The sequence below is a fragment of the Esox lucius genome, chromosome 15 (assembly GCF_011004845.1).
Source record: "Esox lucius isolate fEsoLuc1 chromosome 15, fEsoLuc1.pri, whole genome shotgun sequence".
Lineage (NCBI taxonomy): Eukaryota > Metazoa > Chordata > Actinopteri > Esociformes > Esocidae > Esox > Esox lucius.
In genome coordinates this window covers 23172593-23244681 of record NC_047583.1, presented here as the reverse complement: position 1 = coordinate 23244681, position 72089 = coordinate 23172593, and the positions used below count along the sequence as shown (strand labels likewise).

The 72089-nt window shown below is 41.1% G+C and overlaps 2 long non-coding RNA genes across 3 annotated transcripts; both read left to right on the top strand.

Annotated features, from left to right (window-relative positions):
• The first annotated feature begins 18354 nt into the window (after window positions 1–18354).
• Window positions 18355–22417, top strand: LOC109616670. The gene is made up of 3 exons (XR_002197908.1): window positions 18355–18424; window positions 20979–21160; window positions 22134–22417. It is a non-coding gene; the product is annotated as an uncharacterized LOC109616670 (long non-coding RNA).
• Window positions 22418–27294: 4877 nt separating this feature from the next.
• LOC105024729 lies at window positions 27295–42563 on the top strand. 2 transcript variants are annotated; one of them, XR_829076.3, is made up of 5 exons: window positions 27295–28709; window positions 35435–35537; window positions 36523–36641; window positions 41584–41639; window positions 42250–42563. It is a non-coding gene; the product is annotated as an uncharacterized LOC105024729 (long non-coding RNA). The 2 variants fall into 2 exon arrangements; XR_829077.3 differs by lacking the exon at window positions 36523–36641.
• The last annotated feature ends 29526 nt before the right edge of the window (window positions 42564–72089 follow it).

Here is a 72089-nt window from a genome sequence, read left to right as displayed (position 1 = left end):
TTTTTAGACTAAATTAGGACTATACTGGACTATACTTCATCTACTGCATGAATGGTCGTTCCTCTCAAGGTTTCTTTCTCAGTTCCAGCCTATCTGGGAGTTAGATGTGTGGGGGGGGGGTCCAATCTGATTTGCTTGCTCTTTTGAATTTTAGGCTAGCTATGTGTAGAGCATTTCCTTACTACTGATGATGTAAAATTGCTTATATTAGGTCATGCCATTTCAAATCATGGTCTACCACAGGAATCAAACCCATGTCCATGGCGTTAGTAGCACCATGCTGTACCAACTGAGTTACACTGTTAAAAAACGGACTCAGCGCAATACCATTACTACGCAATTGCCCTCCATCATTCTGGCATTACGATGCATGCGCATAGTACAAATGTATGTAGTATATTAATATACATGTACATGAGTATCAATTCTACCATATAGAGGATGTCATGTGTAGCTCAGAGAAGACATATCCCATTTCAACAGTGAACAGAGTCCCAGTGCTCCTTCGTTCCCTCCCCAGTCCGTGCATTACACACCCTCCTTATTAATCCCAACCAGTAGTCAATTTCAATCACCAACCCTGACATGTTCACTGCATTTGAACCATTGCTTCTATTTTCTCTCTCTCTCTCTCTCTCTCTCTTTCTTTCCCCCTCTATCACTCTCTCCATTCCAAGGCATTTGCAGGGTTAGCATGCTAATTCTGCTTTATGAGGTCTGACGGAGCCCGCTCTCCAACACTTACATCTGTTCAACAATTATTAGACCATTTTTGTCATAAAAAATGCAACACCCACGAGTGTCGCACGAGCGAAACCTGTAAATGTATGCAGAGAATGGAATTGTTAATTTCTCAGAGGAACAGGGATGGGGCTAAAAAACACAGATTTACTTTGTGATTCTCCAATTAACCATGGTGTCATCGTAGGCTGACTATAGTCTCAGCCTCGAATCAGTGGACTGAGAAGAGACACCAGGTCCCTCATCGTGAACCCCACAGAGGTTCAGTAGGGGTAGCTGCTGTAGCGTGTGGTAGTGTGAGGGTTCAATGGGTTGGCCACTGTGGTGTGTGGTAGTGTGAGGGTTCAATGGGTTAGCCGCTGTGGTGTGTGGTGGTGTGAGGGCTCAGTCAGAGTAGCCACTGTGGTGTGTGGTAGTGTGAGGGCTCAGTCAGAGTAGCCACTGTGGTGTGTGGTAGTGTGAGGGTTCAATGGGTTAGCCGCTGTGGTGTGTGATTGTGTGAGGGCACAGTCAGAGTAGCTGTGGTGGTGTGTGGTAGTGTGAGGGCTCAGTCAGAGTAGCCACTGTGGTGTGTGGTAGTGTGACGGTTCAATGGGATAGCTGCTGTGGTGTGTGGTAGTGTGAGGGTTCAATGGGCTAGCCGCTGTGGTGTGTGGTGGTGTGGAGGTTTATTATCATGTCAATAACACAGTTGTAACTGTAGAAACAATATAATATTTACATTGGTATTAATGAGATTACCTGTAGAGTTGAAGGTATCAGCCCCTTGCAGTTATATGCCCCCGGGGTCATATATTTGCATATTACCACAGGAAGTGACAGGTGATTTCCTAGCATTCAATTTCAAAAAGTTATTTGAATAGTCAAGTAAGAAACTATAATAACATCAATGGTAACACATGTGGAATACACAGAAAAATGTTCAGCAAATGAATGTGTGCTACACCTAATTCTGCAAGAACCATACCAGGTACATTCACAGTCATACCAAGTGTATACCAAGACACTGTTAGTGCAGTTGTTTCTGATTAGTTAGATGATAATTAAGGTGAGCTCATATCAAGTGTTACAGCATAAGGGTTTTCAGTAACAACTGTTACTTAACAATTGCATTTTAAGTTAAGCATTGTTTTTGGAGGATGTACTTCCTGTACTGTCAACTTTCCCCTTGCTGGGAAATTACAGGGTTCTCCACAACAATTCTACAGAGTCATTATACTATATATACTTTATGATGTCTGGGCCATCTCATTAAGAATTACCACTTTTTGAAATATGTGTGAAATAATGGAGGGTGTGGGGGATGGGTGGGGCGTGTGTAAAGGCAGTCTAATCTCAGATCTAATGTTATTTTACCACCTTAATTGATGAATGAACTTTGTCATGTCCACACTGGGAAACAGTGGGGGTACCTACAATGACAGATCTCTTTAATAAACTTAGTCTTGACACATCAGGATATACCATCATAATTGCGTTGGCTGGGAGCATTTTAAAATCCGTTAGCAATGTAGCTCTACTCACTGTAGCCCAACAGAATGCTCTGGCCACAAAAAAGGGATGGTGAGTCCACATTCAACATGTTGTCCAGGGCTTACTTAATTTTCCAAAATAAAAATGCTATCAATGTACTAGGGTGCCTACACAAGCGTTTTGGCTCTGCGGCATTCAATGTGTATGTGTACATGTTTTTTAAACATCTCTTGGTTTTCAGTTAAGAAAGTCTTATTCATGTGATGATTTCCTCTATTTATGATTACTTACAAAAAGGCTGATATTCCTCAGACAATTATTGCCTAATACATTACTTAGACCTATAAACTACATAACAAAATAGTTTACATTTAAAAACATTGTCCAATATTGTATGTAGAAATATTGCAATCTGAAAGTGCCTTCCAACTGTCTCCATTAAATAAATGATATTTAACGAAAGACGAAAGGCCGACATCCAATCATGGTGATGGGGAGATGACGATGATAATAAATATAGCCCAGGTCCAAACCTGAAGAAACCCATTCGGATGCAGAATGGACAGAGAAGCAGGCTACATATAGCCCTCACCTTCACTCCCTCTATTCCTCCTCTCACAGTGCTGTCTTTCATCTCTCCATCCCCTATACATTCATCCCATCCCCATGGCTCTCTACATTCCTCCTCTACACCTGACTCCCTCCATCCCTCCTTTACTCATGCATCTCACTATCCCTCGGGCTCCCTGCATCCCTCCGTCCCTCTTTCCCCCCGGCTTCATCCCTTCATCATTCTTTCTCCCCCCTGGCTCCAATACCCTCTGACAGGCTGGAGGGATGACCCTGAGAATCACATTATGTATATTTTTTAGCAGCCCCTTGCATTTGCATGTAGAAGACAGTTAAAATAAGGCCATAAATCAGGCCGCAAACATATAAATGGATTTGCGGGAGATTGAAACCCTCGGCGAGTCTCTTGAGCAAATATTTCAAGCCCCGTCTGAGAGATATCCACTGTCATTAACTAGCAGAGCCTCTCTGACCACTCAGCTTGTATATTTCCTTCATTACATGACGGGAGGGGGTTGCGGTACTGAGCCGGCTATACGACTGGCTGCTTCGATAAATCTACCTGCATATTCTGATATGTGCTTTGTCATCAGGGACTAACAGTTAAAAGAGGCTTTATCTCCATTTCTTCAAGAGGCATTGGCTAATGCATCGAATAAACAGTGTCGTTTGAAGCCTTCTTTTGAAACTACCAAGCAAACTAAAATTGGTTCTGTGAAATTTCCCAGAAAATGTGTTAATAATATTTGATAATTATTTTATGTAAAACATTTGCCTAATGATCCCAAGAAAGATCTTTCCAAGAAAACTATTGTGGTCTTTAAAGGTTTACGTGATGATTTTATTAGGTTGGGTAAACAATACTGGGATATCTGGAGATGTGTGGACCAACACTGATACGCAACCTTTCAAAGTTTCAAAGAGTTGAGAAAACAAAAGAAAAAAGGGGGTGTGGGAGTTCAAGTTCATGTACAAAAAGGGGAATGTGAGTAGGCAAAAAAGGTATTTCTTACTGATTGGATCCTAGATCTTCTAGGTCTTCCTATGACACTGCCTGGGGAAGAGATCCTGAATGTCAGGGAGCCAATCCCAGGCAATGAACTCTGCCTTTCACATTACCCACTGAAACACCTTGTGATCCAACGCAGTGCTTTTGCCACACCAACCACCGATGCAGTCAATGGGGCTCCAGTGGTGCAGCTGTAGATTCGGTGCTAGAACGTTCTACAGATCTGAGAGCGTGTGTCAAACTAGAGGCACTGACATATCTCTGGTAAATGTATTGCACTGAATGAAGAGGTTCTGGACAATGTGGCAATTTGTTGTAATTAAAGGAAACGTCTTAAAGGGTTAGTCAGTGTAAGCATCCCAAATGAACCACTACACTAAAGCAGGATCACTAGGGTGGCATTTGGGATGAATACAGTGTCGGTTGTGTCTGTATAGTCACAGAGGGCACGACTCACCCACATAGAGGCCCAGAACAAGGGCAGCTCAGCTTTGATTCAGAGTGACCAGGGTTTAATCAAATTAGGTTTTTATGCTAAACTAATTTATTTGAAGAGATTGAGGGGACCTCTGGTACGTTGGGTGGAGAGATGAAACCCGAGAAATACCAAGGGACAGAGAGAGAGAGACAGCAAGACAAAGAGAGGGAGACAAATAAATAAATAAAAAACACATACGGGTATGGTTATGTAATGATTGAAGTTTTCTATTATTATTTTTACTGTGGTAGGTAAATGAGAATGACCAAGGTCCTTTAGGAACTATCTGAAGAGAATATTAATCTGGTTCTTTCACAACATACCTTGGACTGAGCTAACTTTATGTTAATTCTCAATTGGCCTTTTAAAATCTGCATTTAAGGAGAACGAAAACCAGATTAGACCCAACAGGAGGCAAAACCAAGATGCCGCCCCAGTTAGGGAATGTCCACTCAAAATGGTTTAGCGCTCTTGTTCAATAAAATGCAAAGAGGCGCTCACTCCCAGCGAAGAAGAACATCTGAGCCTGCTAAAGGATTACGTGTCCAGTCAAAGATCCAGCACAGCAAGGATTGGCCAACACCTGCCTCTGCAGATGGTTATATCGCCTTACGTTCCGTCTCGCTGCGTCCATTGACACATTAAGACGCGTATAAAAAACAATCTTGTTATGTTGTTGTTTTTTTGTAGGTCAGTTAAAGACACACATTGCCAGAAACACATATGGCTTCCCTTCATGAACACAAGGACACCTACTTCACATAAAGCTGTGTACAGTAGGTACACCCATCTGTGTACATTGTTGAAATATGTGGAACGTACTCAATGTTTACGTTCAAGCGGTTTTTGAAGACTGTTCCCATGCACACAAAACTCAACCAGGTAATCTCGAATAGAATGCTGCATGTCAATAAAATCAGCTCTGGATGATTCGATTTTTCAATATTTAATGTTATAATTGCTTATTGAATGGTGAAATTGTGTGAAAGGTTAAAAGGGGTGACTCCAAAGAGGTCATTAAAGAACAATGCCCAAATATGAGAATCCGAAATGATTCATTTCTAAAATTACCCATTTCACAATGCATATTTTCCGTATTTTATTATAATTTTTTGTGGGGAAATAGACTCATATTGGATAAAATTAGTGTTTAACAGTGGGTATAAAACCCCAAATTGCTAGAGTGTTCAACCATGCACAGTAGTTATTTGTGGAGAACATTTTGAGTGGGTTTCTGAGTACTGAACAACATGGAACAAGCGACCCAATACTCCATACCTAAAGTGTTAAACTAGTCAAATGGAGGGTATAAAAGGTCTTAGCCGCATGGGTGCAAAATGTACAAAGCAGCGCTGCCCAAATTAGTAGACATCTTTTTTTAAAAAGCATTTGTTTCAATACGCCTTTGTGGTGATCCTGTCTAATGAAGCATACTTAACTCTTAGATGTGGGCAGCATTTTTGAAGAGGCTTCCCAAGAAATATTTGGGCAATGTTTAACAGCCTGGATAGTGCCCAATATCTTTGTCAAGCTCAAATAATCAATTTTAACACACTTTAGGCATGTGTTTCAACAACAAGGCATTATAACAGCCCTGTCACTGGAATTCTGTGTCAAATATCAAATGTCACTTCTGGAACTTCAGTAATTATTATTTTGAGGTCTCTTCAGTTTTATGTGCAAGAAACAAAATAGTTAAAACAAAAAGAATAACGGCATCAATATGATATCATCCTTGTTAAACGACAGCATCCCCTACCCTCCTTATTTAAATATCAGCCTTGTTTCCAAGACAAGGAGAGCAGACATTTGTCTTTTGAGCTTATGAGTTCCTGTTTACTATTTTATGATTTCCGTGCCTGCCTCTCAAATGAAGAAAATAAATGAAAACACATTACTCTTTAATTAATATCAAAGAAGAGGGAGCGACACATTATCGTCATGTAAATACAGAAATCACGCTGCTAGCGGTGTGTTTTATTTATGAGAGTAGACTCGTTATCATATTGCATTAAAGCCTAGAAGAAGGGAGTTGGGGACAGACAGAGGTAGTTTGAGGCTGTTGATGGGTGGATGGAATAGGATGAGAACACTAGTTTTGGACAATATATCTGAATCCCTTAAAACAACCTATTCCTTACCTGGTGCACAAGTTTAAATTAATTCTCTATGCACCCGGAAGGCAAACTATGGGAAATATGGTTGCCATTTGAGATGCAGACTGCATATGATCTTCAAGGCCCTGCTGTGGCTTTGTCAGCTTGATTGGTGTTAACGCTATTGTTTTAGCACATGAACTTCTGCAGTCACAGATGTCAGGATTTCCTCTGCTTTAGCTGCTGACAAGCTGTCATGGAGACTGGGAGTGGTGACTACTATATACAGTAGACCTCCAGCACAGGATTATACCAACAGCTAATATGTCCCTCATTATGGTCCTGGGCTTTGTTATGTCAACACAGTTAAGGAGACGTGTGGAGGTCAGATGGATAATAAAGAAACAGTTGAATGGTGAATGGATTTGGCCAGTACCATAAGGTAGATGGGGAGGTATTGCGGAGGACACGTGATATCGAGGTCATTAATATAAAATCTGCTTTTGTTTATTTTTCTGCTCTTGGCATTGTGCCAGGAGCTAATTCTTCTTGGTACTAAGCCATCTTTACATTTAAGCTTATTTCATCATCATGCAAACACGTGTGCTATGCCTCCAAGGACTCTTTGGGCATAAAAATGATTTATATTTTACATTTCAACGTGGAAATATGATATTTAATTACTTTGGTTGGAAAACAGATTTGTCCTGGTATGAATTATGGACAATCTTCTTCATGAGTGGAGTAAATATAATATTAAGTGAGAGGTATAAATCTCTGGGCAATGTGAAGGTCTGATGGTTCTCAAGATAAAATGCAAATCAGGGATTCCTGAAAATTGGGACAATATTTTCTTTAAAAAAATGGTGTCTTAATATAAAAAAATCGGACATATACCTACAGTATGGTACTATGTAAAAGTATTAGCTGTCATATCACAATAGAGTCATCCTTGACATGAAAGTAAAATAAATAAATAAAACTTTCCTAAAATGCAACTGGATTAATGTCCGCTTTCAGAGGCATTTCATTTTTACCTGAATTGATCAAAAATGTTGGGGGCAACAGGTTAGCTTAGTGTTGTAGAGTGGTGATACAATAAACAATGTCGCTGCTTGTAATCCCTAAGATCATAATGTGAAAAACAATTGTTCTGTCCCTGAGCAAAACAGTTCACCCTAATTGCTCCAAGGTGGTTACTGTAAATAACAATGTGTTCTTAGTATATTTGATTAGAAAGACACAGATAATTTAATTCTTACAAATGTATGTTTTGTTTTAAAGCATGTTTTTCAAGTTACAGAATACACTTTATTTTTTTATAATTTATACAGCAGCTAAAATCTATTGATAATTAAACATGTTTAGTCATTTGTTGCAAAGCCTGCGATTAAACTACATGTTTTTTTTCAAGATATTGACATTTCTGTAATATTGGGGGGTTATGACACCAACTTCCCGTGCCAAATCTACGAACTCTAGAGAAGAAATACTGATATTGGGAAGTATTACAGAGTTGTTTTATGATGATAACACATGAAAAACAAACATATTTCATTGAAATGTAATATTCTTATTCTCCATCACAAAGATGGAGTTAACATTTTGTTTTAGACCTTGGTGATTAATAATGATTAACTAATATTTTTTTTGTTTAAACACAGTACCAATTGAAATTTTGGACACACTCATTCATTAAGTATGTTCAATCTTTTGACTGAAACTGTATATAAAAATTACATGTAAAAGACATGGTAATTTTTGAATAATTTCAAATTATAGACAAATCTAACTGAGTTAGTGAATTCTCCAGACACCTTCTACAACCCCATTTCCAAAAAAGTTGGGACGCTGTGCAAAATGCAAAGAAAAACAGAATGCAATGCTGTGCAAATTGTTTAAACCCTATATTCAATAGAAAATAGTACAAAGACAAAATATCAAATGTTGAAACTGAGAAATATTATTATTTCTTGAACAATATATGCCCACTTTAATGCCAGCAACATCAAAAAAGTGTATAAAAAGAGCATCCCAGAGAGGATGAGTCTTTCAGAAGTAAAGACGGAGAGGAGTTCACCCCTGTGAAAGCCTGCATAGGCAAATAGTGCAACAATTTAAGAATAACGTGTCGCAATGTAAAATTGCAAAGATCTCATCATTGCATGGGCTCAGGAACACTTCCCAAAACCACTGTGAGTACAGTAAGTCGCTGCATCCACAAATACAAGTTAAAACTCAATCATACAAAGAAGAAACCATACAGTGGGGAGAACAAGCATTTGATACACTGCCGATTTTGCAGGTTTTCCTACATACAAAGCATGTAGAGGTCTGTCATTTTTATCATAGGTACACTTCAGCTGTGAGAGACGGAATCTAAAACAAAAATCCAGAAAATCACACTGTATGATTTTTAAATAATTAATTTGCATTTCATTGCATGACATTAGTATTTGATCACCTACCAACCAGTAAGAATTCCGGCTCTCACAGACCTGTTAGTTTTTCTTTAAGAAGCTCTCCTGTTCTCCACTCATTACCTGTATTAGCTGCAACTGTTTGAACTTGATTCCTGTATAAAAGACACCTGTCCACACACTCAATCAAACAGACACCAACCTCTCCACAATGGCCAAGACCAGAGAGCTGTGTAAGGACATCAGGGATAAAATTGTAGACCTGCACAAGGCTGGGATGGGCTACAGGAAAATAAGCAAGCAGCTTGGTGAGAAGGCAACAACTGTTGGCGCAATTATTAGAAAATGGAAGAAGTTCAAGATGACGGTCAATCTTCCTCAGTCTGGGGCTCCATGCAAGATCTCACCTCATGGGGCATCAATGATCATGAAGGAAGGTGAGGGATCAGCCCAGAACTACACGACAGGACCTGGTCAATGATCTGAAGAGAGCTGGGACCACAGTCTCGAAGAAAACCATTAGTAACACACTACACTGTCATGGATTAAAATCCTGCAGCGCACGCAAGGTCACCCTGCTCAAGCCAGCGCATGTCCAAGCCTGTCTGAAGTTTGCCAATGACCATCTGGATGATCCAGAGGAGGAATGGGAGAAGGTCATGTGGTCCGATGAGACAAAAATAGAGCTTTTTGGTCTAAACTCCACTCGTCTTGTTTGGAGGAAGAAGACGGATGAGTACAACCCCAAGAACACCATCCCAACTGTGAAGCATGGAGGTGGAAACATCATTCTTTCGGGATGCTTTTTTGCCAAGGGGACAGGACGACTTGAGGGGAGGATGGATGGGGCCATGTATCACAAGATCTTGGCCAACAACTTCCTTCCTTCAGTAAAAGCATTGAAGATGGGTCGTGGCTGGGTCTTCCAGCATGACAACGACCCGAAACACACAGCCAGGGCAACTAAGGAGTGGCTCCATAAGAAGCATCTCAAGAGTGGCCCAAAATTCCTGCTGCAGTGTGTGCAAACCTGGTCAAGAACTACAGGAAACGTATGATCTCTGTAATTGCAAACATAGGTTTCTGTACCAAATATTGAGATCTGATTTTCTGACGTATCAAATACTTATGTCATGCAATAAAATGCAAATGAATTACTTAAAAATCGTACAATGTGATTTTCTGGATTTTTGTCACTCACAGTTGGAGAGTACCTATGATAAAAATACTTCTACATGCTTTGTAGGTGGGAAAACATGCAAAATCGGCAGTGTATCAAATATTTGTTCTCCCCACTGTATATAGGCAAGAGCCCGAAATTCCGCTGCCTTTTGTGGACCTGAGCTCATTTAAGATGGATTGAGGCGAAGTGAAAAACTGTCCAGTGGTCTGACTAATCAAAATTCTTTATGGGAATCATGGATGCCACATCCTACGCTCTAAAGAGGTGAGGGACCATCCAACTTGTTATAAGCGCACAGTTCAAAAGCCTGTGTCCCTGATGGTATGGGGGTGCATTAGTGCACATGGGTGACTTGCACATCTGTAAAGGATCAATATATACACGTTTTGGAGCAACATATGCTGCCATCAAGACAACGTCTTTTTCAGAGAAGACCTTGAAATGGGGTTGTACACTCACCTAAAGGATTATTAGGAACACCTGTTCAATTTCTAATTAATGCAAATATCTAATCAACCAATCACATGGCAGTTGCTTCAGTGCATTTAGGGGTGTGGTCCTGGTCAAGACAATCTCCTGAACTCCAAACTGAATGTCAGAATGGGAAAGAAAGGTGATTTAAGCAATTTTGAGCATGGCATGGTTGTTGGTGCCAGGCGGGCCGGTCTGAATATTTCACAATCTGCTCAGTTACTGGGATTTTCACGCACAACCATTTCTAGGGTTTACAAAGAATGGTGTGAAAAGGGAAAAACATCCAGTATGCGGCAGTCCTGTGGGCGAAAATGCCTTGTTGATGCTAGAGGTCAGAGGAGAATGGGCAGACTGATTCAAGCTGATAGAAGAGCAACTGAAATAACCACTTGTTACAACCGAGGTATGCAGCAAAGCATTTGTGAAGCCACAACACACACAACCTTGAGGCGGATGAGCTACAACAGCAGAAGACCCCACCGGGTACCACTCATCTCCACTACAAATAGGATAAAGAGGCTACAATTTGCACAAGCTCACCAAAATTGGATAGTTGAAGACTGGAAGAATGTTGCCTGGTCTGATGAGTCTCGATTTCTGTTGAAACATTCAGATGGTAGAGTCAGTATTTGGCGTAAACAGAATGAGAACATGGATCCATCATGCCTTGTTACCACTGTGCAGTCTGCTGGTGGTGGTGTAATGGTGTGGGGGATGTTTTCTTGGCACACTTTAGGCCCCTTAGTGCCAATTTTTAGGCCCTTTAGTGCCAATTGGGCATTGTTTAAATGCCACGGCCTACCTGAGCATTGTTTCTGACCATGTCCATCCTTTTATGACCACCATGAACCCATCCTCTGATGGCTACTTCCAGCAGGATAATGCACCATGTCACAAAGCTCGAATAATTTCTTATTGGTTTCTTGAACATGACAATGAGTTCACTGTACTGAAATGGCCCCCACAGTCACCAGATCTCAACCCAATAGAGCATCTTTGGGATGTGGTGGAACGGGAGCTTTGTGCCCTGGATGTGCATCCCACAAATCTCCATCAACTGCAAGATGCTATCCTATCAATATGGGCCAACATTTCTAAAGAATGCTTTCAGCACCTTGTTGAATCTATGCTTTAGGTGAGTGTATATTCATGACTATTTTGCAAAAAAACTGTCATGTGCCCAGGGACTGTCATGTGCCCAGGGACTGTCATGTGCCCAGGGACTGTCATGTGGCCAGGGACTGTCATGTGCCCAGGGACTGTCATGTGCCCAGGGACTGTCATGTGCCCAGGGACTGTCATGTGCCCAGGGACTGTCATTTGCCCAGGGACTGTCATGTGGCCAGGGACTGTCATGTGCCCAGGGACTGTCATGTGGCCAGGGACTGTCATGTGCCCAGGGACTGTCATGTGCCCAGGGACTGTCATGTGTCCAGGGACTGTCATGTGGCCAGGGATTGTCATGTGCCCAGGGACTGTCATGTGCCCAGGGACTGTCATGTGCCCAGGGACTGTCATGTGTCCAGGGACTGTCATGTGCCCAGGGACTGTCATGTGGCCAGGGACTGTCATGTGGCCAGGGACTGTCATGTGCCCAGGGACTGTCATGTGTCCAGGGACTGTCATGTGTCCAGGGACTGTCATGTGCCCAGGGACTGTCATTTGCCCAGGGACTGTCATGTGCCCAGGGACTGTCATGTGTCCAGGGACTGTCATGTGGCCAGGGACTGTCATGTGTCCAGGGACTGTCATGTGTCCAGGGACTGTCATGTGTCCAGGGACTGTCATGTGTCCAGGGACTGTCATGTGGCCAGGGACTGTCATGTGTCCAGGGATTGTCATATGCAATTACCAACTAGAATTGTTTGGATGGATTTCAAAGGTGCCCAGTGTGGCACTCCTGTGTAGCACTCCAGTGTAACACTCCAGCTAAGCACCAGTGCAAAACTGGGCATCTCTAAGCTCAATCCTGGTTTTTGTCCAGGGAATGGGTTCTCCTCTAAACATGTCTGTGCTGTTCAGCACTTCCTGGTTGAGCGAAGAGTGTCATATGACCTGCTGCCAAGTTGTCACAATGAGGCAAGTTCTAAATTGTAATTTTGAACATTTGACATTTTGGAGGTTGAATGTTTTTTCACACTTTTTCTGAGAGTTAGAATTCCCCTATGCTCAGGTCATGGACATTTTCAGCCAATCTGGACACAAACATAACTTTAGATAATAAAGACATTACAAAAACCATAATGTAATGCTTTATCCTTTAATTTTTCCAAGTATAAACAAGTATTATCCTGATTTGCAAAATCCCTGAAACATGTTTTAAAACACATCCTAGTTAGGTTAAAGACTGGTAGTTTACCTGTTTATTATAGATTTTGAAAACTCAATTTTGCAGTACAGTTAATAATAAAACACACATAGGCATATATATAAATAATAATAATAATTATTATTATAATAGTTGCCTATTTAAACATCCTATATTAAGTCTGTGATTGCTTTGCAATGGAATAAAGAATAAAGGGGTAATAGTGCAAATAAGTACCTTCCAAGACATGCAAATTAAGACAATTGCAAATGCAATTTCTACAATATCAAGCCTTGTTAGCGAGTGAGTAGCAAACACTGAGGACAATCAAGACACCTTGTCACTTTCTTTTTTATCTCGTATCTCCTTATGAAGAAAAAGCACTTTGAATCTGCTAGTTTCACTGCATTTACATAACAAAGCAAACAAGAATAAGATAGATGTGATGAACCACCCTCTACCACTTCTGAATACCCATCAACTTGCCAAAAATACATACACTCACACAGACGCAGTTGCCACATGCAGACACAGTTGCCACACACACACAAACACACACACACAAACCCATGCATCAACACACACATACACACACACACACAATCACACTCTCCATAAAAGTATCTGACTACCAAACCCCAAAGATCTCTCCAATCCCTGTCTCTCATCATGTCTACACAGTCAGCAAAATACATTGAAAGCATTAAAGGAAAGTCAAAAAAGTGAGTTGAAGAAAAAAGGCAAAAGAGAAAAAAATCCCCTCACTCTCACCAACTACAATCCCCATTCACTGCCACCTACATCTGCCCCTCTACCCCCTCCCCGCCAACACAGCTTCACTCTAGGAAAGAAACAGGATGAAATGACATTATGCATATGAAAATGTCCAGAAAGATGTTTGATTTATGTATGCATTAGATGCAAATTCTATTACAGGACACAAGGCGGTTGTGAGATTTCTCTCGGAACACTTGGCTGCCCTGATCAAACCCCATCTCATTAATTCCGACAAGGGGAGAAAGATAGAGGGAGCGAAAGAGGCAGAATTGGAGGAAATTTACAACCCGGACATAGATTTAACAAAAAAGGGGGGAGTAAATTGCATTCCGCCCTCTGAGGCCACAGAAGAGTGCCTGGAGGATTTTCTGACCACACTCTCACACACTTGCCAAACAAGTAGCAGAAACAGAAACACAGCAGGCCAAATCAGGAAATATTTGGACAAGAGAGCAAGGCTGAAATGGATACATCTAGTATTTGCTGTCTTTTGTAACTTATGTTGTATGTACAGTGCCTACAGAAAGTAATCAGATCTGTCTAAACCCAGTACTCTAATAATGACAAAGCAAAAACACGTCCTCTGAAGTGTTTATGAAATGCCACAATAATAAAAAACTGAAGTTTTCAGACTCTCTATTCTGTATTTTGTAGGTCTTCTTGGCTATGCCTCTACCACCTTTGCACACCTGGCAGTTTCTCCCATTCGTCCTTGTAAGTCTCAAACACTGTCAGATTGATAAACTGTGATCTTTACACCTCCCCACAAATGTTCAATGGGGTTCATGTCCGGGTTTTGGATGGGTGCAAACACAGACTTGTCCCAAAGCCACTCCAGCATTGTCTTGGCTGTGTGCTTCTGGTCATTTCCATGCTGAAAAGTGAATCTTTGCCCCAGACTGAGGTCCTGTCATCATCCTCATTTTGGACAAGTCTCACATTTCCTGCCGCTGAGAATCATCCCAGTAGCATGATGCTCCCAATAGCATAATGCTGATTAGGGGTATCTAGTTTTTGCCAGATGTGGTGCTTGGCATTTAGGCTAAATAGTTAGAATTTTGTCTAAACAGAACTTTTAGTATGGAGTGGTTTCTGTCCAGCCACTCTACCATAAAGTCCTGATTGATGGAGTGCTCCAGAGATGATTGTCTCTCTGGAAGGTTCATCTATCTTGGCAGAGAAACTCTGAAGCTCTGTTAGAGTGGCCATTGGTTTTTTTGGTCACCTCCATGACCAAGGCCCTTGCCCATTTTTTTTGTTTGGCTGGATGGCCAGCTCTAGGAAAAGTCTTGGTTGTTCCAAAGTTCTTTCATGTCACAACGATACTCTTGTGCTCATGGGAACTTTCAGTGCTTTAGCAATTTTTTGCAAATCTTTTATAACCATCCACAGATATATGGTAATTCTTTTTTAATCTGAGGTCAAAGAAGTGTTCCTTGGTATTGCTTTGACATATATTGTGAAATGCAGGACCACCAATACATCTGTCTATATATACAGCATATAGACAAATGTGTGCCTTTGTAAATAATCTCCAATCAATTACATTTGCCACAGGTAGACTCCAATCAAGTTCTACATCTCAAGGATGATCAAACATCATAGGATGCTTCTGAGCTCAATTTGGAGTGTTAAAGCTTGAGTACATCAGGGTCAGAATAACACACAAAGTGTGGAGAGTGTGAAAGGGTCTGAATACTTTCCAAAGGCACTGTATGTAATAGATGTATTTTCTGAATAAGATTTTGTCACTGTTCATCTAAGTCTTTGGGAACTCATTAGTGGTCATCCATGACCTGTTTTAGTGGGTGTGGTGGCCATTGCACTATTTAATTTGCCACTTAATGGATTATTGGTGAAAGTGTTTTAGACACACTAATGAAATAATGTTCAGTCATAATACCCAGTTGTGTGATGATCCCATTTAATGAATTAAAATATAAGCTGAAAGATGAAGTTTGAGTATTTATCATGATGATGATGATTATGAGAAAAAAAATATGAATCTACATCAACTCTCATGGATGCCTCCTACCAGTTAACCTGTGACCTTAAACAGCTGAGCCACTACCTGCCCTTTAACCCAGTGAAACTGCTTTCCATTGGTGAGAACTGACAGCCCATATAAACATAAATAGACAACTTAAACTATATCAAAACAGGGTATTAATACAAAGTGACTCACAGTCCCTTAGTCATCCATCACAATGGGAAAAGGACAATTATTTATTTGGAAGGTTTGACAGAAGAAAGCCTCTGATGTCACCAAAATACAAAAATAAATGCCTGGAATTCTCTACATGTTATTCGAACATTGATTGGTACCAGCTTCTATGGTCTCATCAGCCTAAAATGTACTTTTTGCCACAAACACTCAGTGTGGGTAAACTGAATAGGAGATGAATAAACTGAAAAATATAAATTCAATTTTTACTTAAATATTCAATAATTCTTCAGTATTTAGTACAGCCATTTGTAATTATACCCTAAATTGTCCTTTCCTAGCCTATACTCTGTGTGGCTGGTCATGTTCTTTCATCAGAATGTTTTTGAATGAATTAATTATTTATTACATTGTTTTAAACAGTTTTCTCTCAATAAAATGTTTGATTCATAAGAATTCTTTAGTGTAAGATTAAGACGAAAAAATCTTTCACTGATTTCTTTGTTCATATTTACCTACGGTGCCAGTAACTGTGGAAGGCATTCTATATTACAAATCCGATTCCAAAAAAGTTGGGACACTGTACAATTGTGAATAAACAGAATGCGGAAGTTTCAAATTTCAATATTTTATTCAGAATACAACATAGATGATATATCAAATGTTTAAACTGAGAAAATGTATCACTTTTAGGGAAAAATAAGTTGATTTAAAATTTCATGGCATCAACACATCTCAAAAAAGTTGGGACAAGGCCATGTTTACCACTGTGTGGCATCCCCTCTTCTTTTTATAACAGACTGAAAACGTCTGGGGACTGAGGAGACAAGTTGCTCAAGTTTATGAATAGGAATTTTGGCCCATTCTTGTCTAATACAGGCTTCTAGTTGCTCAACTGTCTTAGGTCTTCTTTGTCGCACCTTCCTCTTCATGATGCGCCAAATGTTTTCTATGGGTGAAAGATCTGGACTGCAGGCTGGCCATTTCAGTACCCGGGTCCTTCTTCTATGCAACCATGACATTGTAATTGATGCAGTATGTGGTCTGGCATTGTCATGTTGGAAAATGCAAGGTCTTCCCTGAAAGAGACAACGTCTGGATAGGAGCATATGTTGTTCTAGAACTTGGATATAACTGTCAGCATTGATGGTGGCTTTCCAGATGTGTAGGCTGCCCATGCCACATGCACTCATGCAACCCCATACCATCAGAGATGCAGGCTTCTGAACTGAGCGCTGATAACTTGGGTTGTCCTTGTCCTCTTTAGTCTGGATGACATGGCGTCCCAGTTTTCCAAAATTAACTTCAAATATTAATTCGTCTGACCACAGAACACTTTTCCACTTTGCCACAGTCCATTTTAAATAATCCTTGGCCCAGAGAAAATGCCTGCGCTTTTGGATCCTGTTTAGATATGGCTTCTTTTTTGACCTATAGAGTTTTAGCCAGCAACAGCGAATGGCATGTGGATTGTGTTCACCGACAATGTTTTCTGGGAGTATTCCTGAGCCCATGTTGTGATTTCCATTACAGTATCATTCCTGTATGTGATGCAGTGCCATCTGAGGGCCCGAAGATCACGGGCATCCAGTATGGTTTTTCGGCCTTGACCCTTACGCACAGAGATTGTTCCAGATTCTCTGAATCTTTGGATGATATTATGCACTGTAGATGATGATAACTTCAAGCTCTTTGCAATTTATCTCTGAGAAACTCCTTTCTGATATTGCTCCACTATTTTTTGCCACAGCATTGGGAGAATTGGTGATCCTCTGCCCATCTTGACTTCTGAGAGAGACTGCCACTCTGAGAGGCTCTTTTTATACCCAATCATGTTGCCAATTGACATAATAAGTAGCAAATTGGTCCTCCAGCTGTTCTTTATCTGTACATTTAACTTTTCCGGCCTCTTATTGCTACCTGTCCCAACTTTTTTGGAATGTGTAGCTCTCATGAAATCCAAAATGAGCCAATATTTGGCATGACATTACAAAATGTCTCACTTTCAACATTCGATATGTTATCTGTATTCTATTGTGAATTAAATATAAGTTTATGAGATTTGTAAATTATTCCATTCCTTTTTTACTCACAATTTGTACAGTGTCCCAACTTTTTTGGAATTGGGTTTGTATTTGAAATAATTAGTGATTTGACTGTCCGTGAAATCAGGAAATCATGTAAAAAAAAATTCATAATGCTTTTTACCTACACTCCAAATCAGCCAGTTGATGATATGGGAATACCTATCTAGTACACATGCATCCATATTGTCATGACTAAGTCAATTCTTAGTTGAAGTTTCCTCCAAGTAGGCACTGCATTTTCAGATGAATATAATTTCTTCCTGTAAATACCACAGGGCCAAGCAGTTCTCTTATTCCGCCTCGGTTCAATGCACTGTATTGACAAAAATGTCATATGCAGTTTTTCTCTTTGCAAAAATGTCCCATGTTGAAGTTTGATGATTATATTATTTCACAAATATGCAGTTACTGAAAGAGTGTTAAAATGGAAGCCAAACTTGTGATGTATTTAGATAATTTTCCAAGTTGCCATTATCTACAACGATACCATTAGAAATCTGTCTCATATTACTAAAACTATATCTATTTGTTTTTCAAGACAGCAATGAGGATTCCCCTGTACTCCATCTGCAACCACTGGCTGAAACACAGGAAACATCCATATCTGCTCTCAACTGATCAAGACTATTTGGGCACCATTAAAGGTGACAGACTGAGTGATGTGTGACAAATAGAACAGAAAGCGTCGCAGGGAGATGTTTTTCCCCCATTTAACATATTAATCGAAGGCCACCTATTTTTACATAGTTCTGTGTGTGTGCGTGTGAGAGAGTGTGTGCGTTTGTTTGTGTTTGGGCGTGAGGGGAGCGTGTATGCGCACTTGTATGCGTGCATGTGTGTGTATTTATAAGAACTGTGCCAGTTCTGTTGGCAGTGATGGTAGCTGACAGCACTAGCTAGCTATACTGATTGTGTAAAACAGAGTCTTGGTGTCCCAGGCTACTATTCAGCTGCCTCTCCTCTGTTATCCCATCACCTCCTCCAGCAGCCTCTATGATTGAGGTCAGGGTGGGAATTCTTTACTGGCCTAACTAATGTGATTGCATCAGAGCAATACCCTTAAACTACATCAGTCCCTGATCTGCATACTAATTGGCCACACTGTCCTTGACACTGACCTTGAAGAGGCCTTCATTTCCTCGGGGGGGAAGGAGGATTGAGGAGCGGCGGCGCTGGAGGGCCGTGGTGTGGAAGGGGGTGTCAGTTGCACACATTGCCATGCAAAGACACCCTTGCTCTGCATAACCTTCCACCCCCTCTCCAGCCCCCTCTCCAGTTCCCTCCGTATGCATCAATGCAAATTATAACAATGGCCAGGGCTTTATTCCCGGGGTAAGCCTGCGTGACCTTCAGTGACAAGGAGCAGCATAGACAAAAGGCCATTTCTCTCTGACTGCACCCGTGCTGAATCCTAAATAGTACCCTATTCACTATTTAGTTGTTGTTTTGACCAGTGTATGGCCTATTGGGTCCTGGTCAAAAGCAGTGTGCTGTATAGGGAATAGTGTGCCCTTAGGGACATGCATGGACACAGTCCAACCCCTCTTCATCCTCCTTGGCTGCTACAGGGGAAGAGGGCGGGGGGGTGGGTGGGTCATAGGGAAAAAGGGAGCCACAAAAAGGCTTTTTTTTTAATAAGAGAAATAAAATAAAATGCAGAGTAAAAAATTCAAATTTTTGGGAGAATGAGGTTTGTGATTATGGACATACAGTACATGATCATACATTGTCTACTGTGGAAATTATGACATTATTTGTTGGGTTTAAATGATATGTTGAATTTCAAATACTGTGCCTGTCTGCATTACATAACATGGCTAAAACATGAGAAATAATTAGCACATTGGTTTTAGCACTAGCTACAAGAAGTATATCATTTTTATTATTTCTTCATGTTTACACTTTTTATCTTGCATCAGTGCATAATTTTTACAGCAACAGCACTTTAGCTTACCTTACGATTGAATCCAGAGGTTGTGAGTCGTACAGTAAAAATAAACTACTGTCTAACTGGTCTAATACTGTACTTATTTGATTGTTACTCCAACCATTAGGCCCCAACATGTATTTGTTACAATGTTTGTTTGTGACAACAAAACAACATCGACAAATTCCACAAAAGACCTAGAACAAAAATTAAACACCCTGAACAACTTCCCATGTAGTGCCAGGTGTAAAACTACAAAGTGTGTGAGAGAGTGTGTTCCTTAGACTCTGTAATTTCAGAATAAATGTATGTAATTTACTTGTTTTGTTTGCTCAACCTGCTGGGGTCATAATGATCTGTCATGGACCGATTACATAAACATAAATAGTTCTATAGATCGGTAATAAAATAATGGTTTACGTGAGATGGTGGAGCTCTTTGTTCCAGTCCCAGTTCCTAACACATATACAGCCAGAACATCATGGATGACCTGATCCATTACGGAAGACTCTATAAACATAACCCTTCTATAACTCTTCTATAGAACATTAAACATGTCAAGACATGTAGACTTGTATGTGAACTTTCATTGGTCAAACCCTGAGGTCCGTGGTTGTATGCTGAGGATATACATGCAGGCAGAGTTCCGTTTGTACATTTCGGTCTATGCTTGCAAGGTTATTTATGCAAGTTTCTACATTTTGGTTCCTGCTTGTACGATATATATATTTTACAGAATGTACAGTGAAGTTTGAACACATTTTACAAAGTTGCAAATGTGTTACCAAATATTTGTATGAATTCTACTTGGATTGCAAACATAATATATTTTCAGGATTACAACAAAAGCATTCCCAGCCTCATTTATGCACAGGTGAGACTAAAATACACAGACAGGTGCTTTTCTTGACACTGTCTAAACGCTCTCGCTTGAAGTGAATATTAAAAAATATAGCTACTTTGCTGTTCTGCAATGATTCCCAGTGAATAACCTAGGCTACTACAAAGATGTTGTATTTCTGAATGTATGGGATTATTGTGGCCAAGTGTAACATCCACAAAACAACTTTACCTCACTCCTGACAGTGAATTTTTCTATTCTAGCTTATTCACGGTCCTCAAGGTAACCAAATAGACAACATTTGTTTTAAAAACAAGTATGGTTGTCACAGCAACTCAAAATGTTGATGGCATCATTAATGAATGGTTAATGTTTCTTATTTCTATATTTAATCAAAGACCACATGCTTTTTCTCACTCTTTCTCCATAGTTGAAAAGCACAATCTTTCAAACAGTACTTGTTCTAAACGGAACCTGAGCAGAGAGAAGACAGTTCAGCACCATGCTTCTGCCCGTGGGACAGCTAAGGCATTACACACTCAGATTCCCCTGCTGAAAGGCAAGCCCCACTTCCTCTTAATGTGTGGCAATTTGCCAGATGTCATTGACAAGGTAAGTGTTGATTTCAATACAATGATAGGCAAAGCAAAGGAGGGAAACTTCAGAACAATGGTACATAGCTTTCCTTTGGAGTTTTTTGCTTTCTTTCCTTCTTTTTTTCCTCTTGAAAATTGAGAAAAGTGTCAAGTTTGTGACAAGTGTATTTCTTTTTTTTTCTTTGTTTCCTTTCCCCTTCTATCTGTGATGCTTTTACAACCAAAAGTTTATTGTCTTTTGTTCTTCAGGTAGTTTGACCTAGTTAGTGTTGCTCACACATCGTATACATAACGCATTAAGGAAAAAGAGGGAGAGCTAATTTACGGCACCATTATCACAGTGCTATAACTAAATGCTAAATAGTCACAGTGTAATGCAATACAACTGCTATCAAGAAATGCTAAAATAATATTTTTTTAAATTACTGAATCAATAGATTATGAAGTTTTACTCTAATTAAATAAGATGCCATTCTATGTAAAACACCTCACCTAATGAACAAAAACACTAATTAAACAGTTTACGTAAATACACAAGGGTACTTATAATTGAAATTAATTGATTTGTTTGTTAGTTTCAAAGACGCCTTTCAGGCAATATTTTCAGGTTTTGATATTTTCTATGACTAGTTTATCTGTAATGGTTCTCAGGAGAAATACAAGGTCATAACTAATTCAATTACAACTTAAATTAATTACATTTGTTTGATGTAAAATTTAAATAATGACATATTGATGAATCATTACGTATGTTCTTATATTTGTGTGCTGAAGTTTTAAACAACAGCACACAACTTTAAATGAAGTGTTCAACAATCTATGATGAACTTTCTAACTTAATCTTATCACAATTGTAGCCAGCTGTATTGCTCTTAGGTCATCAGCGCTAATGTTATCTTATCTGTGTTTCAGAACCAGGTTTGTAATCATGTCTCTGTTCTATATATTCTACAACTCTGTTTGTCTTCTGTGATCTCTCTCTCCTTCAGCTGAGACGGTGATCAATACAGCCGAGCGGAGTCTCTGTGATCACTTTATGAGAGGCAGAGTTAGCTTCTAGCTTCTGCGTCCATGATCTTCTCCGTGTTGCTCTCTGCCGTTCCCTGTGCCACTCTGGTTTTGATGTCCTATTAAAAGACCCCAGCATCAGACGAGTCACTCAAACCAAGACTCGTGGGACAGCCAGCCTCCACGACACTGGATGTGTGCATCATTAGATGCAGTGCCACTTACATTACCTTCCATCTCAAACCCATCGCCTGCCTGCCTACCAGCCGGAATAAGGAGGGGGAAACAACACAGTCTCTCTCCACCAAAGATCTTTCAATACAAAAGAGGAAGCGGAAAGCTCAGAGGGACGGGGGAATGTACTTAGAGATATTTAAAGCGGAGATGGGCTTTGTTAAAGAGATGGTGGGTCCCCTGGGTTTCCTGCACTAGAATAAGTTAGTGGATCTGATGGTGTTCTGGCCCTGTTAGAGTAGTCACCTCAGAGCTGGGAATGATACAATGGGATAATTATACTGCAGGGTTTCAGGCCCTGACATAGCTGTCACCTGGGAAGTACAGGGGAGAGACAGAAATGCCTTCTTCTTCGATGGGAACTCTATCAGAGGGGTGTGAAATGGGGTGTCAAAAGTTTTGGAGACATATTTATGATGTGAGTCATCAGAGCGCTGATTGTTGGTGTTATGTAGTTCAGGTTCAGTTCAGGTCTTTCTTATTTGTTCTTATAATGAGAAGTGCTATCCATCGTTGGAGTGGGTTTGGGTTCTTGCTAATCTAGAGTCCAAAACGGTCTTCTTTTTCAGTCTAAAGTAAATTAACACATTCTACTTGTCTATGGAAAGTACACATGAAACAATTACAGTAGCATTGTTTAGTTGGCAGAACATGCAATTTTATGTTTACATTTGTTTTACATTTTCATCCCAACAGCTATAAGAATAACAATGGTTTCCAGGGGCTAGATGCCCAAAGCTGTATTTTCTATGTTGCTTAGTTTCTGAAAAACAGAACTGTTATTTCTAGTGAATTTCTAGCATTACTTTGCATATTGTCCCCATAAGGAATGTCCCCGTCAAGAATGTTGATGTGTTGCAAGGGTTTATGAATTCATATGAAATAAATAGGAAGTAAAGATGATAACATACCAAAAGGCAAACAATGGTTTGACTCTTCCCCTCTTCCTATCTTTGTTAAAGAGAGACAGAGGAGGGCAGTAGGAAAGGTAGAGATATAAAGACATTACCCATGCTGTTCTGAGATTCTTTGTACAGGTAACAGTGGAATGGAACCCGCGGAGTTCCCTTTTATGCAAAGCAGCGGGGAGAAAATGTTAAATTGTAGCAGGCCTCTTTATATGTATATAAAAATGGCCTGAACGAGATGCTTATCTTAATAGATGAAGTAAGAGCAAAAGAACTATAATTTTAATCAAATCTGGGCCTCATTGGTGTGACGCTGTCGAGCGCTATTGAGGTTTTAAATGCATGTTGTTGGGCCTTGGAGAAAGGGCTCAGCGGGGGGTGTCTCACAATGTAATTATCCTTCACTTACAGGTATTTCTGTTGCCGTGGTCTTTATCTTCTCTTGTAAAGAGGAAATCAATTTGTACAGATGTATATGAGAGAGAGAGATTGCCTCAAAGAGAAGGGGGGGGCAGGCTGAGACACACAAAAAGGCATTCTTATAAAAGACACGTCATTCTGACAACTGAGGAAGGATGTGGTTTATGTATGTATTTTTGTTTGTTTGTCGGTTCGTTTGATTGATTGTAGTTAGACTGCCATAAGGATTAGCAGGATAAAAACCATTCTAAATGTATTTTGGGAAGAAAAAACATTTAGGTACCACAACCACTCTCGAAGGAAGTAAATCATTCGTTTTTAACTGGACTGGTCTAGATTATTAAATTGGCTGAACTTTTGAATGACGGCAGACTGACAAAAGGAAGAAGAACTGACATACAACTTCAGGGCTACTGCACTGTATATATCCAAACCACAATGCACCATCTTAGCAACATAGTCCATTACACTGAAACCTATACAGCCATACCTACCATTTAAATGACATCAAATAGCTTTCAGAGTTTATGCTTATCAGAACTAGGGGCTGTTTTAATTTGTATTAGGACTGTCTGCATATTTCTACCCTGATTAAGAATGTGGAAGGACGTGTTGGGCCAGAGCAGAGCTGTTAGTTGTTCTATCTCTCTGTGCTAACTACCTCTCAGGAGAAGCCCTATTCAATTAGATTAAACATCACACTGATTACCATTACAAACCTGTTTAAACAGCACAATTACATATCATTTATGTAATAAATCATATTTTATTATCAATGTATGAATTACCTATTTACGAGACATAGATTGAGACCGTTAGTGAAATGGCCCTATTATCTGTTGGTGCTCGCTGGACAAGCTGCCCGGTCCATTTTGATTACTTAATGGAACCGTTTATCCGCTGATATTCATGATTAACCCCCCACCCCCCACCCTACCCACATCTTCTGTGCTAATGAAGGCTGTCTTTGATTTGCAAAAGGGACGATTTGGGTGACGGGTCAGTGGTATGCAGGGCATGGAGCCAGAGAGGTTCAGACACAGTATGGCTGAAAACAGCATTATATCAATTAAGGTCAGCAGCCTCCCACTGTAGACTGGTCAAGAGAGATAACATCACAGTGGCTCTTACACACACACGCACACACACGTACGCACACACACACACACACACACACACACACACGTATGTGCACCCACACACAAAAACACGTACACACACCCAGCCCTGGCAACACTCCCCCCTCCGAATGGGGAGATGACACCAAAGATTACACCATTGGTGTCCGGCTCTAGCTGAGCCCCTTCGATCACAGTTGGCGTCGTTAATTAAGCGCTAGCGTTTTCAAGCATATTCTATGGTTTGTATGGAGCTGTGGACGTTTAGAGCAGGCCAGAAAGGCGAGGGATGACGGCTTCTGTCAGAGGAGATGCTGGACCTCCTAAATGATTTCCAGCCCAATTAGTGCCATTAGAAGAGGTCCACCGCCTGGAGATGGTCAGACCCGGGACAGCCATGACGCCTCAGATGGCAGCCTAATGATGTTGATGGCCCATCTCTGCCCATATACCGCAACCCACTCCAGCATTAGACAGCTCCCAGACCAGGCCGACCCTGGACCATCACGGACCCATCTCCCGGCCCAGCCGTGGATATGACAGGATGGACACACGAGGCAGTTCAACGCCCAAGCTAGCAAACCAACAGACGGACCTCACGCCTGGCCCGGGGAACTGCAAACCCGACGGCCTCAGAGTCACTGAGCGGCTTGACACCTCTCGGGCGAGCAAACGAGAGGAGCGGAAAGGACATCAGACCCAGGGATAACAGCCCGGCTAAAGAGGTGGCGGCTCGCTGTAGGTCTGTCCGGCCACGCTGCGGCATCGGGCTAGACCTAGGCGCGGTCTGACTGATTCACAGAGACGTTCCAGTCTGTGGCCGGAGACAGGGCATTAGGGTAACCAGGCCCAGCATACGCCTGATGCTTCAATTAGCCCTGTGGACACAATGGCCAATGGGGTGGAATAGCTCGTAACCTCTCGGTGACTGGAAAGTCTTGTCCATTTCATCAAGCGGTGTTAATGTCTCAGACCGGCTTAGCATTTGGGAGCATATGCGGAGCTAGCCGAAGCGGTAGTTTTTGACTGCCCTGTGTGTGTGTGTGTGTTGGGGGGTTTGGAAAAAGGTCCAAGTAGTTACACTTTTGTCCCCTGTTTTTCACCTGACCCAATTATTGTTCCTTGGTGGTTACCGACGGCTTCCATCCGTGGTTACCGGCGGCAACAGATCTAAACACCTTTGGAGTCCGACATGTTTTATATTCACAGTTATTCTCGGTGCAGCGTTTTGAAATATTTCCCTTTGTTTTGCTACCTTAGTTGTATACCTCTGGGACTAGTGGTTGTGGAGATGGAGGCAGGGAGGAGAAGGAGAAAGGGGGGGCAGGGTTGTTCTGGTTTTTCTTTGGTATACTTTTACACCGAGAATAAAAATAACTCCAGAGAGAGACTGCAGAAAGCAAGAATCTAATTCTGTAAGGCTGTAAAGACATAATTAATCCGAAGCAACCCAGAAACAGTTAAAAATGAAGTCAGAGATTAAAAACTGTTAAGTAGTACCCGTTCAGCACTACTTGGGTCTACCAGTAAAGGAGTGACCATGACAAAGAGTAGGAGGTATGCAAATTTTTTTTGGTGGAACCACCCTTGTTATAAAAATAAAAATTACAAAATACCTTGGAACCATATACAAATCAAAAATGGTTACATTTTACTTTGAGAGTCGAAATTTCCATCCGTATCTGTTGATAAACAATTGATTGCTGGGGTTAAGGTTAGAATTAGGTTTTATATAAGATTAATAGAGGTTTAGGTTACGATAAGTGTTAGGGTTAGCAGATAGTTAGTTAGTATGTTACTGATTGTCTGTAGAAAATCTGTGGAGTATCTACAGAAACACTTTTGAGACTGTCAAAATAAATTGTTACACAAAATACTGTAATACCAATACTGATTATAGTCCTGAAATAAATAAATGTCCATGTCGCATGCTCTACATATCATTAGAAATGGCTTGTGTCTTATGGATGTCACCGTAGCTACCAGGGTATATAACATTTATCTCATCAGCACATCATTCTCTGTTCTCCATAGCCTAGCCCAAAGGGGAGCCTGGGTGGTAATGAGTTGTTTTCAGACACATCGACATAATGGAACACTGAGAATGGACGACCCCCCCCTGCATACACACCTCTACACACACTCCTCAACCATCCCTCCAAGCCCCCAGCATCCTACCTGCAGGCCCAGAGGGCTGCAGGTCGGCCCAGGGAGGGCCCAATGTGGGGTAATCTCAGTCATTCATATTCGGCTCCCTGACACAAATGATCTGATAATTCACATGTGAAGTGAATTAACATCTGTTGTTTGAATGGGGCTAATGTCTAGCCATTCATCAATTTCACAGGATTATATCGCTGACCGGAGGGGTGTGTGTGTGTGTGTGTGTGTATGCACGTGTTTTGTGCGTGTATGCGTGCGTCTGTCTAGGTACGTGTGCGTCCCTGTGTCTCAGAGAGAAAGAGAAATAATGCAGGGATGGATATTTCATAGAGCTTTTTGGAATTACACATAGTATGACATTATGTGGAGGTAAACTGGTCCTCCATGCTCAGCCATGTTTACAATATCAATGCAATAGTATTTTTCACAAAGACCACCAAGAACATCTAATGGTCACAACAGTCAGGTTAATGAAGGTACGCTTATCCGGGATTCATCTTAAATCACACATCAATTACGTAAGCCACCCTAAATCTTTTTGTTTGTTTTCGGATGCACATTGAAACACATTGATATCGATATATGCTCGATCGCAAGACCGAATACAGGGCCTGCTTCAATATACAGTATATAAATTATTGAATTCAATTGAAACTCGTGTTTCTTTCCTTCTAAGGCCCCTTCTTCCATACTGCATTTAATTGGTTGTCTAGCTAGGCTGAGGACTCGTGCTTTCATCAATAACACACATAAATAGCTTATCTCCCTCTAAAAGAAAAGCCCTGGAAACGCCATTTGAAACCATCACTGAAGAACTTTAAGACTTAAGCTTGTTAAGAGAGCACTCAAGTCAGATGTGCTGGTGAGTGACCAAGGCCTAACAAAAGAAAAGTACACCACCCGTAAATTACTCTGCAGCTTAGCTACAGTGGAGGTAAAGTTCACTGCAGAATTCAACATATGTGTGCAAAGGTGAGCTAGATACCATATTCCACAGTCATCTAGTTTGATGTGTGGAAAAAAGTCACAACACACTAGTGATCGAGGCATCTCACTAGATTGCGTAAAAGCCTGGAGGTACAATAAAATGCAGATGAGGCTTTCCATTCATCAGTGACGCAACTATGCTCCTAGTCAACAGCTGAGATGGGAGTATTTATACAATACTCTCATCTCCAAGAGGTAAACGTACATTTCTCAGAAAGAACGTATTTCCGAAACGTATGATTTTCCAGAACTGAGACAATCTTTTTCCATTCAATATGCATTGTTTTTGCCGTCATCTTCTTCCTCATCAGCTTCACACAGATGCTAAAATGGCGTTTCAGAAAGAAAGACGAGCGAGGGGGAAAAGAAGGAGCGGAAGACACCGAGCAAGGAGAGGGAAGGGAAGGCGAAATCCGGAGGATGATGGGTGGGGACGAGGAAACATTCAAGAGAAAATCTGTGCGATTCAATCAAGCTTAATTCTATTTTGATAATTGTCTGCGTTCGCATCTCTGCCTCTCTCCATAGGGATGCTGTGACTTGTGTACGAGACTGACAATGAAGTCGGTAACAGCAGCTGCTCGGTGCCGGGGTAGCTCGTGTACCTCACTGCTCAAGTCTTGTCAGTCACATTTCCCCTAATTAACTAACATCTGCTTTCCATTTTCAGTTACACTGCATCGCCAGCTTGTCTCATCTGAATCGCCGACTCTTGACCTCCCCTGAGGTAGGTGCTCACTGTCAGAAGAACCCAGACAACCCCCACAACCACCTCGTAGGGATGATACTTTAAAGGCCCAAACACACTGGGTGGAACAGAATGAGGACACACATGAATGCATACACTCCCACACATAAACATACAAACACACACACTCACACACACACAAACACACACGCACACAGAGTACAGCGAGGCCACGCCAAACACCAGAGGGGCCTTTGGGCGTGTGGTAGGTTAACCTATGAGACTTCCTCCACCAATCAGCCGCCGGGAGACTTGGCAGTGGTGCAGTCGTGTGCCGTTTGGCTCGAGACGGTCGCTGCGTTAAGCATTCTCTGGTGACTTCAGACTATTTTTCTCCATGAAGGACCAGACGTCCCTCTCTGTGCTTTGGTGTTCCCCTGAGCTTGGTCTATTCCCAATTTTACCTGCATAGCAGGTGTGTGTGTGTGTGTTTGTGAGTGAGTGAGTGAGTGAGTGCGTGCGTGCGTTCTGAATATACATCACAAAAGCACCTGAAACGGTACCAGCTGGTGACTATACAGATTTTTTTTTTAAATACATTTGTTTACACTTTATTTCTGCTGGGTATGTGAAATACAAATATATAGTCCTAAAAAAAATGCAACACAGCACTATTTTCTCAACATTTCAGCTCGAGCATATTTTGGCTTTTATTGTCATGTATTGAGATCAAGATAATACCACACATTTTAAAGGTGTTAAAATAGAAGGCATGAGATGCCACTTATTCTCAATAATTTTTCAGACAACTTAAACCCTTAGCCACTCATTAAGTAGTAGCCAGTTCATCGGTGTACCAGTATATAGTATCAACTCTTAATGTATCTATACATATCTTAGCATATATATATTCATGTTAACTCATGTGTCTCTAAATCACGTGTGACAGTCATCACTCAGGGGAGAAATCATGTCTCTATTCGGAGCTGTGTTGAACTGAGGATGCCATGTCACTGTTTTTACTCTGCCACCAAACCACTGAGCAAGATGGCCTCCAGTTATCACCGTGTAGTGTATCTGTGTAAGTTGTCTCACCCACAAGCTGTCTCACCCACAAACTTTCTCACCCTCAAGCTTTCTCACCCACGTGATTCTACAGTAGACTAATGGCTACAAACCTTCCTGCATGTCTGACTATAGCAACAACTGCCTTCTCAGAATCTTTAATCATGCATTTCAGACGTATATTCTCAAAATATTTACCACTGGTCCCATACATCCTGATTTGGTAGGGAAGTGAACAAATCTCTAAGGTTTTGAAAACAAAGGGTAAATGATTACATGTAAAAAATAATTAACAGATGGGCCAGGCTCGTGAAAAAAAAAATGATTTTCTACAAATTATTGCTTTCTCTCCCCTTTGGTGTGAAAAGTAGATTCAAGAACACTTTTAAATAATTTGTTCAATTTGTTCCACAGCCAAAGAAAAGCGGCTTGGTGGAAATTCAGATTCATTAAAACTTAATTAATATGCATCATTATGTAAATGAGGTTGCAGTTAATGAGTTCTTAAAAGAAGCCTTCCTTAATTAGTTCACTTTTAATGGCATCATCATTTATCTTTTTTCTTTGAAGCAGAATGACGCGCGGAACTAGCCGTTCCCGAAAGTGCAAAATGTTTCAATTTTTTTTAATTATTCTTATTTCCTTAATTTTTATATGATTAAGAATGCATTTAGAATACAAAATAAATTAGAATAACGTATATACTGTATCTTTCTCACTTATTTCGATTAAAAGGCCTCTGTAGTTGGAGGGGTACTTACAAGTTAAAGGAAGAGAAGCATCTACTCTCCCAAAACAATCCAGAGAATCTCTCTATCACCTCTAGAACAGGCTCTCATTAACATCTGGAGATAAACCTAATCATGTCAATTAAAACCATACAGATGTACTTACATACCATATCTGCCTCATCATGAAGTATATACCATTTTTTTATATTACACATTGGCTCTTTCATGGGAGAAAAAAACAAACAAATTTGTATTAGTCCGATTTGGCATCATTCCACATTTGTTTGTAGCGATGTGCTTTGGCTAATCATTTGAGATGTGCTTTCTGTCTGCCACATCCTGAACAAACAGTGACTAGCACAGCAGTGTGTTCTGTCATCTACATCTCAAACCTGCATGCTGTTATTTTCACTTAGTTTTACTAGTAATCTAAAGATTTGTGAACTGGTACTAATATGATTTATAATTTTCAGTATATGTAGGAAATTAATTGAACATAGAATGACCCTTTAGCAAATAAAGTAATTAAATTAGACTACAACGGTCTTGATAAAACCCAAATGCCACGTTTATTTGTAATTGCACATCTATGGTCACATGGATGTGGACTACATCCAATTTTACCATATTGAGCAATGTTCAGCCATTTGCAAAGTTTTGTGAATAAAAATCCGGACATCATTCATTTTCATAGCAACATTTTGGGTGAACTGTGTCTATTGAGCTCATGCTGTATCTCAGGGGGGATACTGTTTCTGTTTTGCTACTGTACCTAACTGTGGAGGTCCCTCATTACCAGAGAGGTGAGAGGCAGTGGTGAGGCCTATAGTACGCTAACGTTTCATGTTGTCGGAGCACACCTTCACTCCTAATTGATAACCACTGGCATTTGATCTGAAGGCGTTCAAACACACGGTCTATCTTTGTGCCTCCAATAAGACGACCATCTGTTGTTGCCGAGCGGAACGTTCATTAAATCTAATTTCCTACTGCAGGAATACGATTTTAATTGTACATCTCAACAGCAGCATTCCTGGAGAATGTGGGTAAGCGTAATCCAATTGTTGTTAAGCTAGTTTTAGCTAGTAAACAATGAAACGTGTGAGAAATAGTGAGACAGTTTACATGTTTATTTGGTTAATTTACAGGATCTATAGGGGACTATAAATGAAGGGGTGTTAATTATGCCCGAATGTATAGGAATGTGTGATCAACCCACTCTTTTGTTCTCGATATATGAAAGCCCAGTTATTTCTAAAAGCATTGTAAGACACACACAGACACAAAGAAATAGAAAGGGTTTTGTGAGGTGTGGATAGTATGTTGGCAAGTTATTTCCATGCATTGATATATATGGAGAGACAGTGGGCATGTGCTTGTGACACTGAGGACACTCAGTGCGTAATTCAAACACCCACTGAATATTTCAATCTGTCAGCTCCTTGAACGAGCTCCAGCTCCAAGATATTTAAAGATTCTGTCTCGTTTTTCCACACCAACATTGGTCTTCAAATTTGCCTAAATGTTTTCCTTAACCACACATCCACTAAGTTGTGGCTCTGTTTGTCTTTGTGTGCGATTAACAGTACGTCGCCGTTAAATGCGTTGTTTGTGAGACCCTGCAACCGCAGATTTACTTTTTGCTGATTTTAATTGCTATCAGTGCCAGAGAGAGAAACGTAAGTACCTGGAGAGAGTTAACCCACAGAACCAAATTTACTTTGCTCCAAATAAGAGAAGGAATCCAATCTTCAGCTAGATGCATTAGTTCTGCGCTGTTAGGTATTATGTTAAGTTTTACATTTGACATTTTAGGGTTCTTGTTTTAGATTCAAACTCTAGTGGTTATAGTGAGCTGTTTCTGGGGTGACTTTACAGTCAGGATGTGTCCCCTATGTGTGTCAGCTAACAGGACTGTTTACATGGAGCCTAATATGTCAGCAAAGAGACTATCACAGATTTTATGCAGAGTGTAGACTTATGACTATTCACATTATCGCGTTATTCAACAGGCCACTTCATTCATTTTAGACAGTCCTTTTCCTTGGCTGACACTTGATTTTATTGCTAGAGTACTGAAGCCACTGGGTGGGTTACAGACGTAGAGCCTCCAGCCCCAAACCAGAGATCATTTAAAGCCCTGTTGGCAGGGTGGCACCTCATCTAACAGCCCTTAACAAACGACCGGGCCAATTAGGGCTCGGAGATCCTGTTGGGCCAAGCGGGCACCTTGGCATTTGATTTTAGTCGATGTGATGCCCGAAGATAGGCCCTGCGCCTGCCCATTTAGTGACGTTCTCTTGGATTAGGACAGGACGGTGAGTGTGAGATGATAGAGTTGAACACGTTATCATCGTCTTCTCCGGGTGGGGGAGGGGTAATAAATGGACACTACTGTTTTGTTTGAAGATGTTGCAGTGAATGTGTTGACGGGAGGCGTTTGCATAACAGCTACAGAGAAGCATTTGAAGTACAAGGCCCCCCAGTTCTACACTCTTTGCCATGTATCCATATAGAATAGGAAACAGAAGAGTTAAACAGTTAAACAGGGGCCGTGTTTCTTTCTGCGTTTCTCTGCTGTGTATTTAGAACAGAAGTGCAGGCCGGGCCCCCTTTTGTTCTGATTCTGATGAGGAAGGAACCCTGCTATGCTGCTATGAGCTCTCATCATGGCCCTGCGCAGCCCCACAGCTCTGCCAAGCTGTCGACAGCACATTACACAGACTTTGGGGGGTAGGGTGGGGGGGCTATGTGATTGACAGGATAAGGAGTGCAGCGTTTGGTACAGAGAGATCTTTATCCTCTTGTTAGGCTGATGTACCACAGTACACGGATGGGGGACCCAAGGAAGGAACGCTGGGTGAGACTAGAACAGAATGTACAGTAGTCAACCTAAAATAGAATTTTGTTGTTCAACTTTTGCCCTGCTCAACTTTTACATATTGAGATACACATATAGAAACATACACAGATAATAACCCTTTTAACAGCACTAGCCAGTACTCTCAACTTTGGAGTTTGTTGCTTCATGGTCACCTTGGGTTATCCTCATGAAACTTTGTAAATTGTAGCACGTAAAATATAATAAAAATGTCCTGTTCAAGTGCTGGAATTCAATGTCAGAGGCGCTTTTTTCTTCAAGTTCTTCATCAACAAAGCAATTTGTTTCCCTTGAGTATACTAATTTCTGGATTTCACAGTGGCAGGTGTTACGCCTGCCAGTCATTATATGAAAATCAGCAAAATTCAAACCATGGTGGTTATCCACCCGACAAAATGGGGCTAGATTCATCGTGCCTGATTTGAGGGAGGGCAGGCGAGATGCAGGTTAACTTCTCTCCGTGTAGCGTTCACTTGTGTGTGCTCTACTTTAAGAAATAAAATTGCAAACCTTTTTTTTTTGTTTCGTTTTTTGACAGACAGCATTCTTAATTCCAATGGTCTCCACAGAATTTCGCATCAGACAAAGATCACTGTTGTTTCATACAAGCATTTTGCATTAACAATTAACTATGCATGACTATAGCACCCTTGTGAATTGTGAGGTCGCCATAAATAAAAAAGGGATGCCTTGAAACATTAAAGTTAATAGTATTGGGGGAAAGAAGTGCAAAAATGCAAAGGCTGAATCCTTCTTTCAGAGGGGGCTTGAGTTATGCACTGGTAAGAGCCTGCAGTCAGTTGTGAATATGTGCTAAAAACAGAGCTTTGCACCAAGATGTGTTTTACATTCGTGCGAACATTACTGTCTGAGTTGGGGTCCACACTAGTCAAACATTTCCCATGTTGTCTGAAATAGAAATGGACGGATCATTGGTAAAGTGGAATGTATGGGCATGAAAAATATAAACTTCAGATCCAAGTGTGAATGTATTGAAAATAAAATACTGAAACCTTTTGTATTATAATTTCACCTTATTTCATGGATGAGATCTACATCCATCTTAGAGACAATACCATTGTCTGCTATTTAACGGAATTTGTTTTGAAAAAAATAACTATATTTTGACAGAAAGACATTGAATAGTTAGGTGGAAAACTGTGGGAGTTATGATGAGTAAAACAAAGGATGTTATTTCTGCATTTATATTTTAATAGGTTTTGTAATTTCCATATTAACACGTACTGTGGACAATGAAATTGTAATAAATTAATGTATTATATTAAAGAACATTATACGTTTATTTTTCAGAGATGTAGTTTAAATTATAGTGCATGAAATATTCTTTGGAAATAACATTCTTTAGATGTGTAAATATATTATGTTAAGTTGTATTGGTAGTAGCATATCATATAAGGCATTAATTATGCACTTGTGTTTTGAGTTAATTGATTCAATCACAGATGTAGAAATAACATGAAGAGAAAGGGACAAATCTAAAGCGACAAGAATGTGTGTGTGTGTGTGTGTGTGTGTGTGTTTGTGTGTCTGTATGCATGTGTATGCAATTGTACGTATGTAAAGGTTATGTTATGGGCTGTTTATACAGGCAATTTTTTTAGAATACATTTTTTGTTAATGTTTTCTTAATTGACATGATCATTTGTAATTCATTCACAGTTATAATAATGATTGTAATAATGACATCAATAATAAGAAATAATATCAATGTCAATGACAAACATAATAAAATTATTATAACAAAGAATGTGATACTTTTATAACCATAAGTTTGGACTTTGATCTTCTGTCAAACTTGTAACTTCTCTCTACTATGTACATGTATTTATAGAATTATGCACATACAGTGTATCAACTAAAGTAATTCACACATATAGTGTATCAACTAATGTAATTCACACATATAGTGTATCAGCTAATGTAATTCATCCTTTCCCAACATAGTCATTTATTTTAAGGAAAACCCACACTTAATAAATTATTTAAAGCAACTGGGATTATGTTATGTTATTAAATCAGAACAAACAAAGGCTTCTCTCTCTCTTTCTCCATTGTCTGTGCTGTAGGCAGGAGAAGAGTTGTGTATCAGCCAGTCTTCAGAGCCAGGGTGGGTCTGATGCTAAATAAAGAGACAAACCCCGCCAACTGCTTATGATTCCAAAATAATTGGTAAGTTCCACGTAGACGTACATAGACACTGTTATTCAAATAGAGTCTTTGTTGGCCTTGTTTACAGGAATGTTAATTGGGGTATTGACACCCCCCAAGTGGACTCCGGTTCCTTTACTTCAGTTTGTCTGACTTTCTCTCTCTCTTTTTTTTGTTTGATTCCCTACTTCAGAATGCACTTTGTTTCACGGTCTACTTTTTACTCCAATCTTAGAGAGTGTTTGGTTACTAAAGTTTCTTACTGTTGCACGCAAACCCAAAGCCACTCTACCAGAGTAATGTATTGTTCAATGACACACTGGGTAAGACTGTCGACAAACAACGAGAATAAGTTTATTTGAACACAACTTATTTAGATTGATTATGCTCATATACGATCATAATTCAATTGAATATAACTAACTAATCTGTGAAAAAAACATAAAAAATATATAAAAAAAACATGACGAATGTGTCCCTAAAACCTAAAGCAGCTGGTGCTTATATATTGGTTTTCATTATGTGTTCAAGACTTTTTTCAGTTTTCAATTAATTCTCACTGAAGAAAATCCAATCAATAATAAGTAAATAAGTAAAAATAAAAAAAAACAAGCAATTATAATGAAGTTATTTATGGGAATTGTTTTTCTTAATATATTAATTTACAAAAATGACTTGTAGCCTCTATAAAAACGGAATTACACATATAAGTACACAAATATGCTTTATTCATACCTTTTAAACTGTTTCACAAAACTTAACAATGTCTGTGCTTGCTTACATTAATACAACATGAAATGAATGCGCACACTCCATCCTGCACATTAGAACACTGGTAGAACCTGCAGAGCAGTACAAAGAGCCTGTACTCTAAATGAGAGAGTATGTTTCAGAGCCTGAGCTAAAGAGAGGAAGCGATAGAAAGAAAGATAGAGAGAGAGTTGTGTGGTTGAGCAGATAAAGAACAGTTCATTATCTCTCCAATTCTTCCCCCTCCTCCTGACAGAGATCTGGTCGTTTTGGGTTGACAAGGATGAGGAAAGGAGGAGGGGGCAAAATGTCAACCATCAAGCCATCGTCCCTAACCCCAAACCGTGCACCCCTTCGGCAGCAGCTTAAGCACAGGTGGGCATACCTCCGCACTGTCTCAGCATTGGAGTGGGTGGGCGGGCAATGTGGGGCACGGCAGGAAGCCAGGCAGGAAGCAGGAAGTGAAGAGAGGAAGCCGCAGGGTGAAGGTGTGAAGCTGGGGAGTGTGCGTCGGCCATGTTGTGCCGGAGAGAGCTGTAGTCGCTCAAGGCAAAGAAAGAGAGAGATGAGGGAAAATGACGCTCAGGCAGTCAGACAGTCACCTCACACACCTCATGGGACTGGCATAGACATGCACAGACACACTGTCCCAATTACGCTAACCCCACAAACAAAGGAAGAAGTTCTGCCACATTGGGGACAGATAGATCTCACCTCTTTCCCTCCCCATTCGTGCCTCCCCAGCACCAACCCTGCGAGACACAACCCCCCACATCCCCCCCCCCCACCCCCACCCTGCCATCAGATAAGAAGCGCTCAAACGCACCACAGCCCCTCTGGAAGCACAAGGTGTCACTTATGAAAGCCTCTCTCCCTGCTGAATATGCTAACGTGGATGAAAGAATGGCAAAACTTGGGGTTCATACACAACGCACTGATTTCATCGTCTTTTTCTTCCTCTGCTTCTTGCCTCCCCTGCTCTTTTATTTGTTTCAAGTGCAGCTGTCTCCTGTTTGGGCTTCTAGGCCCAAACTCAGCCCTGGATCGGCAGAGGAAGATATTTCTCAGCCAGCTGTATCCTATACATTTGAGGGGTGCATTTAAATCCACATTGCAGTAGTGTATTGACAGATTCTTCCAACAACAATGTCATATTATTGCACTCAAGCTAAATCTGGTGTTTCAGTTCAATCTAAATTGGAAGTACTTGCATGAATACTAAGCCATTCTTTTTCTCTGACTTGAAGTTTCACCCTTAGATATTTTCTCTGAGAAATTGTATTTAATGTACTTACTATGCTTAGCATGTTAAGGTGTGTATTGTGATGGTCACCAGAAATAGCCAGTTTTTATATAAAAAAAATATATATTTTGCTTTGTGTCTATGTTTTCATTATTTTCTGTCAGAAAAATCATAAGGGATCAAAACAGCCATCCTCTTTTTCAGTATATGTTGTCCATGTATGTGATACCAACCGGAAAAAAAGGAGTACATCCTGTTTGGCTTCCCTGGGATTTATTTTTATTTGAAATGTGGGTAGTCCATGCATGAAAACACCCCTCAAGGGTTGCCAGTTAATATGGCTTCACACCAATCACATCACATTGAAATCTTAACGTCACTGAGAGAAAATTTGAATCTGAAATGTTATGTAGGTTCCCTTTGGTGGCTAGGGTAGCTAATTTTTTTTTATTTTTTTTAAATTAGAAATTCCCTGGGAGATGGGAAAATGAACTTTTGATTTCACTTAGTTCTCTTCACTTGGCAGTGATTGTATTTATAGCCCTGTGCATTTGGCCCTTTGAGGAAAGAATTTACGTTTCAACACAGTGCTAATATTAGCTTTCATTGTCATTGCCATAAAATGAAGTTAGGTTACAAAGCCTTTAGCTAGGTAACAGCTTTGTGTTGGACAACTGAAACTAAAAGAATAAACTGTGTTACATATGACAATGACACACTATATTAGATGGCAACATTAGGAGGAGGATATTGGCTTTCTACTAGTAGGGAAAGGCCTTTTTTAAAGTTATGCCCTCTCTTTGATTTGCAGTACATTGATTGGACCAAATACTGTTTGGTTTGTTAGCTTTAGTTATTGTATAACAATTGATTATTTGATTTTGTTGAAAGCTTGTTGCTTTCTTTCAAACTGGGGAAATGTCTCAGTGGTTTTAAATCAAAAGGTGCAATATGGAAGCGTTACCATGCTATATAGGTACTATCACATTACAGTTTGTTACATGCAATATGTTTTACGGACTTCAGACAGATTTGCTCTGGTTTTGTGATTTTGTGAATCAAGATGTGAATGATTTTCTGGTTGTCTCGGCCTGATTGTGGGTTATGCACAGTGGACTCCATATGTGTTTGGACAGTGACATGAGTATTGTTGTTTTGACTTTGTAGTCCAGCACTTTGGATGATGTGCTTAAAGTAGACAATGTCAGTTTTAATTAGTACGTCTGCTCATTCTTATCGGATGAACCATTTAGGACTAACATTTTGGCTTCCCAACAGTCTCTTATCAGACAAGTCTGTTTGTTCAAATCATTAGTGCATGCACAAGAGAGCTGTTAATGTATAGTCCTGAATCTAGGCTTTGAATTTGCAGTTTGTAGATGACTTCAACATTCGAACTGCTGAGGCTGGATGGCAAGATGCAAAAAAAATAGCGAGCCTTAAAAAAAATCATCAAAACAAATATGAACATGTGCCACAGTGATGGAAAAAGTGGGGAATTAACTGGAACTGTCACACCAACCTATCCGAAATAAGGTGAAGGGGGCAATATAGTTTGGGCATGAGTGGCTGTCAATGGAACTGGCTCACTTGTCTTCATTGATGGGGTAACATCTGACGACAGCTGTGGGATGAAGAAATTTGTAAGAAACTTGTAAGAAACTTGCTCAGATGCAACCAAATGTCTTTCAACTCGCTGGACTTACAGCAGGACATGAACGTATATATGCTGGTAGAGCAACCAAGGGGTTTTTAAGGTTTTTCAGTAACCTGACTCCAACTGATCACGCATTTCACTTGCTTTAAGACAAACCTGAAGGCAATTTTTTTATAAAAACAAACAGGAACATAGCATGGCTGCAGTACAGGCCTGGCAAAAGATTGGCAAGGAAGATACACTACATTTGGAAATATTTATGGGTCACACATTTGTCAGTCTGTCATTGATTGCAAAGGACAACTGTATTACTACATACAATAAATTAATTTCAGATAATGTACATTTGTTCTATTACATTTGGGTAATTGGAGATGGCTATGTATAAAACAGGCAATGCTCATAAAACGTTCTCGGGTTATAGATGTAAATGCTTCAAATTAAAACTGACAGTCTGCACTTTAAAGTCATCGTTTTATTCACTGTCCAAATACTAATGAAAAGAACAGTACGTTATGAATGACGGTTTATAGAGCAGACAACACAATTACAACTTAACAGTAAAATTATTATTTTTCCCCTTGCTTTATTTCCTCAGGGATGCAGAGTAGTACAGTTCACACATTTACAAGCCCAAATGGAGGTAGGCCTAAACATGCAGACGTCACGGCGGTGATATGTTTGGGAACGTTTCCATACACACTGTCTGTTGTCAGAGCAACGTAGATAAATTAGCAAAGCAACTTCAGATGTCACTCTGAGGGATCGTCACTGTACTAGCCATTAAAATACAGCGGTGCCGTACTGCTGGTCCTCCCTCCTATTTCCCTGGCTGGCTTCATTCATCCCTATCCCACCATCCATCTGTCGCTCCGCACATTTTTCATGTTTTCAGGTATGTTTTTTCTCCCCCCCCACCCCACCCGGCTCTCCTTCTTTCCCAACAACAAGCCAGCAGAACCTCCCCTCTTTCTCCTCTTTGAAGGAAACCCATGATGTTACACGGTGTGCTTAACGCATTTCTAATGAGGAGCTGTTGTTGGGCCTGGAGACTGAGCTAGATTAGTCATTGTATAACTGCTAGGGAAATCACATTCTCACAGGTACGCAATGCATCATCCCAGACGCCCCAGACGTCCCCGTCCCCAGGCATGGCTGTCCCTGCCCACATACCTGTGAAAAAATGAAATAGCTCTTTATAATTCTACGAAGACTGATTAGCATAGTTTTGCTGATGTCATAAAAAAAAGAAGCATGCTCCGGTTGGATGCCCTGTAAAGAAACAATGCAGAAACGATTTGAAGAGAAAGGAAAAAGGAATGTGTAGTTTGGGAGCTCTAGATCATAGATTACAGTTTGACAGATGGCATTGTTTTGAAATAACCTTTTTTTTCCGACATGCTGTCAACCACTTATCCTGTGTCAGAGCTGAGGGAACAGGAGAAAACTTTACCGGTGCTTACAGCACTGTGATACTCAGAGAAGAAAAAATATATAAAGCTTAATATTCAAATGACAGTCTCAATCCCTAAAGAGGGTAAAATCTTTCACCAGAGCCCATAGGTTCTCTCTTTTTAATAAGAGAACAGGGGGAACAGGGCACAGTTTTGGACACACGACAAAAATATCCCCCTTCCACCTCCAGTATCTCATTAAAGACTACCTTTTGATCTGCAACACTGCCATGTCCACCATGGGGTCAGTCTCCGAAGAGGAATGGACAAGCCTCCTTTCTCTCTCTCCTCCCCTAACAGACTGATTGCATAATGTGATTTCTAGTGAAGATAAAAGGGAACATGGAGGAGATGGTTGAAGTATGTCTTAATTGCAATGGGAAAGTGTCGAAATTTCTACCTCAGCAGCAAATTGCTTCTTCCACACCTCATCATCCAATGAAGAGCTAAATGCTGAGTGCCAGGGATGACACCGATTGGAGGATAGATTCACTATGAATAAATCTAACCGTCAGATAATAAAGTATTATTCCATTAATTATTTATTTTGGTTATATTCAAGGTATTACAGCCGATAAATAATTATTGTAATTTGATTGAATTATAATTTTGGGCTAATATTTTATAATAGTATAATGATTGTAGAGACAAAGGCAATGACACTAGTAAATCTGGTGAAACATAAATGTATTTTATATACTTGCTGTTATAAATTATTGATATCTAAGATCATATTTTATTCCCTTCCGGTATTATAATATGAACATTTCCGATTATAATATACTAAATAATAAACTGCTTTCTTAGCATTTAGAATATAGTTAAACTATGTATCAATTCATACATTTTACATCACAAAAAAAACAATGCTGACATTATTTATCCCCCCCCCCCCGCCCCCCGTCACATATCTGTTGCAACTGCATATTCAAACTGTGTTGTTCTTTATTTCTGTCTTTTCAGATTTAAAACCTGGGAGAGGATTATCTACATACAAGACTGCTGACCTATAAAATGAGGTATCACCACCTCTGCCAGATCACTCTCGGCACTGTCCAACTGATGCACATTCCTAATTTGATTGGCATATTCTATTTATTACCATGCAACTGGCTCTTTGCCGTTATTTGCTTTCAGATTATCCAATAAGAAATGCACAGCAACACAAACCCCTGTGCTGCAGTGATGTCACTGATACAGATTGAATACCCAGAATGCTGTTTACAATGTCGAACTGACCGGGGTAGATCGACTGGGTGGGAAGATGTGTGAAGGAAACAATTTGAGAGAAGGTTGAATTTCCATTTTTAACCTTGGGGTTTTCCCCGGGTGTCAGCTAATTTGGTTGATGCGAGCAGGGGATGGGAGGATATGTTGGAGGGCAGTGGACAGGGTAATGATGGTACAGAGATGGCTTGTGTCCGTAGATACCACTAGCTCACAAGACTTCACTATATCCCAACATTTATTTGGCCTAAAATCCTAATAGAACAGGCCCAGATTGACACAGATGCATTGTTTCTGTTCTGACAGTACCATACAATAGGTAATAGTACCTTATAGGCCAAATAAAGACTGAGGGTTCAGCTAAATGGTATCCACCATTGAATCCTTCCTTTTGTCGTACAGGTGTTGCTATGTACCGTTGGTGGAGTCATAGGCCAGCGCAATCAACAACACACCCAACAAAGTCCTGCATTCAGCACCTGTCCCTGATCAGCACCACATCACTGAAACTGAACCTCAATGAAGAGGAAAAAGGAAAGCAGTCAAATCCGAAAGAAATCAACAGCATTTAGCTGGGGCAGCTTCTGTCCTCTGTCCCCCTGCATTCTAATCAACCTCTGGTAGTTCTAATTTATGAAACGTAATTCTGCCCTCCACTGGTACGAAAAAGGTGCACACACACTCAGGAACACATACATTTCCTGCTTTACAAGTATTGCCGTGGAATAAAAAAATGTGTTTTTCAGGACTCCTAAATGAGAACTGTAGTACCAGATGTCTTAAGTAATCCCAATAATAAATGTAATTCAGAGAGTTTCTCTTGTTTTGTAGTGGATTATATATTTAGAACACTTGATGTTAAACATAATAACATGCTAAATTTCAAGATTAGGAGTCGAAATATGTGTATCTTCTGCAAACAGGGTTCGTATCAGTTCCTTTAAATCAGCAATTATCGCCTAGCATATCTATCTATCAATCTGTATTGGTGTTTGCAATATGACTGCATCATTGTTTAAACAAATTTGCTGTCTTTCTTTTGAGATTCCATCTGGACATTGTTGGATTATATAGTGTGCAGCTGAAACCATCACATAAACAAGCAATTTGACCGCATTCAATATAACAAAGACACACAACATCAAAAATGTGCTGTCCTCCAAAATGATATTGAGGAGGGGACTTGCAGACACAATATCTCAGACACCACTGGTCTGATTTTGAACATACATGAAAGATGCAATATTTGGCATTCACAACATTTCACTGATCAACCAGATGGTGGCGCAATAACTAGCAAATTAAATTGCAAACTTTGCAAGGTCATGCCCATCACTTGATTTTCTTCTTGCAAGGAACAGATTTTCCTCAGGGACCCATGAGATCCACCATGATGGATTTTCTCCTTATTTTGAATCATGTGAAAAACACTTAAAACACTATTCCACTGTCCCCAAATGACTGATTTGCATGACATTTTAAATGTGGCAGCAAGGGACAAAGGTCTCTCAATATAATATTTTTAACACCAGTACTAAAGATGGTCTAGTATAAAAAAAATTATTGGGGCATATCTTTGAATGGTAGGGCATGTCTTTATTCCTGTACTGTCTTTGCTAGTACATAAAACATGTCAGGTATTAACCAATAAACATTTGCGTGGCCTGGCAAATAAATGCCTGTAAATTAGTAAAAGACATTGTTATTGTAACTGAATTTGGCATACATGCAAACAGTGATATGCGAGAACATTTATATCAACCATATAAAACAATTTTTGTGTTTTATGAACACATTTTCCTGGCTTAATATAAAAAATATATAAACAGTGATGATTTTTGGCAAACATTATCAGGGACAGGAGTAAATCGACCTTATATCATTTATACCACTGGCCCAATTTTGCTTAAAAGTGGGTGAATGATTCATCTTGCCATAAAGATCAAGATAAAGTTTTAGAAAATGACATTGATATTCCCAAGTTGGTTGTATTTAATCAGTTGTCATTCATAAGTTACAGACAGTACCTCAATTAGCCAAAGGAGGGCGCTGCACCATTCATGCGGGACAATATATTAACTGATGCCATGTTACATGTGGCTGTGTGCACGTTCACATGCAGGTGTACATGCGTGTGTGCGCGTGTTTGTGTGTGTGTGTGTGTGTGTGTGTGTGTGTGAGCTCCTCTTGTTCATGAAAGTGTGCCTGTCTTAAGTATCTGCATCTCGACCCACCATCTCGTGTTTGAAAAGCCAGACCTTATGTAGGACGCAGGGAGGGAGGGAGATGGGTGGAACTATGGGGGGGTATGACATCGCTGTTCCCGCGAGGCGTCACCAGGGCCCCTGTCACCCCAGGTGTTGCCAGGGGCGATCGACCTATTCTCTTTAGAGAGGAGGGACCCAGTACAAACAGTCACACTACCCCCTACTCCTTCACCCCAGTCCTTCATACTCCCTTTGAATGTCATCAAATGGATGTTCCTCATTAAAACTCCTTCTGTCTCTGGGGCCCAAACAGCTTCTGATTGGCATGTGTCTGTCTGAGGATTTCAATAAAAACAATTGCTCATGACAGGAAAGAGTTCCATACGGTCAGGTATAGTTCTCTTGGAAAGTATTCAGACCTGTTTACTTTCTCCACATTTTGTTGTTTTATAGTCAAACTGAAGTGAAAATAAGTTTTTAGAAATGTGTGTCAATTTATTAACAATAAAAAACTGAAATATCTCACGTAAATAGGTATTCAGACTCCAAAATTGAGCTCAGGTGAATCATGTACTCTTCAATAATCCGTGACATGATTCTAGAACAAATTTAATTGATTGGGCATGATTTATAAAGACACACACCTGTCTATATAAGGGCACACACTTCACGATGCATGTCAGAGCAAAAAAGGTTATGAAATAATTTCTAATGCATTGAAAGTTAATCTATAAGAAATGGAGGAAGTTTGGAACCACACTTCCTAGAGTGGACCATGTGGCTAAGGAAACCAAGGAAAGGTGAAAGAAGGCCCTTGGTCTGTAAGGTGATCAACAACCAATGAGCACTTTAACAGAAATTCAGAGTGTCTGCAGTGATGGGATAACATGACAGAAGAAGAACCATCTCTGCAGCACTCCATCAATCAGGCCTTTATGGTAAAGTAGCTAGACAAATGCCACTCCCAAGTAAATACCATCCCTACAGTGAAGCAAGGTGGTGGGCGCATCACGCTATGGGGATGCTTCTCAACGGCAGGGAGTGTGAGACTTGTCAGAATTGAGGGAAGAATGAACAGATTGCAGAAAACTTGATGCAGATGCGCACACAACCTCAGACTGGGCAAAGATTCAGCTTCAGTATGACAGTGACCCGAAGGACACAGCCAAGACAATACTTGAGTGGCTTTGGGACAACTCTGTGAATGTCCCAACCAAACCCTGGACCTGAACCCAATGAAGAATAAAATGAAATGCCCAATCCATGTTTGCGAAGCAGGAAGCACACCAAAGAAGACTTAAAGACTTAAAGGCACTTTTGCAAAGTACTAAGTAAAGGGTCTGAATATGTACGTGCATTAAATATTTCAGGGTTTTTTTCACAAGAAATTGGCCAAATAAAAAAAAGCTGTGTTTTTTTCTTTGTCATTGAGGCTAAATTCTGTTTATTACACAACAAAAAGTGAAGAAAGTGAAGGGTCCTAATTATTTTCAAAGACGGTATATATACAGTACATTCAACAATATGTACCATTTACCTAGCTCAGCATTGTCCCGACTTTCTTAGGTGAAGCAAATTAAAGGAGTTCCTCCAATTGCATTTGGGCAAAATGTATAGATGATGGTAATGAGAACACCCCCACTCTTCACGTCCCCACTTCCAAACCTGGAATTCATTCGAGCAAATGTCTAATTTGAGATATCCTACTGTGCTACTGGGATTATCAGTTTGTTGGGGACTCCTGTGGAAAAACTCATTTAATGTGGGTGCCAGAAAACTGCAGGTAATTACTAGTGAAGGAGGACCTTTGCTAACCCGAGTGCATTTGTAACAAAGACACCTGCATCTCCTGCAGAAAGAGTGCAGCTCAAAGCGTTTGTCATTTTTAATCTAATGCTCCTGCTGTGAGGGCAGAGCTAGCTGCAGTGCTAGCTAGAATCACTGGAATCTGGAGAGAGAGAGGAAGAGCCAAACACAGTCCACCACATCTACAGAATTTCTCTTTTGCTTTTAACGTATTGGGGAAAAACAGGGATAGATGATTTATACAATCAACATTTTTTTTCTGCCTGTCCATCCAACAGTGTTTCTGTCTTCATTCTGAAACAATTTTCAGAACAAACCAATTAACTTTTTTACTTAGTACTCAAGTATCCACTCTTAACTCCTTTTTAAACAGAAATCTGCTCTTCTGTATGGGGTCAGGGCACATCGACAGTGATCTGGCATAGTAGTGAAAAAGTCTGGTGCACGGGTAAGTAAAATAAAAAAAGGCATGCACATTTATAAAGCGGCAAAGGCTAAGGGATTCTGCATAGGCAAGGATTCCCAGCAGCCCTACTCCCTCTTTCTCCCTCTTATCGTTTGTTTGTTCGAAGTTACACATATAGACAGACAGTTGCTATCAGAAGCCAAGACAGATGAGCACGGAACAGGAGAGTATCGAGAGGAAACGGAGGAAAGAGGGGTGAAAAAAGCTAAAAGCGTTTCAAGCTATTGCTGAAACAATCCAATTACGTTGCCTATCAAAGTCAGCTTCACAGGTTACAGCTTCTAATTGCCTGACAAAAATTGACACTTCAGTCGCAACACTAATATAATAGAAGGCCAAATTAAATTTGATCGAGGGGCAGAAAACGACGCGATCACTCAGCGGCGCGGAAAAGAGATCAACTAGCATGATATAATGGATCAAAAATGAAAATTATTCATTAATCGCGTTGGGTTTTCCAATAATGGAAATGACACAGTTCAGACGTCTTCGTAAAAACACTATTAATTAAAGGCATGATAGATCTAACAAAGCATAGAGCCTGGAGAAGTGTCTTTCTTCTATTCTCTCTCTGTCTATCTCTTTCTTTTTCTTTTTGAACCCCACTCTTTCTCTTCTCTCTGTATTTCTGCCTTTCTCTCTCTGTATCTTTCTTTCTTTCTGGCACCTTTTCATCCGCTGTGTCTTTACTCCACAACTTGTTTAAGCTAAAGGTTGTCAGAATGCAGACGGCCCAGGTCGGGTCAGAACAGGTCAAGCTCTCTGGCGGAGGCACCTCACAGCTCTGTGCCTCTGGGTCACTTTTTCTTCCACCGCTCCACACAGGCTGTCCCTAGCCTTCTGACTGGTTAAGCATCACATTCCTTTCCTCTCGTGACCCCTGGCTGACCCTGGGTTCCGGGACTGATCCAGTCACTCACCGGCGAATGAACCCGGGAGGCAACGGCAGACGGATGGTTGCCGCATGGCGCTGTGGAGCGTTGTCCCTCCCCTACTATGTAAGAATGACCAGGAGTACACCAGGAAGATGTTTCATCCCTGTCTCCTCTCATCTAATTGGGTCAAAGCCTTCCTCCTCTCCTTATTGAAGTGCAAATGAACAGAGCGTCAGGGGAGGCCGGCGCCACACGCCACTCTCTGGCATATAACAGGACACCTCGGGTCCTCGCTGGAAAGTCATCAGTTTGTAACCTGTACATGGATGATTAGGGCTTCTGTGTAATATGACTGACTGTGGGGGGAAGGGGGTGAGAAGAGTGGAGGATGGGGGTGGGGAGGAGGAGCAGGGATGAGGTTGAAAGACGGCAGGAAGGTGGTTGGTTCAGAGCCCAGTCAAAGGCTGTCCATCTCGACTCCTGAGATAATTCTTCAGATGAAAGCCTGCAGTCAAACATGTTACCCCTTTCTAATTACCCATGTCTCTTACTGGAAATATGAAAGTAATGCGTTGTGAAACTGGTGCCTGTGTAATATTTAATAATGCATACACGGGATTAGTCAGGTGTACATGCTAGGGTGGCTACCTTGGAGACAGAAATGCTGACCCTCACCTTCGCTACAGTTTAATATAAAAAAAAAAGATATCTTGTTTAACTCATCTTGTTAGGTCCGAGCTTAACATCTGCTGCTGTAACTAAATGCATCACATATGCATTGAGAGTGTTTAGACATGACTTGGTCATATGTGCATTTTGAATATCTACAAACGTGTGAAACCATTACCCAAACTGCAGTCACATGGTTATAAGCGATTGCAATCATTTGTATTTACCTACATTCCCTCTATTTCTAAGTACTTGCCGCAATGCCGATGCAAGGTCCAACTTCTCAGTTACATGTTCACAGCATGGTTCTCAATGTTTGTGAGGTCTCCTAAGATACCTGCGCTGACCATGACTGTCTCAAACTATTTACCAAAAAAACTATGGAGTGCCCAGACTGTTGGGGTCCAGTACCCCAGTGTGAGGCATCATTGAAAGTTAGTGGTGCCCTGGAGTCTTGTAATTGGGTATCGATGGCCAATAATTCCCTCCATTTCATCTCTTTCCGCTCGGGCAAGCCTCTGGAACTAATCAGGACCCCTGCTGGGCAGGAGAGGGGGAAGAAGAGGATGGGGGATAGTTTGATCATTGAGTCCACCCGTTCCAGTCTCAATTGGACAAACATCCAGGACAACAAAAGATACAGTCCAAAGAGGGATGGACATCTGAACTGCTGTATGATGTGTTTAAATCAGTTCAAGCTGTCTTTTTTGCTGTTGATTCTGGCAATTTCTGGCACCTGGCTAAGGTACTTTGTTGAAGTGGAGAGGAGAGATTCAACTTTTTTCTGAAAAATATGAGATCCTCTTACAACAACATACCATGCAAACGTGTCCTTAAATTAATCTATTCCCAGAAATATGTCTTCAATCCTACAGCAGAACATTTGATGCGTGGCCAAGTCTGTCCTTAAGCTCAGGTCACATTTAACCATTTGTAACACAGAATTCCTTCTTCAACACACAGTTCACAACACCTTAGGCCTGCCAAAGACAGATATCCAGTCAGTCACACCATGCTTCAGCTCACACCTCTGGTCATACAGCCAGCAGTTGGACAGGCAAGTCATCACGGGTCAACACAAGTTCCTTCCCTCTGCTACAAGCCTTAGCCTTAGTTACAACTGAATAGTGATCAATGACCTGGTGCCGTTGGTCTCTCCATTCCTCCTCTACACTCTCGATGCTCCCCTCCTCCAGCATTTGGACTGAGGGAACAGGTGGACACCAGGGTAGACATGGAGAGCCAGCCCCAGTCCAGCCAGGAGATACATGCCCAGGCCAGCCAGCCAGAGCCAACGAACAGCACCCAATTCCCTTTATAGCGCACTACTTTCCACAGTTGTCTACAAGGCTCTGGTCGAAAATAGTGCACTTTCTTAAGGACTAGGTAGTCATTTGGGAGCCAACCAAAGCCAGCTTGCCCACAAACAGGGGTCAGGCACGGCCAGGCGTCACATAAATCAACCTGACGTGTTCACCCAGGCCTGCCCACGGCCCGTGCCACACACGGCTGACATCCACCCCCACCTCACTGGCTCCTGGGCTGTTTCCATGTATGGTTCAGGGGTGGATTTGGAATGGGTCAGCTGATCAGGTTCCAGGGCCCTGGTCAGAAAGTTTTCAGGTGCCTTCTGCTTTAACCGTTGCCGTGCCAAAGAGAAGGGCCGGTTCTAACATGAAGAAAGAATCACTACAAATAGTGAGGGATTGTTAAAGTAAGTGTTTTAAGTGCTATTTCCATTTGGATTGTAATGTGAACGTGGCTAGGTCGATAAATTAAACGATAGGTCAGTAAATACCTACAGAGTTGAGGGATTTAGGGAAGATATTTATCCATCCTTTGAAAGACAATTATTAACTGTGTACCATTGCTGTATGGACATTATAGCAATAATCTTCTCAGCTTGCCAAACGTGGCCAATTAACTAGCCCATTGATTTCTGTTTCAGATAATCATGTACAACTGATTAAGATAACCTTAAGTCAGTTCATTTATTAAAGCCATTTGCTATGTGCTTTTATTGTGCCATTATTAAATTAATGGGGCCATCTCCTTAAAAATAATGGAATTGCATTTGATATAGTCACATACAGATTTGTGATGGTTGTTTTGTGTAGATATGTACATTATGATGACATGAAAGTTTGTTAGATGTGCATTTGTAATATTGAGATAAAGGATGTAACTACAGTGAGATGTTATGTCCTGAAAGTTGCTTAAATCAAGACACGGTAGGCTCTCCTAACATTGTCATTGAGTATTATAATATTTTCCAAAATACGGTCTGTACTGCTTCTTTAAAGTTGTCTTATGCAATTTTGTGTTAATGCTGATTTTTAAATTCATTATGTTTTACTAATCTTGAGACTTTATGAAATGACTCAAATCCTTTATAAAAATAAATCACCAAGGTTCTGTGAATTGTGCCCCTGTTAAATGAATCCTCCATGCCAATAAACTATTGATATCTTACTTCTTCAAAGTTGCTCGTTCACCTGGGACTGCTGGGGGAAAATAGAAAGAAAATCCTAGAATTTTCTTTTTAAAAAGGGGCAAATTAAATTGCCATCTTGAACTCTTCTGTTTAGGATTAAAAGTTAATTCTAATTTGTGTGCTGAGTCCCAGACCATTGCAATGGTGGCGCGGGTGTCTGTGAAGAGATGATAGAATACTCAATGCACTGGCTTTCTTAATTGGAATAACAGTCCTAGACATACTGTTCAGATTATCCGTCCACAGAACATAAACTCATAACAACAGAGGGTACTTTGTTTCCCTCAACATGTTTGACTTCCCTACATGCCAACTTGAAAGGAGCCTTTTCTTTCTCACCAGCTGTTAGCTGTCCTTCTAGCTTCCAGAAAGCAGCCATTCTGTCAGTTGAGGGCAACGAACAACACAAAATAAACAAATTCAAAACTTGATAATATGTTATTATATCCCATAGTGAAATACTGTTTTTACACACAGGCAGACAGAGTTTGCACAATTCTGCCAAGTGTGTGTGTGTGTGTGTGTGCGTGCATGTGTGTGTTTGTGCGTGAATGGGGTGTAGATGTGAGATTAGCCGAGGGGCATTCAATTCCACGCCACTGACCTTACTCTGGCCTCTGCGCTCGCAGTCCCATGCCATTAGTGTGCCGGAGAGGCTTTTAAACGAAATCTAATCTCGTCTGCATCTGATCTGTCCACTTCAGAGCGCTGGAAGAAGGCCCTGGTTTAACAGCACACATCCTTGCTGCCTGTATCCTGTTCTACTGCGTTCAATACCCAACCTTACTCACACACACACAGACACACACACACAGGTGTACGCGCACTCACACAGGCACCTACTAACGTACACACAAAGTCACCTGCACACGACAAAAACACACACACATATCCGACGGAAATCTTCAACTCCTCCCTTAAACCATGCCTGTTCCCAACAGGTGGTGACCGCGGGCTATCATTTCATTCAGACCAGCCCCAGTCTGAAAGGGCGCAGTACTTTCGTGTTGTCTTATGTTGACCTGCGGTGTCAATAACTGGAACACATCTTAAAACTGAAATATTAAGTCGCGATAGCATAACTACCAGCGTAATCAACCATTTGTAATGTTCCTCATTGGTAGGGTGGGTCATTTATTATTACCAATAAGGACAATAGGTACCTCACTGCCATGTATTACTTTGCTTTTAGTCATAGTTCCAGTACCGGTATGACAGTGAAACAATACACAACATCAGCTCTTTTCCCACAATCAAAATACAATTTGCATAATATAATAAAAACCCACCAAAATCCAAACCTTCACATTATCTAATCTACCCAGACATCAGACACCCTACTGAAACAATTTCAAACAAATAGCAACACTTCTGTAAATAGTGAGTAAATATCTAGATAACATCAATAGTGTTTATTCTCTCTGTTCCACATTAATATGTGTTGTCATAACAAACTCAGAGGTAAGAGGAGGACAATTTAATCCCCTAGCCTTGTTTGCAACCCAAATGACATCCTTTTCCTTCTAGCGCACTACTTTTGACCAGTTGTACGGGTCCAGGTAAAACAGATGCGCACTATACTCCAAAATAGGCTTCCATTTGGTACCCACAGACTCTCTCATTAATTTTAATGGAATGACATGAGCCGTGCCAACGATACATCCCGTGTCTCCATAAATCTTGTGAGATAATGACACTGGAGTTAAACCTATCCCCTTCTCAGATGTGAAGACATAGAAAAAGAACAGTGCACAGTAAGAACTTCCTCAGAGTTCAGTCGTGTGATGCTAGGGCTGGGCACTAGCTACATTTAGTAACAGCAGACTCCCTGACTCCGTGAGTTGCAGAATGTCACTCAGTGACTTTGGCTGGCGTTTTGGTGACAGAAACAAGAGTAGCCCTGACGTCCTATATGGCACCCTAGTCCCTATACAGCGGACTACAATGTGCCCCGGTCGAAAGAAGTGCACTTTACACTCGAGTGACAAGGGCGCCATTTGGGAGACAGGCTCTGAACTCTCCAGCCAGCCTGTGGATAATTTAGATGTAATATTCTGGCATGATCGATCATCACTGACCAGGATCAATAGGCAAGAGAGGAGACGAGAGGTTTGAGTGGCATGGGGAGCGATCTGGTTGACAGGAAGCAGGAGGTCACACTGCACTAGACGGGGGGGGGGGGGGGTGGATTGACTGAAGGACAAAGAAAGAAAGAAAAAAAAAACTGAAAGAAAGAAGTTTTGTGACATACATGATACATTTACTGAAACATATCATGTTTTCGACGCGTCTGCGAGGGGCAATGCTTAGAAGAATATCACCCTCAACAACCCGGTCAGCGTGGATAACAGACACTTATTTACATGTGTACAAGCAGGCCCATATATTCCCATTCAGCCTTCTTCCTTGACCTGCCCCCAGCCATCTCACTCCAACATCAGTCTGTTTTTACAGGCCAGCCTGTTGGCCTGCCTGTCTGCCCCTTTCATTTCCAAACCATTACACTGTTCTGCTCAAATGAAGCACATCCATATATTCTTAAAAGGCTGGTTTAACTTAATCATTAGGTTAACAAGCTCCCTGCCCTCCAAATGATGATCCGCTGAATTGGAGGGATTTGTTCTGGAAGGTGAGCCAATAACGGGACGGGCACAAAAAGGCGGGAGAGGGACTACAACAGGGAAGGAATAATCAGGGAAATTACTTTGCATATTTAATCACTGCAAAGAGAGAAAAACACAACCACACGGACAAACCGACGCACTCAAAGAGAAACACACTCGTTTGGAAAGATACAACGTAGGAATAATGCAGTGGCTGCTGGCAGAGTATCAATCCCCTTTTATACTTTTATACCGACCATAGCATCATTTTAGTTCTATGAAAGAGACCCTCTCAAACAACTTTTACAATTAAAAGGGTGCCTGATATCAAATGGTTAATTGCCTCTATTACCTTCAACGTTCCAACCAATATATTATGCAAATAAGCTTAGCCATGCCTGCATGTGTAGTGTACAGTATGTTGTATTTGTTTTTCTGATAACACTGAACGCCCATGCATGTTTTCCTAAAGACCTTCTGCTCTAGCTGTATGACCTGCTCTGAAATGCATGTTCGTGCTAATTAATTAGCATAGCCGGTGAAGCAATTATTTTTCCTCCTCTTTTTTTTTTCCCTTCAGTGGCACTTGAATATCCGTCATTAGCTTTGATGTGCAAGAGAGTGTGTCTAGGTCCTTGGAGTGTCAATACACATCTGTCCATACTGTTCCTCAGACCGACCGTAGTGGAGACGGGCTTAAGCAGGAAAGACTGGGGTTAGAGGCCATCTGCCACCTCGAACACACACGCCGCCGTCTGCGCGACGCCACGCCCCGTCTGTGTCTCAGCATGCACGCGCGTGCACGTTCTACAGCTTCAGGCCTTTGATCTATTCAGAAGGGCAAGGCGGCCTGCTCCATGGATCCGGTGGTACTCGCCCGTCCACGCCGTGACAGGGTCAGCATTAGATGAGCAGATTTGCTTTGTTCTGAAGGCATGTGTACAGTAGGACAACCTAAACTTACTATGCACCCTGTAATCTAATTACAGTCTATCAAATCTTTCTTCAGGAACCATTTCCGTATTTGAAATAGTGAATGAGAAAGTTGATTCATATTGCATGATGACGATCAAACCTTGACATTCATGCATGTGCATGAACATACGTTGTCCCGGGGAGCCTATCGTCGTGCAGGGGTAGCATGCGTGTTCTATACACAGGTTGAACACACCGCACGCTTGAGGAACACGACAGTAATTAACTAACAGTTACCGCAACAGACGGGAAGATGAGGAATTGCTCATGAATGATGGCCGCTGCACAACTTTATTCCGCGGAGAGTCAAGAACAGTGCACCGTATGTGAGCGTACACGCATAGTTTGAGTGGTTCTACTGCACTGCCGCCGTACAGAGTAGCCCACATACGGAGCAGCGTGGGAGCACGTAAAGCATCGGTCAGTGGTGTCATTCCTGGGACTTACAGGACGCCCAGAGTGTGGTCGTGGAGAGTGTTAGGGGAGTGTTTCGGGAAGACGTCTGTTTAGATATTCCCTCTGACCGGCGTACTCTACGCAGCTGAACAAACAATAGCCCGTTTTAATGTGCTACCTAGCCTCCTCATCCGCCGCCACCACAAGCGCATGCATATTCATGGTGTTGGGAGGGAGCCGTGGCGGCTTGCCTTGCCAGTGACACAGGGCTGCAGCGGGGATGAGGCGTGCTTGTCGGAGTGTGTCACGTTTCCAGACCAGCGAATTTTTTTGATTAAAGTCCCTTATCCGTTTTATCATGCATATCCTCTCTCTGATTAAAGTGATCTGAGGCTGACACTCACAATGTCAGAGGGAACTGGGGAGCACCTCCCTCCCCTTCCTCCTCTCTCACCCTCCTGCTCCTCCCCCCCATCCCCCCTCCCTCCAGAGCATGCCTAGAATCTGTAATCGCAGCCAAACACTTATACTCTTCTGACGTCCGATCAACCTACACAGTAGACGTTGTGAACACACATGCAGGGAGGACCACACACAAATACCTGCGAGGACTTCATCTATACCTACATAAGGCATCCGAAACACAAGGTCTTTAACGCCAGCTCGGATATGCCAAGTCATGTACCGTTCAGCCTTCGCCTAATGGCACCCCAAACAAAGCTTTTCTACAGTACATCCAGTTAAGCGATGCTTGGATACAAACACTCCCAAAGCCAACTCCCTACGGTAACACTTTATTTGAAGGGGTGTGCATAAGAGTGACATGACATTGTCATGATACTGTCATAGCCATGACATGACACATGTAAGAATCATTATGAATGTTTTTTAATGTTGTCATTAGGTGTCATTCGGTTGTTTATGTCATTTTCTATGCAAGGTTGACATTGTTTGGGATGTCTTTGTGATGACAACTTGACATTAAGTGAGACAACATAACCTGTCAATGTCTTTCTAATGACAACTTGACATTAACTAAGACAAAATATCCTGTCAATGTCTTTGTTATGACAACTTGACATTAACCACGACAAAATTAGATTAGATTCAACTTTATTGTAATTGAACAAGTACAGTACAATGAAATTGAAGGAGTAGGGTAGCATGTGGAACTGAAAGGCAGGGATAGCGGCAATGAGTTTCCTGAGGTAGACTTGTACCTGTAACAACGGAAAATGTCAGACTTTGCAAAGCAGTGTTAGAGTCCAGTAGTACAAAGGCTAGATTTGGTTAGTGTTGGGTCACGGAATTCAGCAAGGTTACATCAGATGGAAAGAAAGTGTTCCTGAGCCTGCTGGTTCGGGAACGAAGAGACCTGTACCACCTGCCTGATGGAAGGAGGGCAGTTTGTGGCATGGATGTGAAGGGTCCCTGATGATGCCACACACCCTGTGCAGACACCACTTGTGCTAGAGGTCTACGATGGCCGGGAGCTGGGTACCAGGGATGTGCTGGGTGGTTTCCACCACCCATTGCAGGGCCTTCCAGTCGGCTACGGAGCAAACGCCAAACCATGCTGTGGCGCAGTTAGTCAGAAACATTACCTGTCATAAACATGTCATAGAGGGCCTGATTATCAAACTTGAAGAAACTATTTAGCTTTATGTGTAAGCATTAAATAAAACTTTCATATGTGGTTTGTTTTGACATTGGTTGTCATGTGACGATTATAATTGTGTCATGAATATTTTTCAAGTTAAGTGGCACAATTTGGACTTGTCATAAAGATGTCATGATGTGTTATAATACTGTCAAATGCATTCATAACAGTGTCATGAATATTTTTTTGACCTCAAGTACATTGGTACAATTTGGACTTCATAAACATGTCATTAGGTTTGTCAAATACTGTCAAAAAGATGTAATTAAGTCAACCAAATGCTTTTAAATACCTTCACATAAGCAATACATTTCCTTTATTGTTTTTGCAGAATATATTTTTCCAAAAAAAAAAAAAATTCTTTCAACAATCCTACTTTGATAACACTTTCCGATAAGGGCACATGAACAACCATTAACACATGCTTTAGATACCTTGAACAAACATTGATGAACAATGATGAACAAGACATGAACAAACAGTTAACAATGATATCCCTTACTTGGTTTACAAAAGCTTTAACAAACAGAGTGTAGTGTCATTTGTTCATGTTGACACAAGACATAAACTCATGTCCTTTTATTCAAGAACACACAGTTAGTACTGCAATTTGTTAAGGTTGATACAGGACATCCTTTCATGTACAGTACCTTGTTCTTTGCATGAAAGAGTAATATAAGTAATATAAACTATTCATAATATAATCACAGTGAAAACATTATTTATAAAGTAGGCTGGATAGTGATAGTTTAACAAATTACCTTCATGTTAACACAAATAGAACATGGCTGAGCATGTTAGCAAAGTGCTACCTGGAACTGACAAAAACTTGACTGTAGTTAGCATACAGCTAACTGGAGCCAGCTAATAACCAACCGAAGCCAGCTAACAACAAGCAACAAGGAACTAGCTGATCACTAACCCTTACAGTGCAACGATTGCAAAGTTCCTAAACAATATAGTTACAAAATGCAATTATATTAATCCTAGGGATATTGTCAGGAGTGTTGTTTCCGAAAAAAAACAATTCAGTACAGTACAGTAACAAATTAGTTTTTTTTCCAAAGGAATGCACCACCGTCACGGCATTTTACACTGACATGGCTCTCTGTCACAGTTATACAATTACCACACTTTTCTAACCCTCTACATACACTTTAACAGGCAAGTTATCAAACTGTATCAAAAGGTCCAGTGTACTTTTGTACTTTACCGACCAGGAAAACAGGATAAATGATGAGAAAGACATGGCTTTTCCTTGAAGAGTTACGAGAACGTGCAGGTGTTTTGATCGTTAACAGTCCCAACGCAACACGACCACGTCAAACTGCCCCCTATAGGCTAACCATAGTAAGTATCCTTCATAATAAAAGTGTCCTTCAAAATTCATTATCAACCCCAAATGCGACCATATGTCACACCTATTTGAAGATGCAATTAGCCAGTCTACCTTTTAATAATGGTTACCACACTGTAATCATATTAACAAATTGGATTATGTATATTATCTCTTGAACGTATATTACTTAGCCTATTGTTAATGCAAACCACTAGTAACATGAATGGATGTCCTGCATCAACATTAACAAAATTACAGTACAAACTATGTTCCTGCAAAAAACTTTGATATTAACCTGACTTGTTTTTTTCAAATAATGGAAAAGTCTGTCCATGACACCATTATAATGGCGTATGGCTAACCAGTGGTGCCACTATAATTTTGAGGTGAATCTTCAGTGACTCAAGAGTGCGATTACCTTTATGACTTCATATTTCCACTTTGTATTTCTGCCATGCATGCTCAATAGGCTGACTATGAGCACCAGTCTCAGGATCCGCAAAGTTCCTTTTATGGCCGACAGAATACTGGCTAAATAGTTTCTTCAAGTTTGATAATTAGGCCCATGTTTATTACAGGTAATGTTGTCTTGGTTACTGTCATGCTGTCATAAAAAAAGACACTGAGAGGTTATGTTGTCTCAGTTAATGTCAAGTTGTTATAACAAAGATACTGACAGGATATTTTGTCTCAGTTAATGTCAAGTTTTCATAACAAAGACATCCCAAACAATCTCAACCTTGCATAAAAAATGAACCTTGCATAATCAATCGAATGACACCTAATGACAATATTCATAAATGTTCAAAATGATTCCTTCACGGTTATGACAGTATCATGACAGTGTCATGTCACTCCTATGCACACCCCTTTAAATAAAGTGTTACCCTTCCTACTGTATAGCCATCACAACTACACAGTTATACACACAGACCTCTATGAGCATACCACCATTAATCCCAGCTCAACAACACTAACGCTGATGTCCAACTTCATTTATAAGCACCCTACCCAAAACATATGCAAGGAGAATCAAAATACAAGCATGTATTCGACAACTGTCAGTGCTATAACATACAAGCCATATAAAAACATATACTTTTGATAGGGAAACGTATTACTGTACTATATTTCCACGTTACATGTACACAAAGCCTCCTCATGCATGTTTTCAGTGAATCTGGCTCATTCATTATAGCTAAGGAGTAAGTAGTGAAATCAGTACTGAATGCAGACGCTGATCAGGCTAATCAATCAGATAAACAACAACTGAGGGTGTAGTTGGAGATTGTTTTGAAGTGACTGCAACCAAGCATACACAAGTCAATATTCTCTGCTGTATGAGGAAACAGGTAGGCTTCTGATATGGGTCATTCCACAAAAAAGAATGCCTTTTGCATTCATGTTATATTTTGATGAGATCTCCACCATGCAAACGCAGAAAATAATGCAGTCCAGGAGGAAGGTGTCCACTTTCTTTGTGTGGAAACCCCACAGCATCACAGGTTTTTTGTGAAATAGTCATGAGATATCTTATTAGAAATGTGAGATATGCACCCTAATTTCTTTTTTTTTATTGCGTACAGGATATAATTTAGTTTCATGAAAACCTTTATTGCTCTGCAGCCTTCACATTGCATCACTTCCTGCTGGTGGCCTACTAGAACATGAAAACCATGGGGTTTATATACAATGCTGAATATCACACGATTCTCCAGTCAAATCATGTGTAAAACACACAATTGCAACTATTATATATGCAAAATGCATTTGCTTGATCGCTCATAGATTAAAGTAAAAGTTCTAGGATTTCAAATCCAATATGTTGGAGGAAAGACACAAAAGTACAAAAGAAAGATACTGTTCAAACAAATGTGGATAGCACTGTATCTCTCTGACTAATCTGGTCAGCAGAACAGATTTAAACGTTGTGCTAGTACAGTACTACAGTACAATGCTACAGTGACTGTAAATAGATGTATTTCAACACAAGTAGTTTTTTTGTTTTTTTGCCCGTATATTTTTTAAAACACTAAACACCAAGTAAAGTCATAATGTGTTGATCCACAGGGAACAATCTGTGACTATTCACCTAGTGTCTTTTCAAAAGACATAGATAACAGATTCCATCAGTTTTAAAAAACTTGCAAAGTAGTACTAAAAGCAGTCAGAACTTCCTGAAGGAATGTCATCTCATCTCATGAAGCAAGAACATTCTTATTCCCAGCATGTGAATATCTCTATGGTGTAAATTTGAGAAACAACCCATAAGATCCTTCAAACTATTTAAAGAAATTCAGTGACCTTCTTTCACCCAACCTGCATAATATGTTTGTGCAATCTGGTGAGGAGAGGGCAATGCAACCTACTTTGCATGTGGTGGTAATTACACTTATTAATTATAAAGTCACCCAACACAAATCAAAAGAAATTAGAAGATACTAAGGTCACAGGCTTAGAACTTTCAAGGCAAACTCCTCCACTGGAATCAGATGGGCTTCATACCCAACAGGAACTTGTGATTCAGTCTCAGGTGTCTAAATCTTTGTCACAAATTATTGTGTTGACCAGCTGGCTTAGGATCAAGTGTGAGTTTTGCCACCCCTTCTCTATTGGTGATATAATCATGTCCCCTGTCAGCCTGTTGACATGTCTTATAGCACCATAGCACCATAACACAAAGCATGCATAGAAAGACAATGTAACACGTACGTATAAAGCGAAAACATTTTTAAGTAGATTTCCTAAATCTGAGACATTAAAAAAGCTGAGAATACAGAGAAAATGCATTCAGGCATTAGTGGTCTTAATAATAATATATATGTGGTTTGCCATTTGTACAGCAACTTTTAAATTGGAATAATTTACTCAAGACAAGGGCATTTAAATGCATAGAGGTGACATGGGTATTAATAATATTGACGAATCTTAGAAAATCTCCAAGCCAAAAGTAAATAGCTTTATTTATTTTCTTGATTTGACATACATTTCTGAAAAATGTTTTTATGCAAACATTATTATGCCAGAAACCAAGTTCATTTGTCCACTTGCTCAATTGTGCATCGAGGCCTCACCGTCCTCTTTCTATTCTGGTTAAAGTCAGTTTGAGCTGTTCGTTAAGCTGCAACCAGAAATGTTTTCATTTTAAGTTTTGTGGTGTGCAATTGTTCCCTTTTCATGAGCAGTTAGTATAGTCTTATTATAATTTTTGGGCCATAAGTCCTTTTGGTATGAATTTGAGTATGTGCTCTTAATCCACTTCTATGTACTGTAAGTTTTATTTTTATTATTAGGAACATTGAAATTGGAACAATCAACTCCAGTTTAGATGTACATGTGATATTTCAAGTCATTTAAAAGTGTGTCTGTTGGTTACTGTATAAATGAATGTCTCTTGCATAAATATTACATGTTTTAACAAGGATAAGCAAAAGCAAACAAGAGTGTGTTTACTGTAATGTTTTCAGTCTCACACACTCTGATGGTAATGCTTTCATGGTGGGCTGAAATACAGCAGGAGGCTTCTAGAATGTCACCCCGTGACTAAAGGATAAATGGGGGGTGTACTAGGACCCACAGTGTGGGCGTGGGGATCTCACAAACACACACAGACAGACACAGAAACACACACACACACACAACAGCTGGTCCAGACACAGCCGAGACCATCCAATCGGAAATAGTAATTAATGGCATTAGAATTTCGCACAGTTTGGTGCCATTGAGGGACTGGATGACTTTAAAATGTGTAAATCCACAAACTTATCTGACCTAGCCACGGGTGGCTTTCCACCCCTCAGCTAAACAGATTAATTATCTCAATGCCTATTGTTGTTACTCACTGCCACATGGACATCGGATAGATATACATTATATCCAGGTGATGCTGATGCTTGAATTAGTGCTTCTCTGGCTCATTGACAAGCAAAGATGTTATTTCCCAAGACACTCATAAAGGTAAATTATGCTATATGTCCAACAGCAGATACCTCTATGGACAACCTATATAGTATGAAGAGGCTACAGTATGCTGTGTAGGTTAAGTACAGCAACACCATTTCATTCTGAAATGGAACAAATCATCAGAGATTTTGACAACCAATAAGAGAAAATGAAAAATAACAAGCCAACAAAAGGTGTCCAAAATCCCTAAAATGGGAAGAGCATGCTGGGATCTCGGGGATAAGTATTAGTTGTCACCCTATGATCAAATGGTACAGCCGTGGTGGAAGCTACTACAGAATGCCTCACCGGCAAAGAAATATAAAGTCCAGATTTAATTCTGATACCGAGAAATAGAATTTCAAAGCCGGATGTCTTATCGTTGGCATGTCCCTTTGCCGGACTGATTTCCCTAGCAAAACCCTGTCAGTGCTATTATGTTGAACATGGAACCAATTTACTGCACCAGCTAAACAGGGTTACTGGCGCTCGTGTACCCCCTAAATGTTTGAAGTTATCACACAGGGGAAAAAATAGCACTTTGAATGTTTGAGTGGGGGTGGAGGGAGGGGGGGTTGGGGCACGCTGGACGGAGCGACTGTAATTGAAAAGTATCAATCAAAAACAAGGCCAGGGGAAGCAGGGGTAGGCTATTATGTTAACCCAGTAGCCGAAGCAGTGCAGAGAGAGAGAGCACGTGCGCGCGTGCGATTGCATTTCCTTTGTATTGGTAATGCACTCGCCCTTTCCAGGCCCTAAGCCCTAAGACCCGAGCTGCGGCCGACGGGAAGGAACACAGATATCGTGGTGCAGACGGGGACAGGGAAGAGGAGGATGATTCCTTTTGGATTATCCAATGGGCCATGTGGCCATTACAGGCCTGTTTTGTGATGCTATCTGGACAGGTAGATAAGGCGCTCTGGACGGTCAGACGTTTCCAATTTCTATACATGAGAGATGAAGACCTGATGGGATAGGTTAGCCTTATATTCCACCAGGCACTTTATTCCCCCATCTTCCTTTTTAACCTAACACTGACTGCACTGTATATTACAAGTGTCCTTTCATATGTTCACTACAGGGTGCCTGACCTGCAGCAGGTAAATAGACGTGGCTTCACTTGCACGTGGTACATTTGCACAGTGTTAGCTACGCGTGTGGTGAAGAGTTACTGTGGTGTTATATAGGGGAGAGGTCTATGAATGAATAAAATATGTTCCAACGCCCCTGCATTCACAGGATACCTCTCACTGTAGCTGTTGCTCTTCTTAGAGGACATTTTAAGGTGACTTTTGTTGTGTCGCTGAAGTACTAGGTCAGATCCAAGTAAATCTTTGTTTCATAAAGATCTCTACCCATACAGAAGATACAGATGTAAGACAAATGGATGAACGGTGGTTGTGTTTCGTTCTATTTTCAAGGGCCGTGGTATAAAACAAACGCGCTACAATGCATTGTGGAGCCCATGTTGTGTCTTAGCCACCTCACAATCTGTTCTGATTACCTAACACAGTCACAGACAACAGAAGGGTATATTCAAATAGGCTATTCCTCTAAGGTTCAGTGCACAATATCCTCTATTCATAGGAAAAGGATATTGCGCAGCCATTGGAATTCCCAGTTGACATCTTTTCTTCCTAGGGACTTAGAATAAATTCCTTGATACATTAACATATAAGAGAGTACAAATGACATTCTGTACAGTATAGCCAGTGGTTTCACCAACTAGCCCTTAGTTAAAGATACCCTTAAGTCAAGGTTAAACCTGGATCCCCAGAATTATGCACTGAATCCCATCTGACAAACTGTGGGCCTCCATGTTTTAAAATACATTGTTCTGGAGGTTTTAGAATTGGGACAACCAGTGGGATACTCTGAGCCAATGTCTGTGTTGCTGCCATACCGTATGAGAAGACACCAAAGATTTCCAATGCTGTGCATTTACATACAGAGTTGGATGGAAACACGCTCTGATGCTCAGTGGTGCAAATATATCATCGTTTTTACACCGTATCAAACAGTGGAGTGTGTTGTTATTCACACGCAGGAACACGAAGCAGAATAGGTTTGGTTAAACTTAAACTTACAAACCAGTCCAGTGGCACCAGTGTGCTGGACTAGAGTTGAAATGTGCGCTGTGTGGATAGGGGTAGATTATTCAGAGGTAATAGCATAAATGCAGGGCCCCTGCTTTACATTTGTCCACATGACACCACACTCATCATTCCTTCACCTTCAATCTTATTCTAACATTCCAGGATGGCGAGCGGTGGTCCATCCCATCCTTCTGTCCATCCATCCATCTCCCTTCTGGGCTATCTGTCTGTCTCACCCTCCATCATCACACGAGCCCCCGTTTCCGCCCTCAGACACACACACACACACACACACACACAAAGTCCACATGCAAACAAACACGCAAACCCCCCCCCCCCCCCCCACCACCACCACCACCAACAACCGGCACAAACACACACACACACACTGTTCCCGTACACCCCACCCCATCCAATAAAAAATAAATAAAAAAAACTGGGCGGCAGGCAAGGTTTTTAATTCAAATTTCATGTGGGGCGCCGCGGCCCGTAAGCTCACTCAGCAGTCACTGGAGTCTAAAGTGACTCTGGGGAGCCCTCTCACAGTTCTATATGCAAATAGGCCTGCACCTGGGCAGTGGAGCAGCCCTGCTGAGAGGTTACTTATGCAAATCTGATTGAGTGAGAGCATATTGCCAGAGCGCACACAGAGCCCCCCCTCAGACACCGGCAGTTATATTTCACAGGGGCACACGACGCCATGTTCACCCGGAGTGGGGGGGGGGGGGGGGGGGTAGGGTTAGCGAGGGGGAGAGAGAGAGAGAGAGAGAGAGATAGATGGTGGGTTAGAGGGAGGGATGCGGGAGAGAGGTACGACTAGAGAGGGAGGGGAGAGGACAGGGATATAAAAGGTACAGGTGGAAAGAAAGAAATGGAGGAATAAAAGAGAGGAAGGACGGTGATAAGAAAATAACAAGATAGAAACGAGAAGAAAGAAAGACGAAGGCTGGAGAAAAAGGAGGGCCGGAAAGGGGAGGGGGAAATGACTCAATGCCAACTATTTTAAAACATGCAGGCGGGATTTGATGAACATCTCATTCTCCTTCACCCCTCTCTCCCTCTGTCTCTCCCCCCTCTCTGCCCATGCCCTGCTGGCTTTAACAACGTCTCGGGGGCAGGGGGGGTGACAATGACACGGGGTCTGGGCAATTTCCTATGCACACTTTGTAAATGGGCTGAAATCTCAATATGTCCAACACCTTCTCTTCCTCTGAGGCTGGCATTAACCCAGTGATTAAGTGGTAGAGCTTGGCTGCAGCTCAATCTGAGCTCTGATGTGGGCCGCTGATGTAGACAAATGACTGAGAATAACACCGCTGGATGAATAGGTCTGGGATACACTGTGATAGGTTGTGTCCCAAACGGCAGCATATTCCCCAGAGTGCACTGCTTGTCACTGGGACCCATAGGGGCTAAAAGGGCTGTAGTTAAGGATATGTGCACAGTAGGGAGCAGGGCGCCGTTTGGGAGGCCAACACAATGTAGCTCCAGTCAGACCTGCCTACAGCACAACAAATTAATGAAAGGGGAGATCTTGACACGTATTATCTCGGTAATTATCGGTCACACGGTATTATGTGAATGTGAAATGTAAATGTGGTTTTAGTTACCTCGTAATAAGTATTTGGGGATTCCAGTTAGCCTTGGATGTAGCAGGTTTAAAAGTCTAAGCCTTTAATTCGCTGACATATGGAATTGCTTTAAATGCTCATGCCACGAATTGTTTAACAATTCTGTTTTGAGCCTTAAGTAAGGTATAGATGTTTTTCTTTATTTGAAGGATTTTTGAAGATGAATTTTCCTGCTTGGACACACAGAAATGCACTGAAGGAGTCATTTGTACGTGGAAAAAAATAGTCTATATCTGAAAGTTAAAAGGTACAAAAAATTATGTTGAACTGGAGTTTGATTATTTTACTCATGAGCTGTTTATCATCCTATCACTTAGGTCTAATTGATGGGGCCCAGTTCTGAGTTACCTTCAGACTACTAATGTCACGCTTCTGGGAAATACAACTAAAGTGCTTGTGTATTAGACCGTTATCCTTCTAATATTTCCATCATTAGTTTTAGATAAAATCAGTTTTGTGAGAACACCTCAGCTAAAATAAGACATGACCATACATGACCACTGGTCATTATTAAAGCCACATATTCAGAAGGTGCACCTACCCAACCAATCAGATGAGGGGAGGCTTGTCTACATGATCAATCAGATGGGGGAGTTTGCTGACCCTATGCTGGATTGTGGTGATTCGAGGGAAAAGCATGTTTTTAAATGAATGATCTTCAATTTCCAGTTTCAAGACTAAATAACTGAATATAGACAGGAATAATAATTGATTATATCCTTAAAAAAAAAAGGCCAAATGGGGCAATAGGGGTAAGTTGTCTTTTGTTTTTCTGACTGAACTTAAAACTTCTTGCTAATGTCAGTCTCATCCAAAAGGAGCTTGCAATGTTAGCTACTGTTAGGGATTACATTCCAAGCACAGAGAGGATTTTCTTTATAAAGCATCATTGATAGCTTTCCTACAAACCAACCATTGTATTAGTAATAAATTATAGCATTGACCTTAACAGATGCACAGCCTTTGGCAGGACCACTCAGTTAGGAGAGTAAGAGTCATCCATTCAATGGTGTTCTCTTTCAAGTAGTGGATACAAAGATAAATGAATGCCACCGGGGGAAGACGGAAAACGAATAGACGTATTGCTGAAACAAGAAGTTCAAAGACAGATCAGTACAGTTCTTGTGAGGTTCTGTTTTGTTCTGTTTTGTTTTTGCTGTTGTCCCTGATAGTAGCCTGTTCTGTTCGGTTTTTGTAGCTAGACCTTCTGTCTTCGTTGTTTTCACCTGTGTCTTGTTATCTCTTTATTTAGCATGCCCAGTTCTGTCCCACCTTTGTTGGGTCATTGTGTGTTGGCTGCCGTTGTGGTTTTGCCTGCCTGATTCCTGTTGTTTTTGTTGTTTTCTCGGCTCCCCTAGTTTTTCATTAAAGCCTTCGTTGTTCCATTAACTCTGCGCCTGGTGTCCTGCTCATCTCCACTCATGACCGTTCTTACCATACAATTTAACATTAATTTATTTGAATGTTGAACTATTAATATGTTCCTGAATATCACTGAAATAGATTGAACCGTTTTTTCCCTTACTTGTTTATCACTAAAGATTACAAAATGTATGTTTGAGTTTATTTCTAAGATGTGTCCATTGATGACATGGATGATTATTAGGGGATTTTTAACATGTATCAATTACAGGGCAAAGGAATGATTTCTCATTTTACATTTACAGGCATATTATATCCAGGCGATGTTTGTGTTCTCTGGCTCATTGACACTAAAGCAAGTGGACATTCATTACATTTAGATAAAATATATAATAAATGTATACTGCTCCAAAAAATGAAGGGAACACTTAAATCCCACATTCACGATGAACTAAATATATTAAAGATCAAAATCTTTATTGTTCAAAGTAAAGAACAAAATGAGAACAAAATGACATAAAAACAGTCAATGGAAACAAATCATCAACCGATTGAGAGCTGGATTCAAACTCATACCGAAAAACTAAGTAAACAATTGAAATCACAGGCTGTTCCAACTTGCGTGAATTTCATGACGGCAACTCATTATGTCACTCAGTAGTGTGTATGGTCCCCACGTGCCCGTATGCACTCCTGACAATGTCTGGGCATGCTCCTGAAGAAACAGAGGATGGTGTTCTGTGGGATCTCCTCCCAGACCTGGATCAGGGAATCAATGAGCGCCTGGACAGTGTTTGGTGCTACTTGGTGGTGTCGGATACATAACATACCAGAGGTCCTCAATTGGATTCAGGTCTGGGGAACGTAAGGGTCAGTCAGTGACATCAGTGCCTTCATCATCCAGGAACTGCCTACACACTCTGGCCACATGAGGCCAGGCATTGTCCTGCACCAGGAGGAACCCAGGGCCCACTTCACCAACATAAGGTCTGACAATGGGTCAGAGGATTTCATCCCGGTACCTGACAGCAGTTTTGGGTACCGTTGGTTAGAACGTGGAGGTCTGTGCAACCCTCCAAGGATATGTCTCCCCACACCATCACTGACCCACTACCAAACCGGTCATTCTGGATGATGTAGCAGACAGCATAACGTTCACCACGGTGTCTCCAGCACTCTCATGTGCTCAGTGAGAACCTGCTGTCATCTGTGAAGAGAACGGGGCTGCCAATAGCGGGCATGTCAATTTTGGTGTTCTCTGGTAAATGCCAATCGAGCTGCATGGTGCTGGGCTGCGAGCACAGGTCCCAAAAGAGGACAGTTTGGTCAGAAAAATGCACATCAGTAGCCTGCAGGAGGTCATTTTGTTGGGCTCTGGCATTGCTCATCCTGTTCCTCCTCACACAAAGGGTCCTGCTGCAGAGTTGGTCAATCAATTAATCAAATGTATTTTTAAAGAAGTTTCCAGAGTCTATAAAACCTAATCCAGGTCAGAAGCATGACCAGATGGACAAGGACAGGGACAACCATGTGGAGGGGGAGGCTGGGGGGTGGTCAGCAGACTGGCAGCTGGAATCGTCAGGTATCGTCTTGAACTGCAACACACCCAGGAGGGCTTTGGACAGGGGCAGCAACAAGTCTTTAGAGCCTGCTACTCGGGAGGTGTGGGCCAAGACCTGATGTCCTCCTAAGTTTAAACAGAGCAGGAGACAAGGACAATTTTGGTCCACAAGGATTTACAGTGGAGAAGGGGAACTGACCCTCCTCCACCCGGCACAATAATATAGCGGCGTAAAACCTTGGGGCCCAGACAGTGGGGTCCAGTGACACTGTGGAGGCCTGGACAGGGCCCAACAGGCGGGAAATTAGTCCAACCACATTGCCAAGCATCAACCAAAGGGACACAAACCAACCGCAACCACCCTGAAATGAGGGCCGAGTATTAACAGCAGAGTTCACCCGAATTGCACAATGGGGTCAACGGAGAGACAGCAAGCCAGAGATTACATCCCTGAATGGCACTGGAGAGAGGGTATCGGCAATGAGAGCCAACCTGGCAAGACAGCAAGGGTGGACAGTAACAAGCCTTTCCGTTCACCTTCCCACCCCTGGGCCAGACTACACTTAATTATAGACCATGCTGAAGAAATTAGCCTTTAGCAGACATGTTTGCACTGAGGCTGCATTTCTAACCTTAATTGGCAGATCATTCTACAGTAGTGGTGCTTTATGAGAGAAAGCCCTGCCTCCAGCTGTTTGTTCAGAAATTCTAGGTACAATTAGAAGTCCTGCATCTTGCGATCTTAGGTTACATGTAGGTATGTATAGCTGGATCATTTCAGAGAGGTAAGTAGGAGATCTCCTCCATGCTCTTGAGAGTGTACTTGGTGACCCCCGTAGCCTTCACAACATCCAGCCAAGTGAAGAACACTCTCCAGGAGGTAGGCACATAATTATCCAAGTCTACCATAAAGAGAAGACTTCTCTCGTTATGGTAGCAAACACAGAGGGTTCACTACAAGTTACAAACCATTCATAACCCTCAAAAATAGAAAGGCCAGATTTAGCCAAAACACATCTAAAAAAGCAGAGTTCTGGAACAGTATTATTTGGACAGATGAAACTAAGATCAACCTGTACCAGAATGATGGGAAGAAAAAAGTACGGAGAAGACTTGGAACAGCTCATGATCCGAAGCATACCACGTCATCTGTAAAACACGGTGGAGCCAGTGTGATGGCATGGGCATGCATGGCTTCCAATGGCACTGGGTCACTAGTGTTTATTGATGATGTGACAGAAGACAGAAGCAGCTGGATGAATTCTGAAGTGTGTAGGGATATATTGTCTCCTCAGATCCAGCTAAATTCAGCGAAATAGATTGGTCAGCACATCACTTCATAAATGGACAATAACCCAAGACATTATTTTAAGGCAAAGAAGTAAAATATTCTACAAAGTCAATCACCTGATCTCAACCTGATCGAGCATGCATTTGACTTGAAGACAGAACTTAAGGCAGAAAGACCCATGAACAAACAACAACTGAATACAGCTGCAGTAAAGGCCTGGCAAAGCATCACAAAGAAGGAAATCCAGCATTTGGTGACTTCAAGCAGTCATTGCCTGCAAAGGATTTTCGACAAAGTATTTAAAATGAACATTTTATTTGTGATTGTGTTAATTTGTCTAATGACATTTGAGCCCCTGAAATAAGGGGACTGTGTATGAAAATGGTCACAATTTCTAAACGTTTCATACAGAAAAAAATTTAAACCCCTTGAATTTAAGCTTAAAGTCTGCACTTCAATTGTATCTCGGTAGTTTCATTTTGAATCCATTGTGGTGGTGTACAGAGACAAAATTATGAAAATGTTGTCAGTGTCCAAATATTTCCAGAACTAACTATATTGTCAGTGTATACCATTTTATATCACAGTAAACCTGTTTTGGATAAGTTATTGTAAGTAAGGTAAAACATGATAAGCAAGCAAATTAAGTTTGACTAAAATATGTTTATTTGATATTGATAACCGTAAGTAAATAGTTTATATTGATGTCATAATACTGAATAACCTAAATTTACAATTTCAAGGAAGACCTGTTTTCAAACTTTCACAAATTAATTGGTAGCTTAAATTCTTTCAAAATAAATGCCTGTCTCTCAGATCATAGTCACAATGAGCTCACATGAGCTGTCATACACATCAGCAAACTCTTTCATCTGATTGGTGGAGTAGATACATTGGTAAAATGGAATGACACTAAAGGAATGACACTGAAATCCTGTCTCCTCATCTGGTCCAGTCTTGAGTGTCTACCTCGTTGAACCACTGAGCGTCACCTGAAAGTTGAATCAGTCAAAAGTCCCACATCCATCAATTTCCCGTTCTCTTCCGCCCGACTCCCACGATGCACTGCTTCCATAATCTGCGCTCAAATGGAGCACGTCTTACATCGAGTCACCGAACTGCCTTCAACCGCCTTCTACCTGACACTGAACACCGCTCACTCACACACTTATGTCCCTCCGCCATGTCCGCCTGCAGTGCCACGGCTGCAACCCGGCCCCATTACTTGTCAGGAAAATATCTATGTTTCCTTTCTGATCGATGAGCCAATCCATAACCAGAGAGGACATACCATTTACTTTTACGGCTCTCCTTCTCATATTTACAGCTCTTTGTCCAGGGGTGTTTATCATTCAAGTAATATGGTTTACATGGCGGAATTGTATGCCGGGGGCCATTTCACTGGAGGTTAAATTTTCCTGTGTAAATAACATGTTGTGATGGTTATAGTGTTTTACATGATAATGTGCTGAATGCGGAACACATCGGTAGTGAAACGACTTGTGTCAGAGTACGGAAGCGATATAGCTAACAGATTTCAAAGGTAGGATCTCGCATCCGGGGAGGGCAACGACCCACTCGGAGGGCCAGAATCACACAACATCGGATTTAACGTACCCATGTGTATTCATGACTGAGGGGTTCTACTGCAACAATGAGAAGCTTTTCTTTGTTCGAACTTGTTGACAGGGTAAATGCATCTAGACTTTCTTTCCACTTTCTGCTCAAAAATATAACTGAAATACACATACAGCTCCAGAAAGAATTAAGAGACCTCTGCACCTTTTTCTTTCATTTGCAAAAAAGTTGATAAGTAACGTTGTGAGTGAGGAACAGAAGCATTCAATGTGCAGTGGTCTCTTAATTTTAACCCTTCTGTTCTTCACTCAAAATCTTCCTTTTCAACTTTTTTGGAAAGAAAAAGGTGCAGTGGTCTCTTAATTTTTCCTGGAGCTGTATATAAACTGATCAGCCATAACATTATGACCACTGACATGTGAAGTGAATAACACTGATAATCTCATCATCATGGCACCTGTCACTGGGTGGGATATACAGTATTAGGCAGCAACTGAACATTCTGTCCTTAAAGTTGATGTGTTAGAAGCAGGAAAAATGGGCAAGCGTAAGGATCTGAGCGATATTGATGAGGGCCAAATTGTGATGGCTAGACGACTGGGTCAGAGCATCTCCAAAACTGCAGCCCTTGTGGCATGTTCCCGGTCTGCAGTGGTCAGTACTTTTCAAAGTGGAAGTGCCTATCCAAGGAAGGAAAAGCGGTGAACCGGCGACAAGGTCATGGGCAGCCAAGGATCATTGATGCACGTGGGGAGCAAAAGCTGTCCTATGTGGTCCGATCCTATAGGCGAGCTACTGTAGCTCACATGGTGAAAAAGATCATGTTGGTACTGATAGAAAGGTGTCAGAACACACAATGCATCGCAATTTGTAGTGTATGGGGCTGTATAGACTCAGACCACTGTCCACTGTCGAATGCGCCTACAATGGGCACGTGAGCATCAAAACTGGATCGCGGAGCAATAGAAGAAATTGAATCATGTTTCCCGGATGGCCGGGTGTGCGTTGCTTACCTGGAGAACACATGACACCAGGATGCACTATGGGAAGGAGGCAAGCCGGCGGAGGCAGTGTGATGCTTTGGGCAAAGTTCTGCTGGGAAACCTTGGGTCCTGCCATTCATGTAGATGTTACTTTGACACATACCAGCTTCCTGAGCATTGTTGCAGACCAGGTACACCCTTTCATGGCAAGGGTATTCCCTGATGGCATTGGCCTCTTTCAGCAGGATAATGCACCCTGCCACAAAGCAAAAATAGTTCAGGAATGGTTTGAGGAACACAACAACAAG